The sequence below is a fragment of the Pleurodeles waltl genome, chromosome 9 (assembly GCF_031143425.1).
Source record: "Pleurodeles waltl isolate 20211129_DDA chromosome 9, aPleWal1.hap1.20221129, whole genome shotgun sequence".
Classification (NCBI taxonomy): Eukaryota; Metazoa; Chordata; class Amphibia; order Caudata; family Salamandridae; genus Pleurodeles; species Pleurodeles waltl.
Window position 1 is genome coordinate 1,131,457,159 of NC_090448.1, and position 72,089 is coordinate 1,131,529,247.

Sequence of the window (72,089 nt, forward strand, 5' to 3'; positions counted from 1 at the left end):
TCGGCGAAAGCCTTCAACTGGACATTGGCAGACATTTTTAAATTCATCTATTTAAATGTTCTAGTCCTCATTCAGTCTTTAGCAACCTAACTAACCAAAAGTGCAAAATGTGCAAAACAGCGGCCATATTGTAACGTCACAATGTTCAAAGTGAGTTTATCTATTAAAGTCCAAATACTTAGGTCTAAAACCTACCTACTACATTTTATACATCAACTATGATCCCTTATATAAATCAATTCCTTTGGAGAGTCTTATTTATGCATTTTTAAGCATTTTTTAAGCATTTTTAAAAAAAAATTTAAAAGAGACCTTTTGAACATTATTGAACATCCCATATTGAAATTGTTAACACTGATATAAAAAAAGATATATTATATTTGTTCTTTTCTTTTTCTCTTTCTATTCTTCCTTTCTTTTACAAAACTATACATATTTTCTAACATAACTCTTAAATATAATATATATATAAATAGATTACTCAATCAAATATTTCTCAATCAGATTTTCAAATGCAATCAATATAAATATATAATTATATAAATAGTAAATGATTACCACTTTTATATTAAAAGGGGCTGATAAGAGAAACAATAAAACGGATCAGTTTCAATAAATCAATAAATATAAATATTATCATGATTGATACCGATAAAATGTCTCAGTTTATCACAACAATATATTAGTTTTATGTATAAAATAGAATTTATAAATAATCTGCAGGAAGAATTGTAACCTTATCCAATGTTGATAATATATCAATGATGAAAAATCTAACTGTGAGTAAGGTCCTATAATTCAAACAAATCTCTCTATATATAGGCAAAAGGAAAAGGAAAAAGGGACCAATATATAGAGATGGACATACAATAAAATAGAAATGTTCATATAATAGACCGCATTTCAATCTCCCAAGGTGCTAATAAGAAATAATTTCATTCTAGTGTATAAAATAGTGATAAAGGTGAAAAGGGCATGTAAAAAATATATACATAATCCTAAAAATGTCTGTATCATAGTCCGGTGTCCATAATAATCATCACAAAATCAGAGAAATGTAACCTAATGATAAATGCCCCTGAATGTACCTAAAAATTCCATTGTATAAATGAATAAAGACTGTAAGCATTAGATTAATCACAGATGTACATGGAGTTCTGCATCCAAATTGTGTCCCAACTGGTTTTCAGAACCTAATAATAAAATCATTTTTGATTCAGTTTGTCTTAACAGCGAAGTTCTATTGCCCCCTCGAGGATTGCCAGCAATGGTTTTTATGCCATAGAAGGTCAGAGAACTACAATTGCCTTCATGAACATCCCAAAAGTGTTTGGCTATGGGGTAAGATGGATCACGATTTTTGATGGCTCTGAGATGTTGTAGAAACCTCACTTTGATTTTGTGAATGGTGCTGCCTACATATTTTTTGTGGCAGCCACATTCAATCACATATACGGCGTACTCAGTGTCGCACGTAATGCGATCAGTTATTTTGCAAAATCTTCCCTCAAATGTCATGTATGAGTGTGTATTCTGAGCATATGCACAAGATTTGCAATGCCCACATTTCCAAAAGCCTAAACTTTTCTGAGATAACCATGATCGATTAGCTCTAGGACAGAACAAACTTCTAGTGAGGTGATCACCAAGTGATTGGGTTTTACGATAAGTGATCTGAGGATGTAAACCTATACTCTCTTTGATCGAAGGGTCATGTCTCAGAACATGCCAATTTTTTTGTATAATGTTGTTCAGTTGAGAATGTTGAGAGTTAAATTCAAAAAACAACCTAGGCGGCGATCTACCATCTTGTTGATCAACATTTGTACATCCCGATTTGAAAAGCAATTTTTCTCTAGACATGTTTCATACTCTCAAATATGCATCATGCAAAATCTTCCGGGGATAACCTCTAGCTAAGAATCTTTGTGTCATGGTAACAATTTCATCATTGAAAGATTCATCATTGGACCAGATTCTACGAGCCCATAGAAATTGGCTGTATGGAATGCTGCATTTAAGAGCTTTCGGATGACCGCTGTAAGATGGAATTCCATGCAGTTGGTTTGCGAAATATGGTGGTTTGTAAAGTTTTGTTATGGACTGTTACCAGAACATCTAAAAATTCTATGATATGAGAACTGTATTTCAAATCCAAATGAATGTTGAACTCGTTGTTATTGAGTATGTTGACATATTGTATTAGAGAATGTTCATCACCATCCCAAATGAGAAAGAGATCATCAATATATCTGACTCATAGCACGACTTGTTCCATATATTTACTGTTGGAATCAGACTAAGCTATTTCCTTCTCCCACCAACCCATATAAAGGTTCGCATATGTTGGAGCAAATGAAGCTCCCATTGCTGTGCCCTGTTTCTGCAGATAAAATTGATTCTCAAATAGAAAAACATTGTGGGTATGGCAAAATTCTAACATGGTCAAAAGCATATTGGTGTGTTGGAAGAATTCAATAGTACGAGTGCCCAAAAAATGTCTGCAAGCCTGAATACCATATTCGTGCATGATAGAGGTATAAAGAGCGGTCACATCTATATATGTGTATATACATATATATGTGTATATATATATATGTATATATATATATATGTGTGTATATTATATATATATATATATATATATATATATATATATATATATATATATAGAGAGAGAGAGAGAGGGAGAGAGAGAGAGATACCCTTAAAAAAACAAAGGTTACAAAGAAGTTATGGTTAGGCTCACAATTTAAATGTACAAAACCATAGAAATTCAACTGTTATAGTTAAAGTTATCTCAAGTAACTATAACTTGTGCCCTGCGGTAACTATATCTCAGGCCCTCACCATGCACAGTTTTTTTTAGTGAAAAGCTTTTCTTTAAATATTACATTGATGTATTTTTATTTCTCTCTCTCTCTCTATATATATATATATATATTTATCTATATAGATATATATAGAGATATATTTATATATGAATATACATATGTAAAACATACAACACTACCCATCTTGTGTTACAAAGATGGATTGTTGTGATGTTGTGATACAATAAATAATTTCATTTTTACACTGTCATCTGCAGGGAGCACGTCTTTGTAAACAAGGATTGCCAGTCTTCTATGGAATCTGCATTGGGGATTAAGGTATTTCACACCCAACAACAAATGTTACAGGGACATCCTATTTAGGCTCACATTCTTAAACGTACATAATCTTAGAAATGCACCTGTTATAGTTAGAGGTATTCCAAGTAACTATAACTTGTGCACTAAGGTAACTATAACTTGCACCCTCGCCATGAACTGCTAATTACACCACAAATGACAGCACTCAAGTCATCTTCAATACATCATTGATAATATCTATGTAATATTTGAAGTAAAAGTTTTAATGAAAAACCTGTGCATGGCAGGAGGGTGAGTTATAGTTACCATAGGGCAAGAGCAGTGTGGGATATTTAAATTGTGGGGCACAAAAGGCAAAACAAACATTGTGTAAATATATATATAAAAAAAGGTTTCACTTACCTTTTACTGCTGCAGCACGTCCCCGATGTTCAGCAGCACATCCTCGATGTTGTGTTGCTGTCTACAGACTCCAGTCCGAACGCAAGGTCCGACAGCCAACTCCTTTTTCCTTTCCAGATGCTGCTCTCAAGCTGTTCAGCAGCATGAGTAAAGCATCTGGATTGGCTGGAGTGGGCTCCCTCAGCGCTCCAAAAAACACTGGAGGCCTGTGTCTGCTCTCCAACCAGCTGTCAAGGACAGATGGGTTGAAGTAGTTTGAATTGCGCATGTCGGTTTTGCCGTAGCAAAATAGCTGGCCAAACCAACCTGCACTCTTTAAACTGAAGTGGCCACTCCTCCTTGCTGCCAATCTCCAGCAGTGATGCACTGGCCCTGCCCTCATATTCTGTTCGCTGACAGAGAGTAAAAAATAAAATGGCAATACAATCATTTTATTGCCATTTTATTTTTCACACTTTGCGCACAGTGGTGTGTGGGGGGCAACACTCCTATGGAGGAACCTCCGCTGGGCATGAGTTATAGTTACTAAATATAACTCTTAATATAATAGGTGAATTTCTATGGTTGTTGTAGGAAATTACCATCTTGCCTGGCATGTTACCCCCATATTTCACTGTATATATGTTATTTTAGTTGTATGTGTCACTGGGACCCTGCCAGCCAGGGCCCCAGTGCTCATAAGTGTGCCCTGTATGTGTTACCTGTGTTATGACTAACTGTCTCACTGAGGCTCTGCTATCCAGAACCTCAGTGGTTAGGCTCTCTCATTTCTTTCCAAATTGTCACTAACAGGCTAGTGACCAATTTCATCAATTTACATTGGAATACTGGAACACCCTTATAATTCCCTAGTATATGGTACTGAGGTACCCAGGGTATTGGGGTTCCTGGAGACCCCTATGGGCTGCAGCATTTCTTGTGCCACCCATAGGGAGATCTGACAATTCTTACACAGGCCTGCCAGTGCAGCCTGAGTGAAATAACGTCCACGTTATTTCACAGCCATTTACCACTGCACTTAAGTAACTTATAAGTCACCTATATGTCTAACCCTTACCTAGTAAAGGTTGGGTGCTAAGTTACTTAGTGTGTGGGCACCCTGGCACTAGCCAAGGGGCTCCCACATTGTTCAGGGCAAATTCCCCGGACTTTGTGAGTGCGGGGACACCATTACACGTGTGCACTATACATATGTCACAACATATGTATAGCGTCACAATGGTAACTCCGAACATGGACATGTAACATGTCTAAGATCATGGAATTGTCACCCCAATGCCATTCTGGCATTGGGAAGACAATTCCATGATCCCCCGAGTCTCTAGCTCAGACCCGGGTACTGCCAAACTACCTTTCCCGGGGTTTCACTGCAGCTGCTGCCAACCCCTCAGACAGGTTTCTGCCCTCCTGGGGTCCAGCCAGGCTTGGCCCAGGAAGGCAGAACAAAGGACTTCCTCAGAGAGAGGGTGTTACACCCTCTCTCTTTGGAAAAATGTGTCAGGGCTGGGGAGGAGTAGCCTCCCCCAGCCTCTGGAAATGCTTTGATGGGCACAGATGGTGCCCATCTCTGCATAAACCAGTCTGCACCGGTTCAGGGATCCCTCAGCCCTGCTCTGGCATGAAACTGGGCAAAGGAAAGGGGAGTGACCACTCCCCTGACCTGCACCTCCCCTGGGAGGTGCCCAGAGCTTCTCCAGTGTGCTCCAGACCCCTGCCATTTTGGAAAAAGAGGTGCTGCTGGCACACTGGACTGCTCTGAGTGGCCAGTGCCAGCAGGTGACGTCAAAGACTCCTTCTGATAGGCTCCTTCAGGTGTTGCTAGCCTATCCTCTCTCCTAAGTAGCCAAACCTCCTTTTCTGGCTATTTAGGGTCTCTGCTTTGGGGAATTCCTTAGATAACGAATGCAAGAGCTCACCAGAGTTCCTCTGCATCTCTCTCTTCACCTTCTGCCAAGGAATCGACTGCTGACTGCGCTGGAAGCCTGCAAAACTGCAACAAAGTAGCAAAGACGACTACTGCGACCTTGTAATGCTGATCCTGCCGCCTTCTCAACTGTTTTCCTGGTGGTGCATGCTGTGGGGGTAGTCTGCCTCCTCTCTGCACTAGAAGCTCCGAAGAAATCTCCCATGGGTCGACGGAATCTTCCCCCTGCAACCGCAGGCACCAAAGAACTGCATCACCGGTCCTCTGGGTCTCCTCTCAGCACAACGAGCGAGGTTCCTTGAACTCAGCAACTCTGTCCAAGTGACTCCCACAGTCCAGTGACTCTTCAGTCCAAGTTTGGTGGAGGTAAGTCCTTGCCTCCCCACGCTAGACTGCATTGCTGGGAACCGCGTGTTTTGCAGCTACTCCGGGTCCTGTGCACTCTTCCAGGATTTCCTTTGTGCACAGCCAAGCCTGGGTCCCTGGCACTCTAACCTGCAGTGCACGACCTCCTGAGTTGTCCTCCGGCATCGTGGGACCCTCTTTTGTGACTTCGGGTGAGCTCCGGTTCACTCCACTTCATAGTGCCTGTTCTGGCACTTCTGCGGGTGCTGCCTGCTTCTGAGAGGGCTCCTTGTCTTGCTGGGTGCCCCCTCTGTCTCCTCACGCAATTGGCGACATCCTGGTCCCTCCTGGACCACAGCAGCATCCAAAAAACCTAACCGCAACCCTTGCAGCTAGCAAGGCTTGTTTGCGGTCTTTCTGCACGGAAATACCTCTACACAACTCTTCACGACGTGGGACATCCATCCTTCAAAGGGGAAGTTTCTAGCCCTTGTCGTTCTTGCAGAATCCACAGCTTCTACAATCCAGTGGCAGCTTCTTTGCACCCATAGCTGGCATTTCCTGGGTATCTGCCCACTCCCGACTTGATCGTGACTCTTGGACTTGGTCCCCTTGTTCCACAGGTACTCTCGTCAGGAAATCCATTGTTGTTGCATTGCTGGTGTTGGTCTTCCTTGCAGAATTCCCCTATCACGACTTCTGTGCTCTTTGGGGAACTTTGCACCCACTTTTCAGGGTCTTGGGGTGGGCTATTTTTCTAACCCTCACTGTTTTCTTACAGTCCCAGCGACCCTCTACAAGGTCACATAGGTTTGGGGTCCATTCGTGGTTCGCATTCCACTTCTAGAGTATATGGTTTGTGTTGCCCCTATCCCTATGTGCCCCCATTGCATTCTATTGTGACTATACATTGTTTGCACTGTTTTCTATTGCTATTACTGCATATTTTGGTATTGTGTACATATATCTTGTGTATATTTGCTATCCTCATACTGAGGGTACTCACTGAGATACTTTTGGCATATTGTCATAAAAATAAAGTACCTTTATTTTTAGTATATCTGTGTATTGTGTCTTCTTATGATATTGTGCATATGACACTAGTGGTACTGTAGGAGCTTCACTCGTCTCCTAGTTCAGCCAAAGCTGCTCTGCTAAGCTACCTTTTCTATCAGCCTAAGCTGCTAGGAACCCCTCTACACTAATAAGGGATACCTGGGCCTGGTGCAAGGTGTAAGTATCTCTTGACTTAGAAAAAGAAAGGCAGAGGATGGGGTTAGGACCCCATGGTGGCAGCAGCAGTATTCCAAATAGTCATCCTGCAAAAGAGCATGATTCTAGGAATCTGCACAAGATAGTTCCCCCTTACAAGGAGGGGGATGACATTAACAAATGGTTTGCTGCACTTGAGAGGACCTGTGTTGTACAGGAAGTCCCTCAAAGGCAGTGGGCTGCTATCCTATGGCTATCTTTCAGTGGAAAGGCTAGAGATAGACTCCTTACTGTTAAAGAAAGTGATGCCAATAATTTTACAGTTCTTAAGAATGCACTCCTAGATGGTTATGGCTTAACCACTGAACAGTACAGGATGAAGTTCATAGAAACCAAAAAGGAGTCTTCACAAGACTGGGTAGACTTTGTTGACCATTCAGTGAATGCCTTGGAGGGGTGGTTACATGGCAGTAAAGTTTCTGACTATGAAAGCCTGTATAACTTAATCCTGAAAGAGCATATTCTTAATAATTGTGTGTCTGATTTGTTACACCAGTACCTGGTAGACTCTGATCTGACCTCTCCTCAAGAATTGGGAAAGAAGGCAGAAAAATGGGTCAGAACAAGGGTGAACAGAAAAGTTCATACAGGGGGTGACAAGGATGGCAAGAAGAAGGATGGTAAGTCTTCTGACAAGGGTGGGGACAAATCTAAAAATGAGTCTTCATCAGGCCCACAAAAACACTCTGGTGGGGGTGGTGGGCCCAAATCCTCTTCAAATCAAAACAAAGAAAAGAAACCATGGTGCTATTTATGTAAAATAAAAGGCCATTGGACAACAGATCCCAGTTGTCCAAAGAAAAGCACCAAGCCTCCTACCACTACAACCCCTGCTGCTACACCCAGTGCCCCTAGTAATAGCAGTGGTGGTGGGAGCAAACCTACTAATAGCCAATCCAAGGGAGTAGCTGGGCTCACTTTTGGTAATTTAGTTGGGGTTGGTCTTGCTAGGGAGACCACAGAGGCTGTGTTAGTCTCTGAGGGGGCTATTGATTTAGCCACCTTGGTTGCTTGTCCCCTTAATATGGATAAGTACAAGCAACTTCCCCTAATAAATGGTGTTGAGGTTCAGGCCTACAGGGACACAGGTGCCAGTGTTACAATGGTAATAGAGAAACTGGTCCACCCTGAACAACACCTACTTGGTCACCAGTACCAAGTAACCGATGCTCATAACAACACACTTAGCCACCCATGGCTGTTGTAAATCTCAACTGGGGGGGGGTTACTGGTCCAAAGAAAGTTATGGTTGCCTCAGATTTACCTGTAGACTGTCTACTAGGGAACGATTTAGAGACATCAGCTTGGGCAGAAGTGGAGTTGGAGGCTCATGCAGCAATGCTGGGCATTCCAGGGCATGTTTTTGCTTTAACCAGGGCTCAGGCCAAAAAGCAAAAAGGACAGGGTGACTTGGATCCTGGAAGAATGGACCAAGTGCTCCCTAAAGCTAGGGTTAGTAAAGGTAAAACACTACCTACTATCCCTCCCTCTACAGTGGATTCAACTTCTGAGGAAGAAGAACTTCCACCCTGTGCAGAACCTACACCAGAGGAGCTGGAAGCAGACACTGCTGAGCTTTTGGGTGAAGTGGGGCCTGCCAGGGAGGAGCTGAGTGTGGCACAGCATACCTGTCCCACACTAGAGGGTCTAAGGCAGCAAGCTGTCAAACAAGCAAATGGGGATGTCAGTGACTCTCACAGAGTTTACTGGGAGGACAACCTTTTGTATACTGAAGCAAGGGATCCAAAATCTTTTACAGGGTGGGCTTCCCAAAAGAGGTGGTATCAGACAGGGGAAGCAATTTCATGTCTGCTTACTTAAAGGCCATGTGGAAGGAATGTGGGGTGACATACAAGTTCACCACACCCTATCATCCACAAACAAATGGACTGGTTGAGAGGTTTAATAAAACTCTCAAAGGAATGATAATGGGACTCCCTGACAAACTCCGCAGGAGATGGGATGTCCTGTTACCTTGCCTCCTTTTTGCTTACAGGGAGGTACCCCAAAAAGGAGTGAGCTTCAGCCCCTTTGAACTCCTATTTGGACACCCTGTAAGAGGTCCTCTAACACTTGTGAAGGAGGGTTGGGAACAACCTTTAAAAGCTCCAAAGCAAGACATTGTGGACTATGTACTTGGCCTAGGATCTAGGATGGCTGAGTACATGAAAAAGGCCAGTAAAAACCTTCAGGCCAGCCAAGAGCTCCAAAAGCAATGGCATGACCAGAAGGCTGTTTTGGTTCAGTACCAACCAGGGCAGAAAGTGTGGGTCTTGAAGCCTGTGGCCCCAAGAGCACTCCAAGACAAATGGAGTGGACCCCACATTATTGTTGAGAAAAAGGGTGAAGTCACCTACTTAGTTGACTTAGGCACTGTCAGGAGTCCCCTTAGGGTGCTCCATGTCAATCGCCTGAAACCTTACTATGACAGGGCTGATCTCACCCTGCTCATGGCAACAGATGAAGGACAGGAAGAAGAGAGTGACCCTCTCCCTGATCTTTTCTCTTCCACAGAGCAAGATGCTCTAGTGGAAGGTGTAGTTCTAGCAGATTGTCTTACTGCTGAGCAGAAAGACCACTGCATAAATCTCCTGGGTCAGTTTTCTGAACTCTTTTCTACTGTGCCAGGCACCACTTCTTGGTGTGAGCACACTATAGATACTGGAGACAGCTTGCCTGTCAAAAGTAAGATCTATAGGCAGCCTGACCATGTCAGGGATTGCATAAAACAAGAGGTTCAGAAAATGCTTGAACTGGGAGTGGTTGAGCACTCTGAAAGTCCATGGGCCTCTCCTGTGGTACTTGTACCAAAACCTCATTCTATGGATGGTAAAAGGGAAATGAGATTTTGTGTAGACTATAGAGGTCTCAACCAAGTAACTAAAACTGATGCTCACCCTATACCCAGGGCAGATGAGCTAATAGATACACTGGCATCTGCCAAGTATCTAAGCACCTTTGATTTGACTGCAGGGTATTGGCAGGCCAAGTTATCAGAGGATGCAAAAGCAAAAACTGCATTTTCAACCATTGGAGGGCACTACCAATTCACAGTAATGCCTTTTGGATTGAAAAATGCACCTGCCACTTTTCAAAGGTTGGTGAACACAGTCCTGCAAGGGCTGGAAGCTTTTAGTGCAGCATATCTAGATGATATAGCTGTATTTAGCTCCAGCTGGGATGATCACCTGGTCCACCTATGGAAAGTTTTGGAGGCCCTGCAAAAGGCAGGCCTCACTATCAAGGCTTCAAAGTGCCAGATAGGGCAGGGGAAAGTGGTTTATCTGGGACACCTGGTAGGTGGAGAACAGATTGCACCACTTCAGGGGAAAATCCAAACTATTATAGATTGGTTTCCCCCTACAACTCAGACTCAGGTGAGAGCCTTCTTAGGCCTCACTGGGTACTACAGGAGGTTCATAAAGAACTATGGCTCCATTGAAGCCCCTCTTAATGACCTCACATCTAAGAAAATGCCTAAAAAGGTATTATGGACAGCAAACTGTCAGAAAGCTTTTGAGGAGCTGAAGCAGGCCATGTGCTCTGCACCTGTCCTGAAAAGCCCCTGTTACTCCAAAAAATTCATTGTCCAAACTGATGCATCTGAATTAGGGGTAGGGGCAGTCTTATCACAACTTAATTCTGAGGGCCAGGATCAACCTGTTGCTTTTATCAGCAGGAGGTTGACCCCTAGAGAAAAGCGTTGGTCTGCCATAGAGAGGGAGGCCTTTGCTGTGGTCTGGGCACTGAAGAAGTTGAGGCCATACCTGTTTGGCACTCACTTCATTGTTCAGACAGACCACAAACCTCTACTTTGGCTAAAACAAATGAAAGGTGAAAACCCTAAATTGTTGAGGTGGAACAGTGGAACATAGACCTGGGAGTACCAACTCCAATGCAGATGGACTCTCTAGATATTTCCACTTCAACAATGAAGACTCATCAGGTCATGGCTAGTCTTATTGTCCTTCGTTTGGGGGGGGGGGGGGGGGGTTGTGTAGGAAAGTACCATCTTGCCTGGCATGTTACCCCCATATTTCACTGTATATATGTTGTTTTAGTTGTATGTGTCACTGGGACCCTGCCAGCCAGGGCCCCAGTGCTCATAAGTGTGCCCTGTATGTGTTACCTGTGTTATGACTAACTGTCTCACTGAGGCTCTGCTATCCAGAAACTCAGTGGTTAGGCTCTCTCATTTCTTTCCAAATTGTCACTAACAGGCTAGTGACCAATTTCACCAATTTACATTGGAATACTGGAACACCCTTATAATTCCCTAGTATATGGTACTGAGGTACCCAGGGTATTGGGGTTCCTGGAGACCCCTATGGGCTGCAGCATTTCTTGTGCCACCCATAGGGAGATCTGACAATTCTTACACAGGCCTGCCAGTGCAGCCTGAGTGAAATAACGTCCATGTTATTTCACAGCCATTTACCACTGCACTTAAGTAACTTATAAGTCACCTATATGTCTAACCCTTACCTAGTAAAGGTTGGGTGCTAAGTTACTTAGCGTGTGGGCACCCTGGCACTAGCCAAGGTGCTCCCACATTGTTCAGGGCAAATTCCCCGGACTTTGTGAGTGCGGGGACACCATTACACGCGTGCACTATACATATGTCACAACATATGTATAGTGTCACAATGGTAACTCCGAATATGGCCATGTAACATGTCTAAGATCATGGAATTGTCACCCCAATGCCATTCTGGCATTGGGGAGACAATTCCATGATCCCCCGAGTCTCTAGCTCAGACCCGGGTACTGCCAAACTACCTTTCCCGGGGTTTCACTGCAGCTGCTGCTGCTGCCAACCCCTCAGACAGGTTTCTGCCCTCCTGGGGTCCAGCCAGGCTTGGCCCAGGAAGGCAGAACAAAGGACTTCCTCAGAGAGTGGGTGTTACACCCTCTCCCTTTGGAAAAAGGTGTCAGGGCTGGGGAGGAGTAGCCTCCCCCAGCCTCTGGAAATGCTTTGATGGGCACAGATGGTGCCCATCTCTGCATAAACCAGTCTGCACCGGTTCAGGGATCCCTCAGCCCTGCTCTGGCACGAAACTGGACAAAGGAAAGGGGAGTGACCACTCCCCTGACCTGCACCTCCCCTGGGAGGTGCCCAGAGCTCCTCCAGTGTGCTCCAGACCCCTGCCATCTTGGAAACAGAGGTGCTGCTGGCACACTGGACTGCTCTGAGTGGCCAGTGCCAGCAGGTGACGTCAGAGACTCCTTCTGATAGGCTCCTTCAGGTGTTGCTAGCCTATCCTCTCTCCTAAGTAGCCAAACCTCCTTTTCTGGCTATTTAGGGTCTCTGCTTTGGGGAATTCCTTAGATAACGAATGCAAGAGCTCATCAGAGTTCCTCTGCATCTCTCACTTCACCTTCTGCCAAGGAATCGACTGCTGACCGCGCTGGAAGCCTGCAAAACTGCAACAAAGTAGCAAAGACGACTACTGCGACCTTGTAACGCTGATCCTGCCGCCTTCTCGACTGTTTTCCTGGTGGTGCATGCTGTGGGGGTAGTCTGCCTCCTCTCTGCACTAGAAGCTCTGAAGAAATCTCCTGTAGGTCGACGGAATCTTCCCCCTGCAACCGCAGGCACCAAAGAACTGCATCACCGGTCCTCTGGGTCTCCTCTCAGCACGACGAGCGAGGTCCCTTGAATTCAGCAACTCTGTCCAAGTGACTCCCACAGTCCAGTGACTCTTCAGTCCAAGTTTGGTGGAGGTAAGTCCTTGCCTCCCCACGCTAGACTGCATTGCTGGGAACCGCGTGTTTTGCAGGTACTATGGCTCCTGCGCACTCTTCCAGGATTTCCTTTGTGCACAACGAAGCCTGGGTCCCCGGCACTCTAACCTGCAGTGCATGACCTCCTGAGTTGTCCTCCGGCGTCGTGGGACCCTCTTTTGTGACTTCGGGTGAGCTCCGGTTTACTCCACTTTGTAGTGCCTGTTCTGGCACTTCTTCGGGTGCTGCCTGCTTCTGAGAGGGCTCTTTTTCTTGCTGGGTGCCCCCTCTGTCTCCTCACGCAATTGGCGACATCCTGGTCCCTCCTGGGCCACAGCAGCATCCAAAAACCCTAACCACGACCCTTGCAGCTAGCAAGGCTTGTTTGCAGTCTTTCTGCACGGAAAGACCTCTGCACGACTCTTCACGGCGTGGGACATCTATCCTCCAAAGGGGAACTTTCTAGCCCTTGTCGTTCTTGCAGAATCCTCAGCTTCTACCATCTGGTGGCAGCTTCTTTGCACCCACAGCTGGCATTTCCTTGGCATCTGCCCACTCCCGACTTGATCGTGACTCTTGGACTTGGTCCCCTTGTTCCACAGGTACTCTCGTCAGGAAATCCATCATTGTTGCATTGCTGGTGTTGGTCTTCCTTGCAGAATTCCCCTATCACGACTTCTGTTCTCTTTGGGGAACTTAGGTGCACTTTGCACCCACTTTTCAGGGTCTTGGGATGGGCTATTTTTCTAACCCTCACTGTTTTCTTACAGTCCCAGCGACCCTCTACAAGGTAACATAGGTTTGGGGTCCATTCGTGGTTCGCATTCCACTTCTAGAGTATATGGTTTGTGTTGCCCCTATCCCTATGTGCCCCCATTGCATTCTATTGTGACTATACATTTTTTGCACTGTTTTCTATTGCTATTACTGCATATTTTAGTATTGTATACATATATATTGTGTATATTTGCTATCCTCATACTGAGGGTACTCATTGAGATACTTTTGGCATATTGTCATAAAAATAAAGTACCTTTATTTTTAGTATATCTGTGTGTTGTGTTTTCTTATGATATTGTGCATATGACACTAGTGGTACTGTAGGAGCTTCACTCGTCTCCTAGTTCAGCCTAAGCTGCTCTGCTAAGCTACCTTTTCTATCAGCCTAAGCTGCTAGACACCCCTCTACACTAATAAGGGATACCTGGGCCTGGTGCAAGGTGTAAGTACCTCTTGGTACCCACTACAAGCCAGTCCAGCCTCCTACAGTTGTGTACATTTCAAACGTGAGCCTAAGTTTTTTAAGTGACTTTCATTTTTTATTTAATTCTATTTCCTAACTATAACATCCCTGTAACCTTTGTTTTTTCATTATATATATATATATATATATATATATATATATATATATATATATATATATATATATATATATATATATATATCAACTATATAATATATACAACAAAGCAGTTCAAACGTGGCACACTTCAATTGCAGGAGCTGTCGATGGAGATAGACCCTTCTCCAGTAATATTACTCTGCACTCCCGGGATCCAATTATATCCAAATTAACTTATATATAAATAGGTGAGAAGACTTTCTATAGTGACATCTATATACATACATACACTTATAAAGGTAACATTGAGGTGATTTTCCACTTTAAAAAATGTACTTACCTGCACAGTAATGCATAAAAAGTAATAATCTTAAAACATACTTTCACTGTAAGGTCTCTCAATGTAACGTCTGCGATGTGAATAATGCCAATGTATTGTCGACGAATCAGTGATAACACACCCAGAGGAACCCTGTAGCTAATATATGCAATTTGATTCCTTGAGTACTAGCAGATGTGTGGAGGGGCACGGGGTTGAGTGCATCAGAGTCATACATGACAACCCTGTTTTCAGTAAGACTAAAATGGAAATACACATGCCAAAGGCTGTAGTGTGTGAAAAGTGTCTAATTTCCATTTTGCTTGTGGCGTAATTGTGCAAAGTCTTGGCAAAATTACATGAAATCACACATAAAATGCAAATAAGTATTTGCACCACACATTTGTAATGCAAAACTCAAGGATGATTTTTGTGCTAAAAAAATGTTGTGGGGAAACAAGATTAGAAAAAGACAGGATCCCTTTTAGCAAAGTAAACCGCAGCTTTTTACTGTCACAGCAGGGAGAGTAGCTATCTACATACAGTAAAAAGCTGGTCTCAATTTGCTGCTTCACAACCTGCCCCTTATATAGCAAGTACAAGCAATAGAAAAAGGTTAATCATTAAGTTTAGCAATTACAAACTTGTTGCAAACTCACATTAGCAATTACAAACTTGTTGCAAACTCACATTACCAGTGTCCCTTAACCTTTAACCTATTTCTTACACATTCTTTATTGCAGTTCTAACAATGCTTAACAAGCTAGCCATTCACTACTCTTGAATGCATGTGTGTTTGTTTGTGTGTTTTATCACTCTGCTCGCATACCCTAGGCTAATTCAATCTCCTGCTCCCATTCTTCAATCATGCTTTTAATTTACTGAGGCAACATCATATCTGCCTGTGTACTTAAAACTACAAATTCCTTTAGGCTTATAAACTTGGTTTTCCTTTAACTATGACCTTGCAGGTCATGCATTCCATTTTAAAGTCAACTCATTTCACCCTCTCTGGCATTAACACAAAGTTTAGGCCTACACTGCTCTTTCACCACACATGATTGTATATCATTTTCTTCTGATGTAGCTTAATTTGCTCATATTCCAGAAAGTGCAACAGTGTTTTGTTGTTCCAGTACATTTGTGATACCTTTTTACAACAAATGGTGCATTTTTTGTAAACTTTTACCTTGGATAGCATGTAGTTATGCAAAATTACATAATTGTGGAAACTGCATGTGACAAGCAAAACACAAAATTCCTAAAATTATGTGAATTATACTGGTGTACTTTAAATTTCACCCAGGTCTACTACAGGCACACACATATGCTCTCTCACTCATGCACAGTTATGTATTATTATTTATTTTCACAGTTATCTATAGCAGGAATGTGGCAAGAGGGCACTAGAGAACTCCACAAATAAGCAAAAAGACAAAGGACCTGATTTTGAGTTTGGTGGATGGGGTTACTACATCACAAACGTGACGGATATCCCATCTGCTGTATTACGATCTATTATATCCTATGGAAATCATATTACGGCAGACTGGATATCCATCATGTTTGTGACGGAATAACCCATCCGCCAAACTCTAAATCTGGCCCTAAGTAACGAATGCAGATAAACAAAAACAGTTAAATTATTGTGTAAAAGAGGTTTATAACCCATTTTCAGTTTCAATGTGCTTTTGTGAAGAAGAGTATTTTAAGCTTTTTTTAAAAAAATGTAATGCTTCATACACACACATACATAAACACACAGACACATATATCTTCCCCCAAATACAAGTGAACACACGCTAAGGGCACAGTCTCCATTGCAGAAGGGTAGTTTATTGCCAAATCTCACGACGTGTTTCAACTGACAAGCAGTTTTGATCATGTGAGAAGCCAAACCAATCCAACGCACATAAATAACACAAATGTCAATGACATCAAAAAAGGACATGGCATTGCTGCACTCCTCTGATAGCAAAGAGCACAGTGGCCATATTAAACTATCCCGTCACTCCTATTTAGACCTGCGTCCACTACTATAAGTAAATATTATGCAAGGTCCCCTATCCCAGTTGATAATGCAAATTTAAAAAAATGTATTGGCTCTGTAACACAGTAAAAATTTACAGTTACACATAACTAATCAACAAAACAGCAATAGTATAACAACATAGAACAAACTGCTCACCACACAAAATAATAAGCCAAAAAGTAAATCGGAGGATAAGGTGATAATACATCCGCTTCTACATGAAGCTTGATCCAAAAAAATATATACCAACCAAAGAGAACAGAAAATAGGGTGAATAACTTAACAAATGCCCACTCTGTCAAGTCACCCACACATCCTCATCAACTTAATCTTACACCAATCACGCCCCTCTGGGCTATCTATGGGGGCATTCTACACTCACAATCCTGCCCCATTGGGCTCTCAACGTGGAAGTGGCATCCAGTCATACCCACCGCCAAAGTCTCTAATAAGGTAAACATTAGAAAATGATGTCCATAAATAAAAGAAAATAATGAAAAGTGCTCAAAATCTTATCTGTGCAGGTGCATCCCCCAACCCATAAAGATGTAGAAAGGGTAGGGGAACCAGTTCCGGTATCACTAATCACATCCAGTACCCCTTCCTTTACTCCTAAAAACACAAATAAAATGTAAGTTACACTTGTATATTTAAAAACAGTATATGGGCAGCCCTATATATATATATATATATATATATATATATATATATATATATATATATATATATAACATGAATTAATAGGCATAGGAAAATATGAATTTTCTTTCCTCTTGCTTGCTAGTTGCTACATAGGTAATTATATTTATTTATGTGAATTTCACTTGATCAATAAGCTTAAGCACAATTTCTCCCAAAATAATTTCAGCATCAATTTACAATGCATCTATATTTATCATTTTCTCTACTTAAAAAAAGCCAAAGTAACAAAACATTTGGATAGTTAGCAGTGAATATCTGGGTCCACAGAAGATTGCAAGAATTGCAACAGATATTCCTTTTAGCTAAGTGTTTATTGCACCTAAAGCTTGACCCAAATAACTACTACAAAAATATCAACCTACAAAGTATTGACGTTATAATATATATACTATTTAAACTACAATTAAAATACTGAGTACAAAGACATATAGAAATGTAAATTTTGAATCAATTATTGACTACAAATTTATAGCAAACAAAAACATTATGTATACTAAAACACAAAATAAATTACTATGGGCCTCATTACAAGTTTGGCGGTCTCACGACCTCCATGTTGGCAGTTATACTGCCAACAGGCTGGTGGAGAAGACTGCCAAATTCTGACTTTAGCAGTATTTCCTACAGAATACAGTCAAAGCACTGCTGGCACCGCCACTGTGGTCAGACCACCATGGATGAGGAAGGCTTGGGAGGGGGGCTTTGGGATTTGGCTTGGGGTGGTTTAGGTTTAGGCTTGGGGAGGGATGGGTCTTCTTGGGAGAGATCGACTTCTTGGCAGGGGAGGGGCATGGGAACTTGCAGGGGGGTAGGAGAGTCCTTGGATGTGAAAGGGACGGACTCTTTGAGTGAAAAGTACGTTTAAGAGTTTCACAGGGGGGAGAGGAGTAGGGAAAGGGCAAACTCAGAAAGGAAAGATTTTTTACACTCACACGGACTGTCATAGCAAAAGGGTTTGGGTGCTTAGGGAGAGGAAGTGGTTGTATCAGGTGTAGGTGTGGATATCTTGGGTGCGTGTTTGTGGGAGGTTTGCATGTGGGTGGTGAGTGTCTGTTGGGTGGGTGAGCGAGGGTGTTAAAGTGTGTTTAGGCTGAGGGGGGTGGAGGTGCTGGGAGATGCAATGGTGGGTGAGTGACTATCTTTTGGGGTGGTGACTGCAGGTATGGTGGATGTGGTGCATGTTGGCGTGTCTGTGGTTGTGGTGTCTGAGGGTTTGGTGAATGGTGTGGATGTCTGAGGGTCTGCTGTGTTGCTGTCACTGGGTAGGACAGGTGTAGTAGCCGGATCTGTGAATGTTGGCTTGGTGTCTGCAGGTGTGTTAGGTGTGCTGTCTGTGATAGTGGTGTCAGGTGTGCTGCCAGGGTTTGTAGGGGTGTCAGGGCAGGCTGTGACTGTTGCTTTGTGTGCACCTGAATATTGCTTATGTGTATGCCGGTGGTGTGTCCTGTGGTGCTTATATTTGTCTGAGCTACACTTGGATGTTGAGGTGGATGCATGCCTGTCTGTGTGTGTGCTTTGGCTGGGATGGGGAAGAAGAGTTTGGAATTGAGAAGAGGAAGGTGGAGGGGTGATGGTAGACAAAGCGTGACTGGGTGCCGTCAGTGTGGAGGCCAGAGCCTGAAAAGATCTCTGTATGCCAGCCAGTGCACCCGAATGCCCTCCAGGAATGCATTACTCTGTTGGATTTGAGTTGCCAGTCCCTGGATGGCATATAGATGGTTGACTGACCTAGAGAGATGAACCTCAGGAGGTCAATAGCCTCCTCACTGAGGGCAGCAGGGCTAACAGGGGCTGAGGCAGAGGTGCCTGCAGCAAAGGAGATGCCCACTCTCGGGAGAAATTGCAGGGCCAACTGGGTGTGGAGCTACAAGGAGGGTGGTGGTAGAAAGGGGGGTGGTGGACAGAGATAGTGCAAGGGTGGTCCCAGATGGGTCCACCACATCAGGGAGTGCCATTGGAGGAGGATTCCGAAGATGATGAGGTAGATCCTGTCTCCACTGTGGCACTCCCCTCGCCTTCCGGGCCCTATCTAGCCGGCGGACTTCGCCATTGGCCTAAGTCAGCCAAAGGCAGCAATGTGTTCCAATGACAATGTCCACCACGATTGTGACCGCCTACCGCCATGACGACATCTGTTGGCGGACTTAGGTAATTTCTGATGTCCAGTACAGTAGGTCAGGCAGCTGCCATATTAAGGCTCTGACTAAGAATCGTATTTATGATATTGTGTAAACTGCTGGCTTTATGCAAACATGTAGCAATGTGAATGTAATATGCAGAGGATGTGAAAATGGTGTATCCTGAGTTATATACATGAACAGTATTGTCAGCAGAGTAATGACAATCTGAACATAGTATAAGTGTACCAAATATGTTTCACATGTTAAGTAAGTTGATGTCACCTTTACTGTCAGTGACATGTTTCTCTATTGAAAGAACAAGGGGATCTGATTATAGTAATTAGGCAAATGTTCCCTAGGTATGTGCTGAGTACAGCTTTTTGTCACATGACATAATGCAGCTTTATGTGTGACGTTTGAGTGATCATATTTATGATGTATAGATTGAGTCATACACATACATCCTGGTGTTGTCCCACATAGTTACCCTGGAATGAGAAGAGCAAGACAGCCTCCAATGTACCATCCAATAGCAGACATGCACACCGTGGAGGAGCGACAGGTCATACAAATATACCACCTGGATAGGCAGACAGTCATGGATCTCTGCATCAGTTGGAACTAGATCTGATGCCTGCCATTTGCAGTCCCAATAGCATACCTCCCATTGTCCTAGTCATGTCAGTGCTACACTTCCTGCCTACTGGGTCCTTTCAGTGGCCCTACTTGCAGGAATGTTTCAGCCCATGTTCATGTTTTATGCTTTGGGTCACATTACGCATCTGGTTGGAGCCATATATGGCATCCACGTAGCCTTGGCTCCCCCAAGTGCCAATGAACAGGTATATAGGAACAGGAAAAACTTCTACTCCATCAACATCCAAGTGGTCTGTTTGGCTGACCTCTACATTTCACAAGTTTGTGCAAAGTATCATGGGTCAGTCCATGATTTCTTCATCATGTGGAACAGCAATATCCCACTGCTAATGACATGACTATGCACAGAGAGGGCCTGGCTGGTCGGTAAGTCATATATGTCAGGTATGTCTGTACCTTTTATCTGCTACCATATATGTGCTACCATATATGTGGATGTCCAAGATTAATGTTTGGATTGTTGTTCTACACCTTACAGGGGACTCTGGCTACCCAAACTGTCTGTCTATGGTTGTTGACACCAGTGGGGTACCCAACCACGCCAGGGGAAGTCTGCTTCAATGAGGTTTATGGAAGGACAAGGCATGTCGTGGAGGGGGCTTTTGGGCTCCTGAAGGCATGATTTTGCAGCACTGATAAATCTGGAAGAGCCCTCTTCTACTCACCCAACAAGATTTGTCCAATTATTGTAGTTTGCCACATGCTCTACAACCTTGCCTTGAGACGTCAGATACATTCAAACCAGATGATTCCCTTTCATGATGCTTTTCTGTGGCACCATCAAACACTCAGACTTCTCTTGCACCATGGGATGCTGGCTTCTTGGGAGTGCAAACTACTTTTCCCAGATGAGCCCAGCAAAAGAAATCATGAAAAGACAAAGGTAGCAGGTCCAAACAAAAGTGCATCAATAGATTTTATTTTTGCAAAATCATTCCTGATTTAGACTAGGGGCCTCATTACAAGTCTGGCGGTCTGAATCCTGGACCACCAGACCCATGGAGAGGAGACTGCTGCAGAGCTAGCAGTCTCCCCCTGGCTTGATTACTTGGCCTGGGTGGTGCTCACGGAGTTCCACTCCATGGAATTCCTTGGAATTCCATTGATTTGAAACTCTGTGGAATTCTGGGGAGGCAGAGTTCTGTGAGTGGCGGAGTGCCACTGCCTCCTGCCCTTCAGTGCCCTAGTGGCACCCTGTCCTGAATGCACCCAATCTCAGAAGCGTTAAGTAGGGTTGGGCCTTGTTAGAAATGCGTCTCTGGTTGGCAGTCAGTTTGCACTCTGTCCAAGCAGGGACCCACACTCTAGTCAGGGTAAGGGAGATACACACCTAGGATAACCACTGCTCACCCCCTTGGTAGCTTGGCACAAGCAGTCAGGCTTATCTCAAGGCAATGTGGAAAGTATTTGTACCAACACACACAATAATACAGTGAAAACACCAAAAAATGGCCACCACACCAGTTTATAAAAATAGCCAATATTTATCTAAATCAAACAAGATCAATACGACAAATACCCAACAGACACAAGTAAGGTTATGAATTTTCAAAGATTAAACTCACATATACTGCTCAAAAGTACAAATAATGCAATTTGATGTTATCATGGCGTCCTGACGGAGTCGTTCCCAACAATGCAACGCCAATGGTGCTGGTCACGGAGTCATATGGATCCCCAGGTATAGTGCCTTGTGAAAAGTGAGGAAACAAGCTGGTGCACAGATTCGGGGAGCAAGACATCGTTGGATCTGAGGCAGCATTGGTTCTAATGCTATGGAGGAGAGCTGCGGAGGCATCAGTGAGAGGTGTTGGATCCTTGCTGTGGAGCAGTGAACTTGAGGCGGTGTCAGTGCGAGTTGTCAGTCCATTACACTTTCAGCAGGGTCAAGATGCTGTGGGGCAACCTCACAGGGTTGCGATCACCCCACATGGCTGCAAGGGCTGCAGTGGGGTTGGGTGGCACCTATGTCGGTGCTACGACACTCCAATCTCACAAGATCACAGGACATCAGCGGCTGCTGCAACGTTGGGCCTGCGATGTTGGTGTGGCCGTCACACCACAGCAAAGACCATGGCTTTGGGTGCAGGCGGCAGTGCGGGTTCCGGCAGCGACAACTGTACAATGTCGTCCAAAGTCGTCCGAGAATGGTGCATTCGCTTTTTCACCAGCTTTCACTTCCAGGGGCCCAGGAACTGGAATATGTACAACCTGGCAAATTAGAGTCCACAGCAGGTGAGCTCAGGGGCTGGTAAGTGAAGTCTTTGCTGTCCCTGAGACTTCTTAACAAGAGGCAAGCTCAGTCCAAGCCCTTGGAGAATCTTCTTAAGCAGGAAACACAACAAAGTCCAGTCTTTGCCCTCTCTAATTCAGAAGCAGTAACTTCAGGCCAACCCAGCAAAGCACACATATAAAAGGGGCAGAATTCCTCCTTTAGCTCTTCTCCTTGGCAGAGGTTCCTCTTGATCCAGAAGTGTTCTACAAGTCTGGGGTTTTGGGTTCACTACTTATACCCTTGTTTTTGCCTTTGAAGTTGGCAAACTTCAAAGGAAAGTTTCTGTTGTTCACGAGATGCTGCCTTGCCCAGGACTGGCTCCAGACTCAGAGCAGGGGGCTGGAGACTGCACTGTGTGAGGGAAGACACAGTCCATTCAGGTGTAAGTGTCAGCTCCTCCCTCCACCAGATGGCCCATCAGGATAAACATCCAAGCTCCCTTTGTTTCCACTGCCTAGTGGAGATTCAAAAACAACCCAACTGTCATTCTGACCCAGACAGGGAATACACAAGCAGGCAGGGTCACAGAATGGTTTAAGCAAGAAAATGCCCACTTTCTAAAAGTGCCATTTTCAAACTGACAATTTAAAAAACAACTTTACAAAAAATGTACTTTTGAATTGTGAGTTCAGAAACCCCAAACTACATATCTCTATCCCAATGGAAAACTGCACCTAAAAGTTATTTAAAGGCAGCCCCCATGTTAACCTATGACAGAGACAGACCTTGCAACAGTGAATACCGAATTTGGCTGTATTTCACTGTTAGGGCAAGTAAAAACACACCAGTACATATCCTACCTTTAACATACACCGCACCCTGCCCATGGGGCTAACTAGGTGGTAAGCGGGTACACTTGCCAGGTCGAATTGGCAGTTTAAAACTACAAACACAGACACTGCAGTGCGCTGGGCAAGCAGTGGGCGTGTAAGTGGACTTTGATGATAGTCATCTGAAAAAGATAACACTGTGTTTCACCTTTCTAGGTCAAAACAAAAAAGTCTGAAATAGGCCCCAGCAAGATTTAGTGACCTGAGGCGCTGTAATGGTAGTGTCCTTTTAGATGTTCTTACGGGTGAAAATGAAAATAACATACGTTTCTGAATTCCTTCGATTCTTACGAATGCCTAATTAATGGGTGCCCTTTTTGTGGAAAGTAGAAAAATACAGGCAACCAGCTGCCTCATTAATCTCTGTGGTATTTCAATTAAAATTGCGATGTCATTTTTGAAACTCTCCACTCTGATAGTACCTTGTTCATGAAGGTATTAGCAACCGAATGATAAGGAAAATGGTCGAGATTGCGTGAAGTGTAGCAGTGATGATGAATTTGTCACTGTTTGCACTGTTTTGGTCAATTCTGCAGTGACAGTTGCACCAATGAATCATGCATGAATGTTATTCGCACAGATAGATCAATTGAAAAGTTTTGCACCTGCTTGTAACTGCCAATGTTGCCTGGCAGCAGAAATGCCAGACACCATTTCAAAATTATTAAACATTGTTGCAATTTATGTGACCGTGCCATAGAACATGAGTGATTAATGAGGTATGGCAATGAATATGAAGGAGCAAAATAAAATAAATAGTAGCAGAAAACAAAATAAATTAAAAAATGCACTTAAAAAATTGATGTGACAGAAAGAGAGAGAAAATATTAAACAAAAAGAAAGACTGAAATACAAATGTGCAGTCCAGACTACTTGTCCTTACCTGTGTGCCAATTTAAATGTAAGGGCGAATTGCCGGAGATAGAGTATTATCTACCAAGAACTCCCATGATGCCTCATTATTGACCTTCTTCATATAATAATTCGAAGGTTTTATCACAGCATCGTGAGAGAGATACATGTACAGCGTGAAGGATGATCCCCAGAGCAAACCCATGCCAAGGAACTTCAGAAAAAAATATTTGGCAGCGCCTGCTGGAACATAGACTGAAAATACACTGGAAAGGAGCATTTTCCTGATATTACACTCTATCACCCTGCTAGAAAAAATGCAAATTCTCAAACGGACTATGCAAAGTTTCTGAAAACAAGGCGAATTGGAATTGCACATTATCCTTCACACACAGCAGTGAATAATCTTCAACAGATGGGGGTAGTTTCATTGCCATTACCATTTGGAAAAAGACAGCGCCAGGCTGCCAGAAGTGAGGCACGTCACAGTTTTAATGATGTGGTTTAAAGCTCAATATTTCCATAGTTTTCTGCAGCGGTGAACCAGATACAACAGCTAATAGACGAAATCTGTAACCGTTAGAGGGTGCCAGCCTGTGAGGAAACTGCTGCAAATGGCGCACGTCACAGCGCGGGCACATCAGTCACGGGGAGAGCGTGGGAATCACGTGACTCTGCATGTGCAGATGTGGTCAATGAAGTATAAACACAGTCGTATATTTTTACTTATTATATTTGGGGGCATATTTATGAGCCCCTAACGCCACTGGAGAGTTACTTTACGTGACGCTCCAGTGGCGTTAACCTCTGCTCCATATTTACAAGGAGGTTTAATGCCACTTTTTGTGGCGTTACACCTCCTTGTAAATATGGGGCCCTCCGATGCAGTTATCTGTGTCAGAGGAGCATGCAATGGGTGTTGCTGTGGGCCTGCCACAGCAACACGCATTGTATTTTGACGCTGCCTCAGATTTACAAGATTTCGTAAACCTGAGGCAGCGCCAAAATCTAACACCACCCCTAGGTGCATCATGCATAGAGAAGAGCAAAATGCCAGAAATTATTGTTTGTGTGGGGGAAGGTGTCCCTTCCCACGCATAAACAATCATTTAAAAATTACGCTTTGGCAATTCTGTGTGTGCTGCATACTGGAGCACACACAGAAGTACCAAAGCCCCATTAGTGATTGTTTAGGTGCGGGAAGGGACACCATCCCGCATATAAACAATCACACCCCTGAATGCAGACATCCTTGCACAATGGTACGAGGATACCTGCGTTGGCAGCTAAATTTAGCGCCAGCGCAGCGGACTACAAAGTGGTGCGCCGTATTCACTTAAATACAGCGCATCCCTGCATTGTGAAAATTATGGCAATTTTGGTGCAGTGTCGTGCTCCTTCTTTTTCCCATAAATATGGACCTTAATGTAGTGCAGAAAGAACTAGCTTCAAGAGGAAGGTGGATTACAAAGAACATTTAGACTGCAGCAGGAACATTTCAAATTTTGGGACCTCCTGAATCACAGGGTTTTCACTCTTGCAAAGCCTGCAGTATGCAAAGCGGCAGGCTTTGCAAAGGTTAAGCAGTGATTTAAATGGTCAAAAAAGAAGTGGAGGATCGCACAAAATTGAGTCAGGGTGGTATATTGGATTAGTGCTGATTGATACTTGCCTGTATGATGGTGCCCTTTGTGCTGAACAATATTACTTTTGCACAGTGCTTAATTTATAAAAAAAAATAAGTGCAAGGGTTCTCCCCTGGAGGCCACTTCATCTTGCACACCACGTTGGCCCCTGCCCTGCTGCCAGTGGTAATAGTAACACAACTGCTAACTGTTAGAAATGGGGTCTTTGGTTGGCAGTCAGGTTACCCCCTGTCCAAGCAAGGACCCTCACTCTAGTCATGGTAAGTCACACACAATCCAAATTATCCTGTGCCCACCCTCTGGTAGCTTGGCACTGAGCAGTCAGGCTTAACTTAGAAGGCAATGTGTAAAGTATTTGTGCAATGAATCATACAATAACATTATATAGCCCCACAAAAATACACCACACAGTGTGTAGAAAAATATGTAATATTTATCTGCATAAATGCAGATCAAAACGATTAAAATTAAATAAGTATATGTTGAAATATCACTGAAAAGTGATATAAAGTGTCTTAAGTCTATTTAAAAGCAAACAAAGTCTCTTTCAAGCACAAAGTACCTGGTTCGCGTGAAAAATCTCCACAAAGAACCACAGAGGAGGAGATGCGTGGAAACAAAGGGGTGCGCGTCGATTTCTCTGGCCGCACACGGCGATGCATCATTTACTTTTCACGCAGGGTCAGCTGTGCATCGATTTCCATCACCCGGTCGTGGATCCTCTTCGGGTTGCGGGGTTTTCAGACTGCCCGGGGACGGTGTGTGGATTTCCTGCGCTGGCAGGACGGGGTCACAGAAGCTGCGTCGATCTGGTGGGCGTTGCGTGGAATTTTCTACTGCATGGCAGGCGCTGCATCGATTCCTCTCTGGAGGTCAGGCTGCTTCGTTCCGGGTCATCTGTGCATCGATCCAGTGGGCCGTGCGTCGAATTTCCGGTCGCTATGCTGGCGCTGCGTCGATCTTCTCACTGCAAAGCCGGGCTGCGTCGTTCTGGTTCGGCGTGCTGTGAAATTTTCATCGCAGTGCAGGCTGTGCGTCGTTTCTGGCAGGCTGTGTGCCGCACAAGGAGTCCTTCTTGAAGAGATGAAGTCTTTTTGGTCCTGAGACTTCAGGGAACATGAGACAAGCTCTATCGAAGCCCTTGGAGATCACTTCTTCACCTCAGCCAGAGAGCAGCAAGGCAGCAGTCCTTCGCAGAAAGCAGTCAGGTGAGCCCTTTGGGTAGCCAGGCAGTTCTTCTTGGCAGAATGCAGGTTCTAGTTACAAGTTTCTTCTCCAGGAAGTGTCTGAGTTGGTAGGGGCAGCGGCCCTGTTTATATACCCAAATGTGCCTTTGAAGTGGGGGAGACTTCAAAGAGTATCTTAGAAGTGCACCATGTCCCCTTTCAGTTCAATCCTGCCTGCCGGGGTCCCAGTAGGGAGCAATTTGTGAGAGAGCGGGCCCTCCACCCTCCCAGCCAAGGAAAGTCCCATTAAAAATGCAGATGTATGCAAGTGAGGCTGATTATCCTGTGTTTGGGGTGTGTCTGAATGAATGCCCAAAGAGCTGTCAACTAAACCCAGCCAGACCTGGATTGTAAGGCACAGAAAGAGTTAAGTGCAGAGAAATGCTCACTTTCTAAAAGTGGCATTTCTAAAATAGTAATATTAAATCGAACTTCACCAGTCAGCAGGATTTTATATCACTATTCTGGCCATACTAAATAAGACCTTCCTACTCCTTTCAGATCAGCAGCTACCACTCAAACAATGTATGAGGGCAGCCCCAATGTTAGCCTATGAAGGGAGCAGGCCTCACACCAGTGTAAAAACGAATTTAGGAGTTTTACACTATCAGGACATGTAAACTACATAAATAAACATCCTGCCTTTTGCCTACACAGCACCCTGCCCTATGGATTACCTAGGTCATACCCAAGGGGTGTCTTATATGTAGAAAAAAGGGTGTTTTAGGCTTGGAAAGTTTTTTTAAATGACACGTCCAATTGGCAGTGAAACTGCACACACAGGCCTTGCAATGGCAGGCCTGAGACAAGGTTAAGGGGCTACTTAAGTGGGTGGCACAATCAGTGCTGCAGGCCCCCAAATAGCGTTTAATCTACAGGCCCTGGGCACATGTATTGCACTTTACTAGGGGCTTATAAGTATTTAAATAGTCAAATTGAATATGATGCAATGTTACCATGTTTAAAGGGAGAGAGCATATGCACTTTAGCACTGGTTAGCAGTGGTAATGTGTGCAGAGTCTTAAAACCAGTAAAAACAGTTTCAAAAAGTGGAGGGAGGAAGGCAAAAAGTTAGGGATGACCACCCTAAGGCTGTCAGGTCTAACATGTGTCCCCTCCAGCTGAAAGTGGAGAGAGCTACCCAACCTCCTGGGAGCTCTCCTCGCTAAGGCAGAAGTGTCTGGAGAGACCATCAGCGTTGGCGTGGTCAATCCATGGGCGATGCTCCACCGTAAAGTTTATCCCCTGTACGGAAATGGACCACCTTAAGAGTTTAGGATTCTCACCCCTCATCTGCATGAGCCATCTGAGGGGCCTGTGGTCTGTCTTAACCCGGAAGTGAGTCCCAAACAGGTATGGTCTCAGCTTCTTCAGTGCCCAGACAACAGCAAATGCTTCTCTCTCAATAGCACTCCACCGCTGTTCCTGTGGTAATAGTCTTCTGCTAATAAACACTACTGGTTGGTCTGAGCCCTCCTCATTTAGCTGCACTAGAACAGCCCCCATGCCATGCTCTGAAGCGTATGTCTGCACAATAAATTCTTGGGAGTAGTCAGGGGCCTTGAGCACGGGGGCCGTGCACTTGGCTTCCTTCAGAGAATCAAAGGCTTTCTGATAGGCCTCTGTCCAATTCACCAACCTAGGTTGATTTTTGGAGGCAAGTTCTGTCAAGGGTGACACAATGGTACCATAGCCCTTGACAAACCTACGGCAGTATTCAGTGAGGCCCAAAAAGGCTCTCACTTTAGTCTTTGGCCTGGAGTGGCTGTACCTTGCCACCACCTACTAGGTGTCCCAAGTACACCACAGAACCCTGCCCAATCTGGCACTTACTAGCCTTGATGGTCAGGCCTGCCTGTTGCAGAGCCTGAAGCACCTCCTTGAGGTGGAGAAGGTGTTCCTCCCAGCTGGAACTATAGACAGCTATGTCATCCAGGTAGGCTCCGCAGTAGGCATCCTTGCCAGCTAGGACTCCGTCAACCAACCGTTGGAAGGTAGCGGGGCATTTTTCAACCCAAATAGCATCACCCGGAACTGGTAATGGCCACCAGGTGTGGAAAATGCAGATCTCTCTTTATCCCCCTCAGTCAGGGTGATCTGCCAGTACCCTCATGTAAGATCAAACGTACTCAGGAACTTGGCACCCTTAGCCTGTCAACGAGCTCATCAGCCCGAGGATGAGGTGAGCGTCAGTCCGTGTAACTGAGTTGAGATCCCGGTAGTCCACACAGAACTGGAATTCTGGCTTTGCACAGGGGCAGCAGCCCTAGGAACCAGCACCACAGGGCTGGCCCAGGGACTACTGGATTTCTATATAACCCATAAGGTGTCACAGTGTCCTTTCCTCGGGATCTGCATGCTGCTGAACAAAAGGCCCACCTCCCGGCGTTATCAACTCAGGAAGCTATTATAGCACAGAGTTATGATGAAGCCAGGCGGGGGGAATGGAATTAGGGTAGGGAACTGCAGGGAGAGAGATCTGAAACGAAAAGGTAGAATAAATATGCATATACTCATTCATAGCAGTATAACTCATCAATAGACTCTTGACTAAAGGCGTCTCCGTGATATCAGATTGAGACCCCTTTTGAAATGAGGGCAAGCCCATTCTTTGAATCATGGAACAAGAACAAACTACAACCTCAGAACCAAGAGATGGCAAGAGCTTTAGACTATGGTCATACTCTGACTATCATTCCTGTAACCACTATGCATTCATAACATAAACATTTTGATCACAGCCTAGAAATTCTCAACGACTTAAAAAAGCGTTTCCAAACAAAAACAATGAAAACTATAATTTGCTTATCTCAAATAAAATGCTTTCACATTTGCAACTATATGCCTGAAGGTTTTACTCATTGAACTTGAAGCGCTTTATTCGTTGGGCAGAAGCACCTTGCTTATTGTTCATGAAGCGCTTTGATTATTATACATGAAGTGCTTTGTTCCTTATGCCAGAAAGCGCTTTTACTTGTCTTGTCTGAAGCGCTACGCGCGTTATGCTAAGGGGCACTTTACTCATGCAGCCTGAATCCCTTTGGTTGATGTGCCAAGGGCGTTTTACTCATGTGGACTGAAGCGCTTTGATTGATGTGCCAAGGGCGCTTTACTCATGTGGACTGGAGCGCTTTGATAGCCGTGCCAAGGACGCTTTACTCATGTGAACTGAAGCGCTTCGATTGCCGTGCCAAGGGCGCTTTACTCATGTGGACTGAAGTGCTTTGATTGCCGTGCCGAGGGCGCTTTGCTTATGTGGACTGAAGCACTTTGATTGCCGTGTCAAGGGTGCTTTATTCATGTGGACAGAAGCGCTTTGATTGCCGTGCCAAGGGCGCTTTACTTATGTGGACTGAAGCGCTTTGATTGCCGCGCCAAGGCTGCTTTACTCTGAGAACTGAAAACGCTTTGCTTGTTGTGCAAAGGGGTGCTTTACCTTTTGGAAGTAACAACTCCCTTCAAGATTTGGCTCATCAAGACCTTACCGCTACGAGTACGACCTACTGGTATCTGAATTCACCATGGAAACAAGGATACTCTGATTTGCCGTCAATCTGCCATGCAGGAAATCTGCTCTTCTTCAGAGGAACCCCCACAAGGTCTGACTGCATCGAAGTCTTCAAAATAGTGAGCAACGTGCTTGGGTGTGGCTAGGCTTTATAGACCTGCCACACCCCAAGATGGCTGCTGCCTCTAAAAACATGGGAATTGTAGTCCCTACATAGAATAGCACTGATAAGTGCATCTTGTCCACCAATGTCCTGACCCTGCAGCTACATGAGCGCAGCGGAGTTTCGGGTGGAACCTGGACCGCGTACAGCCTTCTTCCTGACATAAGGTCCACATCTTGGAGACCTCCTCCTTGATGCTGGCCTTCACTTTATCCGACAACCTTTGGTTCTTCACAGGAGGACTCTCCTGTGTCAATGTCATGGACACATAGGGGGTTATTCTAACTTTGGAGGAGTGTTAATCCGTCCCAAAAGTGACGGTAAAGTGACGGATATACCACCAGCCGTATTACGAGTTCCATAGGATATAATGGACTCGTAATACGGCTGGTGGTAAATCCGTCACTTTTCCGTCACTTTTGGGACGGATTAACACCTCCTCCAAAGTTAGAATAACCCCCATAGATGGGTAAGTCCAGGAGTGAGGGAAAACAGGGAAGAGAACTGCTCTAACAACTCATAGCAGTCTTCTCTCTGGTCTAGAGTCAGGGAGAGTGACACCCTCCACTGACCCATCACCTTCTTTGGCAGAGAGGAGGTTGGGGAGAGGTTCACTCTCCTCTTCGATGCCCTCATCTGTGACCAGGAGCATACTGACCTCAGACCTCTCAAAGTGAGGTTTGAGTCTGTTGTGGTGTGGTAGCTGACTACATCCTGGGGAGATGTCTTGGGAGCTTTCTCCCAGTCCTCCTTAATTATGCTTAACGGTCCCCTGACAGGGTAACCATAGAGAAGTTCAAAGGGGCTGAACCCTCCCTACAAGCAAACGGCAGGCATGGCAGGAGGACATCCCACTTACGCATCATGGCTTCAGTTAGGCCATTGATCATGCCTTTAAGTGTTTTGTTGAATCTCTCAACAAACCCATTGGATTGAGGATGATAAGGGGTGGTAAACCGGTAGGTCACCCCACACTCATCCCACATGAACTTCATGTATGCAGACATGTATTTTTTGCCCCTGTCAGACACAACTTCCTTAGGGAATCCCACATGGGTAAATATTCCCAGCAGGGCTCTTGCCACCACCGGTGCCGTCACTGTTTTCAGAGGGATTGACTCTGTATTGCGGGTGGCATGGTCCACCAAAACCAGGATAAACCTGTTGCCCAAGGCAGATTTGGGGTCCACGGGACCAACAATGTCGATCCCCACCCTTTCAAAGGGGGTGCCAACAACCGGGAGTGGGATCAGGGGAGCTTTAAGCTTTTTCCCTGTCTTCCCACTACCCTGGAAGGTGGGGCAAGCTCTGCAGAAATTATCTGAGGTTACCCTCATTCTTGGCCAATGGAAGTGGGTGACAAGCCTGTTAAAGGTCTTTTCTTGGCTCTGATGTCCTGCCAGGGGAATGCTGTGAGCCAGACCCAGTAGGAAGGCCCGATAACACTGGGGGACCACCAGCACACGTGCTGCCCCAGGACCTGGAACCTTAGGCATTCATTCCCCCAGTAAATATGGTGAATGCCAGAGGCGTCACCTGCCGCTTGGCTGTGGCCTGTTGCCTCAGACCCTCAAGGGTGGGGCATTCCTTCTGCACCTTGTAGAATTCTGCCCTGGTTGGCCCACCCTCTACTTGCCAGCCAGCAAGTTCGGGTAGGTTGTCCAGGTCAGTTATGTCCTCCCCAGTTGGTTCAAGGGCCTCCTCCTCCTCAGGGGCCAGTCCACCACTGTGGGAACATCTGAGGCGGTTTTCCCATGCCTCATGCCCTTCCTCTTTGCAGCTGTCTGGGCCATTGTTCCAGGCTCCAGATGCCCTTGACCCCCTTTCCGGGCAGCCATGGACCTTGTGGTCATGCAGACCCACTCAGGCAAACCTAGGTGGGATCTGAGCTCTACCTCCTTCCAGGCAGTATGCTCAAGATCATTGACTAACGGACAATCTACAGGCATGGCAGGACTCACAGCTACTTTCAGAGTACCAGAGACCCCCTCCCACTCAAAGGGAACCAGAGCCACCGGTAGGTGACTCTCACGATTGTCAGCGACTATGACCTGGTGGAATGTATTAGGGACTATCTGCTGTGTTGACACCAGCTGACTCTTGACAGTAGTTATACTGGCTCCTGTGTCACGCAGAGCCTCCACCCTCTGCCCATCAATGGTGACCCACTAACTATACTTAGAAGTATTTTCTGGCATGTGGGTTTTAGGCACCATCTCTCTTTCTCCCAGGGACACTAGGGAAACCTCTGTCTGCCCCACAAAGCTAACTGGGACTGTCCCCCGAGCAATACACTAGCCAACTAGTCTGTCCAGTGGTGGACTGTGCTCTCTTGGAACACTGGGAGTCGCCCTTAGAGTGTCTATGCTGGTAGCACTCTAAGCATTTGAGGATGAACTTCACCAACATTTTATCAAAGTACCCTGGCATCTTCCCAAATCTAGAAGAGGAATAGTTACCAACCCCCTTTGGGAATTGTTTTGGGGGCCTTTTGAGAGCTCCTTCTCTTAAATGTATCTACCCCCTCCTTCTTCTGTGGGAACCCTGACCACCTTTGTGAGTGTCACCCCTAGATTCCTTCTTGGACACTCCAGTGCTAATCCAGAGGTCCGCCTCCTCAGCAAGCTTCCTAGGATCAGTCAGCTTACTATCTACCAAGTGTTGGCGCAACTCTGTAAAAGAAATACTGAGCATATGCTCTCTCAGAATCAAGTCATGTAACCCTTTGTAATCATCTACTTGCTGCCCCGCACCCATCCATCCAGTGCCTTATTGGAGAAATCATAACAATCTACCCAAGTTTGTGTTGAAAGTTTGGTGGTGCTATCCCTGAACATCTCACAGTATTTTTTCAGGAATCAGCCCAAACTTGGCCAGTAAAGCGGCTTTCATGTGTGAGTAGTCATTTCTATTCTGTGGAGCTAGTGTAAAAAGTGTGTCCCTCCCCACTGCTGGTACATAAAACCACAAGGTCTCCCCTAGTGCTCCACAGAGGTCCCATGGGCCCTTAGTGCAACTTCATTGGCAGCCCGCCACTTGTCAATGTCATCTCCCACCCCAAAACTTGGCACCACATTCTTGGGTATACAAACCTTTTTCTCCCCAACTGGTTCTGCATGCATGCTGCCACCATAACTGCTGGACTCAGACTGTCTCGCCTTGATCGCCAGCTCCTTGTGACTCAGTTCATGAGCCAACAACAGTTTTTTTTTCAGCCAAGGTTCTCTCAGCTGCAGCTTCAGCTCTCTCAGCTTAAATCTGTTTGGCTGCTCTTTCAGCTTCAATTTGCTTGGCTTCTCTCTCTGCACTCCTTTCCTCCTGTTGAGCCTCAATTTTTAGCCTTGACATATACAATTGAAACTCTCTCTCCTCTCTCCTTTCCTCTGTGGTCAGGCCTTGATCAGAGACACTGCTCCCTGATTTGGCAGAGGGCACAATTGCAGTGGTAACATCATCCACTGATGGCAAAAAAGCCTCTGAGTGGCCCTCCTCTGGACCCTCCTCCTCAGCATCCTCCTCTGAATGGGCTTCTGCCCTGGCCCTCAGTGCCATTTGAAATTCCTCCTTTCTGGAGGTTACCTTTGGTGGGTACTCCCATATCCCTGCAAAACCTTTTCAACTGTTTGACAGTATATGTCTCCAAATGGGCCAGGTCAAAATCTGCTGCTTGAGACCCAGCCTGAGACATGTTGAGTGAGGATTTTAGTTAAAAATTGTCAGGAAAAAATCGAAATTGCAAAATCAAGTTGACCTTCAACTGTGGGTAGGTAGTGAAATACTTAGCTACTGTATGTCACTGCACAAGCACAAGTCCTAACCTCACCACTGATCACCAATGTTAGAAATGGGGTCTTTGGTCGGCAGTCGGGTTACCCCCGTCCAAGCAAGGATCCTCACTCTAGTCAGGGTAAGTTACACACAATCCAAATTATCCTGTGCCCACCCTCTGGTAGCTTGGCACTGAGCAGTCAGGCTAAACTTAGAAGGCAATGTGTAAAGTATTTGTGCAATAAATCATACAATAACCCCACATAGCCCCACGCAAATACACCACACAGTGTGCAGAAAAATATATAATATTATCTGGATAAATGCAGGTCAAAATAATTAAAATGCAATAAGTACATGTTGAGATATCACTGAAAAGTGATATAAAGTGTATTAAGTCTTTTTAAAAGAAAACAAAGTCTCTTTCAAGCACAAAGTACCTGGTTTGCGTGAAAAATCTCTGCAAAGAACAGCAGAGGAGGAGATGCGTGGAATCCAAGGGGTGTGCGTCGATTTCTCGGGCTGCACATGCCGATTCGTCGTTTACTTTTCACAGAGGGACGGCTGTGCGCCAATTTCCAGCTCTCAATCGTGGATCCTCTTTGGGTTGTGGGATTTTGAGATGCCCTGGGGATGGTGCGTGGATTTCCTGCGCTGGCAGGACAAAGTCACAGGAGCTGCGTCGATCCAGTGGGTGTTGCATCAAATTTTCTACTGCACAGCAGGTGCTGCATCATTTCCTCTCTGGGAGTCGTTCCGGGTCAACTGTGCGTCGATCCAGTGAGGGTGCGTCGAATTTCCGGTCCCTAAGCTGACGCTGCGTCAATCTTCTCGTTGCGAAGTCGGGCTGCATCGTTCCAGTTTGGCGTGCAGTGACATTTTCACTGTGGTGCAGGCTGTGTGTCTTTTCAGGAAGACAGTCCGTCAAATTTCTCCACACAAGGAGCCCTTCTTGAAGAGATGAAGTCTTTTTGGTCCTGACACTTCAGGGAGCAGGAGGCAAGCTCTATCTTCACCTCAGCCAGAGAGCAACAAGGCAGCAGGGCAACAGCAAGGCAGCCCTCCTTCACAGAAAGCAGTCATGTGAATCCTTTGGGCAGCCAGCCATTTCTCCTTGGCAGGATGCAGGTTCTGGTTACAAGTTACTTCTCCAGGAAGTGTCTGAGTTGGTAGGGGCAGAGGCCCTGTTTATATACTCAAATGTGCCTTTGAAGTGGGGGAGACTTCAAAGAGTGGCTTAGAAGTGCACCAGCCCCCCTTTCAGTTCAATCCTGTTTACCAGGGTCCCAGAAGGGGGTGTGGCAGTCTTCTGTGAGAGAGCAGGCCCTCCACCCTCCCAGCCCAGGTGACCTATTCAAAATGCAGATGTATGCAAGTGAGGCTGAGTATCCTGTGTTTGGGGTGTGTCTGAGTGAATGCACAAGGAGCTGTCAAATAAACGCAGCCAGATGTGAATTGTAAGGCACAGAAAGATTTAAGTGCAGATAAATGCTCACTTTCTAAAGGTGGCATTTCTAAAATAGTAATATTAAATCCAGCTTCACCAGTCAGCTGGATTTTATATCACCATTCTGGCCATACTAAATATGACCTTACTACTCCTTTCAGATCAGCAGCTACCACTCAAACAATGTATGAGAGCAGCCCCAATGTTAGCCTATGAAGGGAGCAGGCATCACAGCAATGTAAGAACAAATTTAGGGGTTTTACACTACTATGACATGTAAACTACACAGGTTCATGTCCTGCCTTTTGCCTACACAGCAACCTGCCCTATGGGTTACTTATGGCATACCTTAGAGGTCTCTTATATGTAGAAAAAGGGGAGTTTTAGGCTTGGCAAGTACTTTTAAATGCTATGTCGAATTGGCAGTGAAACTACACACACAGGCACTTGCAATGGCAGGCCTGAGACAAGGTTAAGGGGCTACTTAAGTGGGTGGCACAATCAGTGCTGCGGGCCCACTAGTAGCATTTAATCTACAGGCCCTAGGCACATATATTGCATTTTACTAGGGACTTATAAGTAAATGAAATAGTCAAATTGGGTATGATCCGTTGTTACCATGTTTAAAGGGAGAGAGCATATGCACTTTAACACTGGTTAGCAGTGATAAAGTGTGCAGAGTCTTAAAACCAGCAAAAACAGTATCTAAAAAGTGGAGGGAGGAAGGCAAAAAGTTAGCGGTGAACACCCTAAGGCTGTCAGGTCTAACACTAACCATCACATTCCTACAAGTGAGATAATTCAGGTTATTGAAAGGCCCCAAAGCTATAAGAATGACTTGAGAGGCAGGTAATAGTCATTTTAATGTATGTTAAATTAATAATAATAAACTGTTGTTGTGGTCATCTGTAAATTAGCCAAACAGTGCCACCTTGAGGCAGACTATCACAAGCACCGGTGTTGGCAAATAAGTGCAGGTGCCGAGCACCAGAAACCAATGGCTCAAATTAAGTACTGCTCCCACACTGCACAATCTTGGTCTCTGCTCTGAAAATAGAAGTGGGCAGAGCACATTGACACAAGTACTTCTAATGATATTTACGAGAAAGAAACACATGTATTCCTATAAGGTACACCACTTCTACTGAGAATTTACAATCTGATTCTGTACACTATTTAAGTATTTTCTTTCATAGGGAACCCCTAACAGCTAATATTTGTGGGCCTTTCCTCTCCAAGGGCAGTCTATGGACATCGAATATTAGCATTCATCATGTACTTCCATCAGTGAATACTACAGATGCATAGTTTGATAACATGGTATTCTTGCAAAAGAGTTGTATTTATTTTCAGCATTCAACACGTTTTGATGATTCGAAAGACAAATTAATTGGCTTTTCCAATGATTTTTATGAGCCTCTAGAATTCTAGTGGTAATTGAGAAAGAATGACTAGTCACTGTGTTTATATTCTGTAACTTTGTGGCAGATTTAAGAAAAGTGGTGCTGCATCAAATGCAGCACCACTTTTCTTGAGCTCCTTAGCGCCCTCATAATGCCAGCATGTGTGTACCGTATTGAAGATACTGCGCACCATGGCGGTAGTTAGGGAACTAGCATCAACATTTTTGATGCTAGTTTGGTGCTTTGCAGGATTAGCGTACAAAATGTTGACGCCAATCCTGAAAAACACATTGAGGCCAATTATAAATAATAGTGTGCCTCCTTTTAAGGCTTGCTTTGTCCAGGTGTTAAAAATGCCACAACAAATGTTGCAAAGAAATCTCTTAGATTTCTTTGTGCCATTTTTTCTCCCCTTGCTAATGGGGGTACGCCACCTTGCATACATTAAGGCTGGCACAGGCATAATTTGGCGCAAGGGGTTACAAAGTGGCGCAGTGCATTCATTGTGCCACTTTGGAAATCTGGTGCAGCGATTTTGGCCTAATTGAGCCATATTAGTGTAAAAAAAATGATGCTAATGTAGCCCAAGTGGGCACTAGGCCCCCTTAAATCTAAGTCTTTACAGTTTAGTGAAGCCTCGTTACAAAGTTTAAACCAAGTCAGTCTTCACTGTATGTCAACAAATTTCAGGACTCCAATGGCAGTTTGTCAAACATAGTAAAACACAACACAATGTATCAATGCCCAGATAAAACATTGAAAAATTAAATACTTTGTCATCACAAGCGAGACAGGATGTATGTGATTCAGCTGCTGCTGTGATTTTTTTTTGGTTGCATTGTGGATTAGCCCTGTTGGACTCTTAATACTTCACCTGCCACAGTGTCAAACGTTAGCAACAAAATAGTTTCTAACTCAAACAGATCAAAAGTTATTAAAACACTGCAGTGTGTGTTGCAAAGAGGAAGGGCCATTGCAAGGTTAACTAGTCACTTTTAAATGTGCCGAGTATGTATATAGGAGTTCAACTGATAGTGAAAACTTTTCAGGGAAGTGTTTATATGTGTAAAAAAGGTCAACACAATGAAGTAATACTATCACAAAATGTGCTGTATTATGCAACATAATTTGCCACTGGAAACGCACCGACAGAGGCTCAGACAGCCACCACATACGTTATTCAAGACTATTTTTTACGTATTATCTGGCATGTCCTCCTAAGGTCTGCCTGTCCCACCTCAGCTTGGGTTTTCAACAGGCTCTTCACAATGTGACTGGCCCTGCTCTGTCAATCACAGTGTGACGCAGGACCTCCAGCCGGGCGGAACTGACGCAATCTCAGCACAGAGCTGCAGTGATCTCAAAGTGGTGGGAGCCTCATGAGCAGCACAACCCGTGGTTTCAGCTGATGTTGCTAAACATCTATGAGTCTCTCTAGAGAAGTATAGGTGCTCTAGAGAAAAAACGAATAAGTGCTGATCCTCAGTGGTGTTAAGTACTCGCCCATTTAAGAAGTGGCTGAGAGCGAAATTGCAAGGTATTAAAATGACATTCCGATTCGTAAATGCCATCATAACTCTATCTCCTATGAACTATAAGCAGACGGGGCTACAGAGAACCGGTTTGCCATAAAATGTATCAACGCCCTGTGACCTCTGATACATTTGCTTAGATTGGAAAACGTTACCGCCTGCCCTTGACAGTCAGTAACCATGTGCCGAGCGTCAGGAAGACAGCCATCTGCAGCGGGGAGCAGGCAGTGGTAAACGGACTGCTGCCGGCCCACAATTGTCCTTTAAAAAAGTGACAACGTTTTGGCATTGCAGTGTCTCTGTAAAGGACAGGGGTTGCAACATTTGCATCTTGCTAAAGCAGGTGACGCAATGAAGGTCTCTTGTTCCTTGCAGGCCTCCTTCTCTGCATCCGCATCTGTTTGCAAGAATTCAGAGAATTTCGTTGAATTATTGCAGTCAGCATCTATAAAGGTTTGTAGCTTCCATTGGTGGATCGGGTACAGTGGCACCAAGGCCCCGAGTTCTAAGGGGTCAGCTGAACCCTGAACATTGTTGTATTTAATAATTCAAATAGCAGCCGGGGGGGGCTTTTGGTTCCTGGTCCTAGGCCCCATGACACACTGGCTACACTATTGCGGCCTAACTCTGTGCCTGATTGGTACACCTGTAGTAGGTAAAGTATTGACCGGGTCACAATGTGTATATTTGGACCAAAGAGGTGAGCAATGTTGAAGAGGACTGGGCTTTGGGTGAACATAACTTTGGCATTCCCTATGAAAGCAAACTGGTCTCGTATACACTCTTCCAAAGTCCATTCCTTTGTGTTGATGTCTATTGTCACCTACCGAAATCACCTGTAGAATAGCTCTGGTTAGCATGCTTGAGCAATATTTGCTATTTTTAAGTTAATGCTCTAACTTGATTAATGACTACTTTATGGATTAAATGTTTTTAGTATGCACATAAGTCCATAAACGCATTGCAGAGAAAACAGATCTTGCTTTATTTACTGTGAAAAGTGTGCATTCGCTGTACCAAGTTCAGACATGCCAACCTACAAGGTGCCACCGTGTGTCACACGACTTTGGCTCCTTTCACACGGTCTCCCGATGAGGAGTCAAAATCACACGGTGTCAGACAATAGGAGCTGGAATCACTGAAAAGTGTGAATTTCCAGCTCGTTTTGGGCAGCTGCAAGCAGCCGATGTGCATTAAAAGGTCTGAAAACACACCAGGACATCGGCTGCAACCTCTGTAACCTTGTGTTTTTTGATTTATGGGGGGGGACGGGGGGGGACATCGATGGAGGCAAGGTACGGGGGCAGATGTGCCTCAAAAGGTAGCTCCCAACAAAAAGCCCCACGTCTAGAAAGCAACCCCCTCTTTCACCCAATATTTTTTGTGTTTAAGTTGGCAGGTCTGCAAGTTTTTTCTGATTTTGGTTGTGAAGAGGTAACATTAATTTGCTAGAAGCTTCAGCAGGGAGGTCAAAGGGCAAAAACATGGGTTCTGAGCTTCATTTTAGCTTCCTGAGCTAGTAAAGGTTACAGGTCTGGCACCGCCAGAGTCCCTCCAAAACCAACTGTAATTGGCTTTGGGTGGGGATTTCACGTTCCCTACACATTAAAACCTTCACAATAATGCCTCTTTCAAAAGCATTTTAGAAATAATTTTAGCTCTTACTATCCATGGGCCGGATTCACAAAGGGACTTGCGACTCGTAAAGTTATGAATGTGGAGTCTTCGCACTCTGAGCGGAGTCTCCGCACTGAGCTCTGCGTTGCGGAGAAAATCCCCTCGAGTGCGGGGATTCCGCCACGAGAATGGAGAATCTACACCCTTAACTTATGACTCATAGGTCCCTTTGTGAAATCATGTTTCTTCTCTCGTAATCATCACTGGCACAAGCACTGGACTTTCTAATGTGGTCCAATGAAAGTATTCTGCATGGCGTGTAGCTTTCATCCTTCAAGAACATGTTTACATTTTAAAGAAAAATGCAATTGATCATAAAACATTATCTATATCAGCAACACAGTAACATTCATTTATTTATCTTGGGAATACTGATATTGTTGATCTATAGTTTGTATATATCAAGTTACTTCTTAGGTTCTGTTGTACCAGGAGGTATAGCAATTTAGGCAACAGTGGAACCGCCAATGTTTTCATTTGTCTCTTTCTAATGTGGTACATCACACATACTCTTGGCTACTTGCAGCTACCCTCCCCACTGTTCACAGGTAAGATGATAGCCTTCTGCTTTTTCCGATATCATGCAACAATAATTTTAATTTTCATCATGATGAAACGAGAACTTTTTGGATAAAGAAAATGTCCTTTTAGCATGTTCAGGTTGACTCAGAGGGTATTCGTTCTGGTCCATGTGCGTAGAAACATTCCCATAGATTCTCAAACATCACGTTATTGAAGTCAGTGCTCATAAAGCGTAGGTAGAAATATAAAAAAATTAGCTGGGACCACAATTTCATCCAGTGTACACTAGATTTTGTTTATAATCTAGGGAATGCCAGCAATGTTCTTCTTTTATGAAACCCACTCAATCCCAGGGGAACTGCAGATATGTTAAACACAATATTTAGACTTGTTTTGATTAAGTGTTTCTACTTGAGGTCGAGGTGTCAATCATTTTTACCTTATATTTCACTGCATTCAATGACATCTTCCTAGTGGTCAATGATTCAAACACCCCTCTTTCTTTTTTATTGTTGTGATGCATTGTTCCAAAAGGCTCTTGAGTTTTGTTCTTGCCAGTATTCTTGTACATCATACATAAATATGTTTTTACTTTTTCCATACATAAATATGTTTTTACGTTTTTCAAGCAATGCAACTATTGCAACTACTGAGGCACATAGAAAATGTGACTTGGTACATGATCCATAATTTGGACAAATTAGGACGCTAGTTTTCTTTCACAGTACAACAGTGATATAGAAGAGAGGCAAATCCATTTGGCAAAACTATTAAAATGCAGAAGTATGTTGATGATTCCCCACTTTAAAACTGCTGTAATTTGCAAGTCCATTAATCAAAACTGTAGGAAATTGATTATTATTTGGTGTGTACAAGTCTCCACCTCAAAGGACAACACCACTACCTGCTAGATGCCACAAAATTAAATAAAATAAACCTGTGCCAAATTCATTGTAACTGGACACAAAGCAGTCAGGCTTAAAAAAGGCAATGAGTAAAGTAATTAAGCGGAACGTACCCAGTAGAAAAATATATTTTCACAAACAATTTTAAAATACAAAGAAACATTTTATAAGTAAAATATGACCAAAACAACAAATATCAAATAAGGGGAACAGGAGATATGAGTTTTTAAAGACTTGAGTGAAAATAATGGCAAAAAAGCACAAAACACCAATGAAAGAGGAAGGCTGGGACCTAGGCACGATTTGAGGTCAACTACAATGGAGCACTGGCTAGTTAGAACAAGTGGACTGGTTCCTGTGAAAGTCTGGAAGTCAGAAAAAGTTTGTAAGTCCGAATGGAGTATGTGACTGTCACATTTTGAGAAGAAAAAACCTTATTAATTGGGCTGACACTGATATTGTGGCTGCCACCATATAATTGAAGGCCGGCCACGTAAAACAGGTTAATCCCACTGAATTTATGGAGCTTTTTGGTTAAAAGCAATTCTAAGTCCCAGCTCAGAATGGGATTCTTTCCATTTTTTTAGAGCTCTTCGGAGCCTTGACCTGGGCAAAGGTGAAAGTCAATCTGACACTGTCGAACTGCCAGACAAATACTTTTTCTTGCAGATCCCCCTGAAGCTCTGAGTTCTGGAGGACATGATTTTCAAAGAATCCAAACTTTCTTATGGTGCCCAAACAACTACCAGAGTATACTTATAAGCCCCCAGGATGTTAGGGGATCTCAGGGGAATACACTTAGAGACTCTCAGGGTGTCTGGCAGAGGCCCACTGCAAAGTCCACTCTAGGTGCAGTTGCTACTGGTCAGCTGGGTACTTCCATGAAAAAGCCTCTTGCAATGTATGTGTTTCTCTAACAACACAGGTGGTCAGTCACCTGACCCTGGGAGACAACTCCTTTGGCCTGGGTGCAAGAAGGAGCATGTCCAGTCATTCAGGACTCCCCTTAGGTCACAAACAGCAGGTACACTCCTTCTGATCTTCCAAAGTTCTATAAAGTGCTTTGATGAAAGCTGTGTGAGGGTCATCTTTTGTAGGGATCACCAGCCTCTGAGCAAGGGAGGTTTGGTTGCTGGGCAATTTCTAACTAATGGGAGCTCCTGGGGCAACTCTACCCACCTTATCGGAAGTTCCTTTTTGCCTTTCTGCAAATTATCCCACAATGGCCCTCACTCTAAAAATCCAAGGTGGAGCAACCTTTTTCCCCTTATACCAAACCTGTGTACCCAGCTAGAGGTGTGGCCAGGGTAATGAGCAGTCCCTTCATCTGTGGTTGCTCAAACCTTGTTGGAGGTATAGCTTTCCTCCCACTGGGTTTAGTGCCAGCCTGACTAGGGGACACAAGCTGATGCCTTTCCAGGTATCACCTATCATTTACTTGTGGCAGGGAGGGTCCTCTGAAATAAATTAGGTTCACAGGCCCTCCCCAACCGGTCTTTCTGCTAGGGGAAGAAAACACCTCCATACTCCCAGGCCATTGTCACTGCTCTGGGAGCTGTTTTCACACCTTGTTCACACCTAATTTTGGCCAAAGATAGGCTAGGCAGTTGCTGCAGAGCTAATGCATATTATCTTCCAGCAGTGTCAGACAGGGCGCTGTTCTCACACCTTGTTCATCCCTAATTGTGGCCAAAGATAGGCTAGGCAGTTGCTGCAGAGCTAATGCAAATTATCTTCCAGCAGCATCAGACAGGGCATAGGTACATTTCTTAAAGATACATTTCTGTTATATTTAATAGAAATTTGAGTTTACCATTAGATCGGATTCTATTAAACATACAGATACATTGTTGAATGACATCTGTAGCTGGTACATGTCCAAAGTTTTAGATTAAAGTGTATAATCCATACTTTGACTTTTCCTGTGTGCCAGTGACCTGACCAGTGACAATGTCTTTTGGGTATAGTCTCTGGAGAACGTTCAATTTCTAATATCACACGTTTCAGTTTTGAATTTATTTCACCCTTGCTTGTGGGCAGCAACATTCACATGGGGTGGCATATCTAATATTTAAAATCAGGTTTTCATACTTGTCAAAGGGATCATTTTACAACAATAAGCAGTATTATAATCATGATGGTCAGACACTTAGTAGTCATTTTTACAGATTGGTGGTCATGAATGAGCAATGCCAGAAACCCACCACACACCACCGCACCCAACAGCTACCACGCCGCTGCTGGGGCAAGGTCACCGAGGACCAACTGACTACCGCCCTCGCCCTGAGACCACCTACCGACCCCACCGACCCATACACTGCCGCGACCAACCTCACACAGTGGATCAACGACTGCGCCAACACCCTCGCCCCTCAAGACCTTTACAACCAACCACACCAACAAGAAAGCCGCCTGGTTCACTGAGGACCTCCGGATCTCCAAGCACACCTGTCGGAAGCTGGAGAAGAAATGGCTCCACGACCGAACACCAGACAACCACACAGCCCTCAACAGCGCCACCCGCAGACATCACCAACTCATCAGGACCGCCAAGAAAACCGCCTTCAAGGACCGCCTAGACAACAACGCACACAACACCAAAGAGCTCTTCTGCATCGTGAAAGAACTCTCCAACCCCAGCTCCATCACCAACGACATCCCGCCATCTCAAGACCTGTGCGACTCCCTGGCCACCTTCTTCCACCGCAAGATCACCAACATCCACAACAGCTTCAACCCCGACCCCCCGCACCCACCCCCGAGTCCACCACCCCTGCGACTACCACTTGCACCAGTCGCCTGACCGCCTGGTCCAGCGTCAGCAACGAAGACACCATCAAAACCATGAACTCCATCCACTCCGGATCCCCATCGGACCCTTGCCCTCACCATGTCTTCAACAAAGCCAGCGCAGCCATCGCGCCCCACCTCCGGAAAACAATCAACTGTTCCTTCGAGACAGCAATCTTCCCAGAAAGCTGGAAGCACGCCGAGTTCAACGCCCTTCTGAAGAAGCCCAAGGCGGACCCCAAGGACCTCAAGAACTTCCGTCCCATCTCCCTGGTCCCTTTCCCGGCAAAAGTGATCGAGAAGATTGTCAACAAACAGCTGACCCGCTACCTCGAAGTCAACAACATCCTGGACCCGTCCCAATCTGGTTTTCGCAGTAACCACAGCACCGAGACCACCCTCATCGCCGCCACTGACGACATCCGGACCCTGATGAACAAAGGAGAAACAGCCGCCCTCATCCTCCTGGACCTATCAGCAGCCTTTGACACGGTCTGCCACCGCACCCTATCAGCACGCCTCCATGACGCCGGTATCCAAGAGAAGGCCCTGGCCTGGACCACATCCTTCCTCTCCGGCAGAACCCAGAGCGTCCGCCTCCCACCCTTCCACTCCAAAACCACTGAGATCATCTGCGGCGTCCGACAGGGATCCTCCCTCAGCCCGACACTGTTCAATATCTACATGGCCCCCCTCGCCCACGTCGCAAGACAGCACAACCTCAACATCATCTCCTATGCCGACGACACCCAGCTAATCATATCCCTCATCGAAGATCCCCACACAGACAAAGGTAACCTCCACCGAGGAATGAAGGCCGTAGCCGACTGGATGAAGGACAGCAGACTGAAGCTGAACTCAGACAAGACGGAGGTCCTCATTCTCGGACCCACACCATCAGCCTGGGGCGACTCTTGGTGGCCCACGTCACTAGGCACAGCCCCGGAACCCACGGACTACGCCCGCAACCTGGGGGTCATCCTCGACTCCACTCTCTCCATGACCAGGCAAGTCAACGCCGTCTCCGCGTCCTGCTTCAATACCCTCCGTATGCTCCGCAGGATCTTCAAATGATTCCCCTCGACACGAGAAAAACCGTTACCCAGGCCCTCATCACCAACAGACTCGACTACGGAAACGCCCTCCACTCAGGAACTACAAACAAGCTGCTGAGACGACTCCAACGCATCCACAACGCCTCGGCCCGACTCATCCTCGATGTCCCCCCCCGCAGCCACATCACACTCCACCTGAGAGGCCTGCACTGGCTCCCCATCAACAAAAGGATCACCTTCCAGCTCCTGATCCACGCACACAAAGCACTGCACAATACCGGACCCACCTACCTCAACAACCGACTCAGATTCCACACCCCCACCCGAAGCCTCCGCTCAGCCAACCTCGCCCTCGCCACAGTCCCCCGCATCTGAAAAACCACCGCCGGTGGCAGATCCTTCTTCTACCTCGCCGCCAAAACCTGGAACACTCTCCCCACCATCCTACGACAGACCCAGGACCTGCTGGCCTTCAGAAGACTCCTCAAGACCTGGCTCTTCGACCAGTAGCACCCCCCTCTCTCCAGCGCCTTGAGACCCTTGCGGGTATGTAGCGCGCTTTACAAATGCAGTGAATGCAGTGATGCAGATATTTTACTGTGATACAAAGGTTGCTTGTGAAAGGTTTGTAGTATCTATTGAAGAATTACTCACATTTCAGGTGCCACAATGGGGAAGCAATAAATGATGGAACTACATCCACTTTTTGTGGGCTTTCAATAGTGCTGAGCACAATTCTGGTAGATGTTGCATCCATGCCACTATTTCAGTATGCCTGGCATTGGTGCATGAAACCAGAAGTACCATGAGGGCTAGCATGAAGATTTTACCCTTGGATTGATGCATAAGGATCTCAAGATCATGAGTACCACAGAGACCATATGTTCTCATACTTGCAGTCACTTTGCTAGATTACGATCAGTCATTGTCTTTAAATCACTGAGATTGACTTACTGTAACAAACGCATGGTTGGTTGTTACCCCTCTGCCACTCGTGGATAAACATTAAAGATGATTTAATATGTCTGTGTTTATCTTGTACATTTCCATGGGGTAATATTGTCACTGATGGCTTTAATTTTTAGATCATCTGCACTGGATACCTGTAACCAATGCATGACTGTGGGTTGCGCTGGCCACTTCTGAATTGTCTTCAAAAAGCTTTAGTATACCTGTGCATGCCAAATCTTTATCTCTCCCTCAATCTTAGGAGGACTCTTTAGATCTTTTACTTTGGATTTTGGTAAAGAGTGCATAACTGTGGATTGCTTCACTGTCGCTCCTGAGTATTCTTTAAAAAGCTATACTATGTGTTTTTCCTGTAGATTACTATGATTGCCTGTAATCCAGTGTGCAGGTCGGGCTTGCTCAACAGTTGCCTTTGTTATCAAATATAAAGCATTGACAGTACCTGCCTGCAACCAGTTTATGAATGCTCACTCACCTGTCTCTCCTTATTGCACCCTACAGAGCATCCCACTCAGACTGCCGGCATCCAGTACATGCCTGTACATCATGCACTTTCCACTTATTAGGTGACATCCTAGATTTGCCTTGGCTGACATCATCCAATGCATGTGACACGCTTCTCCTCTATCACTTCTAGATGAACTCTACAAAAACCATTTCAACCTTGTATAGCAATTAATGGTCTCAATCCCTGACTCTTCTTCCCTCTACCACATATTTAGATGCAGTAACTTAAGTGAAGATAGGCCCACCTCTCTGGTTAATCCTGCACCCCAGCACAGTGCTTCCCACGGATGTCGCAGTGCCATTTCCAACTCTTCTGACCCTCCACTTACTCCACAGTGTTGTGTTTTTGCCCCCTGATAATGCAGCTCAATGTCTCAGATATCCATGCAATTACATCAATTGAATATATAATGGCCATGGTGTAAGGTTGCATTTAGCATTTCTATCCTATCACTCCAAGATGTTTTTGCATCTATGGAGTTAAAATAGTAAAGCTATACCTCTCTTTGTGTACATACCCACTGATATTCCAGTCCCTTCTCATTACATGACCTTTGATTGACCTTATGAATTAGTAAAGGCACAATGTATGGGATTAGCGATGGCTATCGGTCAGCGGCGGCTTCTCCTCTAAGGTGGAGGAGCGTCGCCCCACTGCTTTGTGCAATGGAAGAAAAGGGAAAAATACAATTACAATAGTGCAGCATTATTATCATTTTATTTTTCCTTGGGAGCTAGGTTAGGGTGGGTCGGGTTGGGCTGGGCTGAAGGATTAGTGATGAGTGAACAATAAGTGCACATGACTATTTGGCCGGCCGTGTTTGGCCAACCAAACAGTCATGCACACTTAGCATTTCTCCACCTGGCTGTGTTGCACAGCCGGGAGGAGAAAGTGCACAGGGTCCCACTCCCTGCCTGAGCACCGAACCAGGCCACTCAGACCAACCACGATGCTGCGGTCATGCTGGTGACAGCAACGTCATGATTGGAGGGGAGTCTGGGAACCTGTGTGCTTCCGGGAGTCAGAGAAGAGAAGAGTACGAAGGAGAGACCGGACCGTCTCGCCAACGTAAAAGGCAAGTGTTTTTTTTAAATGTAATATTTTTTGTTATGACCCCGGCCCTGCCACCCCTGTTGAGAAGTAGCTGCCACTATAGCTGCCACTACTAATGGTATGGAATTATCAGTATACTGAATAATTGGATTAGTAGTTTTTAATTGTGGTAACATCATGTGATACCGCCAGAGCCTTGCTTTACAATCATAAATAGGTCATTAAGAGCTGGTCCACCGTTTATCAGCCATGTGTTCATGGCAATCATTCTTGATAATTATCCACTTATTGTCAATATGATTTAAGATTGTGAGCATTTTCTCTGCTTCTGGAAATTCACTGGCTCTTCTGGATACAGCCAGTCTCTGTCAGTGCTCCAAAGAGATGGAAATCTTAAAGGTGTAAATTTAAAGGTGCAACAACAGAACATACGGGTGATTTTTATAGATGGGTCCATCGTTCCGGGGTCTAGCAGGTAGTTAAAACATGTGCACCCTAATATAATGACATTTTCTGACTTCAATAAGGTTTTCCACACTCAAATAGGTTGTAGGAAGGCTAAGTTTAGTGTGGTTTATAGTCCAAGCCTGGTTTTTCTCCTGACCACATTTATCCATCCATTAAAGCATCATTATGAATGATGAAATTTGCAGAATGGTGATGTTTTTGCAAACGTGCCTCAAAGATGGCGAAGTGGGTGATACAATGCTAATTGGAGATTGGTGATTAGGGTTTGGAAGACAGAGGAGAACAGAAGAAAAGACTAAGGGGCAGATGTATCATAGGGTTGCACCCATTCTGTGTCTATGGGAAATGGGTTCGTACATGTGGCCCGAAAAGTGTTTGAGTACGGTGAGATAAGTGTAAGACATAAGAACAAGTAGGTATGCCTGTATTTGCATGCATTAGCATATTAAGTCGTGATCTATTGGCATACAGAGTGCTGTTCAAAATGTATTTACCTTAGTGTCATTCTTGCAGGTGTGCATGGAGCAGTGAAAGGAAAATGACACAGTACATCAAATGTTTTCTAACATTTTCTAATCAAAATGCATGTATTTTCCAGTGTATCTTCAGGGTGATTGGAAAAAAAATATTTTAATAGGGACAAAACCCACCGCATTTTACTTGTGTGATGGAAGTTTAGAACTATTATTTTTATGATTAAAATATGCCCTACTTTCAGCTTAAATGACCTCATTTGTAACCTTAAGCTGACGACATATTGTTGATCTCCATTCAGTTTCAAAGTATTGTTGTCATACAATGCCTGTTATCTTCCATCTAAAAATTATGCTTATTTAGATTGCAGCAAAAATTATAAGTATGTGTGGAAGCTCACCTTCTGCACACATCAGTATTTGCATACATCATAACTAGGTGGAACTTGCAGAGTTTGACTCTGTGGAATTCTGCAGAATTACAAAAATATATCGCACTACCCATGCTGTGATTTAGCACCAGGAGCTCATTCCATGCTGAAAAATCAGCATCAAATGCACCATGCTGCAAACCAGAGAATTCAACTTCTCAAGTTGATTTTGCTGCTGCTCAAGTAGATCTTCACCTTGAGCCGCAGCTTTCTGACTGCGAACGGTCACGATCCACCTTGACTGCCTGCATCAAAGAAATCTTGCTCTCATAGCGACCACAAATCACGCTAGGGGACGCCAAATCTCGTTCACACTCACCAACTTACCAGTTGTGAGCCACACATAAGGAAAATCTCCGCCACACATCGGTTGGTGGAATTTTGCTAGAACTACATGTTACAAGCATAACGCAGAGTGGCCCAGACTCCACCAACTCCGCCGGCAGAGTTGACTAAATTGCCCACCCCAAATCATAATGTTAGCAGTAAATTTTATAGTATTTTATCATTTTTTTTAGATTTCTTAGTGCCACTACTACATCTGCCTATTTTAGTTTTGGGGGGTTTTGTGTACCTGCAGGGAAAGGATCGAATTATGAGGCAGAGGAACTATCACACTACCACCAACTTCCAATAGCAATAGAAAGCATGTTTGCCACATCTTCTTTGTCTTATACACTGATGAATGAAAGGATTGCTTTAAAAGCTACAAATAGAGTCAGTATTACTCAACTAACTCGTTTATTCCCAGGCCCCTGCTCTAAAGTACAATCTATGAATTTCCTTGACATGCCAAAGTAGTGAAAAGATGTATATGATGGAATTAACTAATCCCATGCAGGTGTAACATATTAGGTATTTTCATATAGCATTGGTTTGCTTCACCTACAGCAGATTTACATTAGAGAGGCAAAGTGTATATGTTTCTACTTATGCGGTATTTCTATATCTCAAACCTAGCTAAAAGGTAGCAAAGAACTCCACATAGACAAAAGCAAGTTTAAAGTCTGCTAGCAATAAGAGAGGACACTGAGTTGTGGATGGTTAATGCAGTGTGATGTGATGTTTCTTAAAATGGTGAGTCTTCAACTCTTTCCTAAATAGTAGCAGTATTGGGGCAGACCTTTGCAGTGATACCAGGATCTTTCAGACCAAACCTGAAATGGCACCAGGATGCTTCATCCTGTGATTTACAGTCTTTCCCTACCTTTGTTTTCCTTACTCCTTTTCCCTCCTTTATGACCTTTGTCTCATGCTCGCATTTGCCTTCACCATTGGACTCCCCCCATCTCTCCTACCCACATTTGTGCCCTCTTTCATTGCTCCTCTAGCTCCTCTGATGCACAGGTCTTGATTTTAAGGTCAGATGTCCCTGGGTCTTCAACCCGATTGATGATGTCTAAACACAAGACAGTGCATTGGAAAAACAAATTGCACCAGGTGTCATCATCTGTCTGTGTTTGCTTGAGGACTTTTGAGATAAAGGAAAATTGAGAAATTCATCTTGTAAGTCTCAGATGACTTTCTATACTGACTCCCCTGTTCTTTCATGTTGTTAAAGATTAAATTACAGTGGGATCTCCCCTGTTTGCCATGTTGTTAAGCAATGACTTCCATTTGGTCCTCCTCAGGTCTGTCTTGGCACTGGGCATCTCTGTGTCTGCAATGATCCTCAATGAGACTCTAACAATGGTGCAGGAACTGCAATGTGGTCAATGCCTACTGACAACATCTGTCATCTAACCTTTGCACAGAGGTGTCAGTAGCTTGCATTACCTGATTAATACTGCTAAGCACACTAATGAAGATCAAAAATGCATAAATCCCTAATCATTGTATTGTAACTATGTCATGTTGCAACTATACTCCTGAAACTCCTTTCCGCTATACCAGACTGACATGTGCCTAGCGTCTGTGCTGTCACTGCACACTTAGATTGATATTACAAGGTTTGACATTCATGTTGTTGGTGTTCCTAACTTAACTGCATGACTGTCTGATAAATTATATATGCTTTACTCGTCATCAGGAAGGTTGCAGTGTACAAGTCTTCTCCTATCTATTTCTCCACTCACAGAAGTGGAGAAGTAGATACGAGAAGTGTAGAGTAAGTGCCACCACTTACAGCCTAAGCACTTATATATCCACCCACAGCATTTTCCGTCTTTCCATCTTTCCATCATTACCTTCTAGGCCCTTCTCATGTACTCAGACATCACACATCAAACATAATCAAGACAATATGCACCACAGTCCACTTCCTTCAAATAAACATATTCAAAGGATACAGAATCGCGCACATCCTTATCCTCTCCCAAAAATAACTCTCACAGCAGAAAACACAGTCATCACTCTGCAACTGACAGCACTCCGCCAAAGGAATGCTTCTCCATTGCACTCCATGCCCACACCCCCAGCAAGCAAACCAAGCTCCTGTAAAGATAGGCTGAAACTCAGACACACAACCGGTCACATGAGACTACTTGCAACAGAAATTGGTATCAAACTGAATTACCTCTGCATCACCAGTGCTGCATTTACCCTGCAGCATCACCTGTGCCCCGCTCCCCCTAGTACTTCACTTCCCTAACCCACATTTACACCAGTAGTTCTCACCACACATCTTCATATGTATAATTTGCACGCTGACATCCACAAGTACGTATTAAAACAGTCTCAATGTGTGAGTGTCAGTGGCGGCTCCTCCATTTGGGCGGAGGATCGTCGTCCCTCGGCGAGCAGCAGCAGCTGCAAAACCTTTTCAAGAAAATGACAATAAACTATGTTTATTATCGTTTTCTTTAAAAGGGGTGGGACCACGGGGGTGACGTGCACTGAGGGGGGTGCTGAGCACTCCCCATTTACAGCGCATGTGTGTTTAGTCAGCTGCCTTGAGCCGGCCAAACACACATGCACTGTAGGCTCTCACCAGCCCAGCAACACAGTTGTGCCAGAGGCAGAGGAGCATCGAGGTACAGAGAAGCGGCGGTGGAGGTAAGTGATTATTTTTTAAATTACATTTAATGTTTATTCCCTCCCGCCTCCCCCTCCCACACTGCCCGCCCCTTCCGCGGCCCCTCGAGCTGCTACTGGTGAGTGCACACAAGCACCATAAAAATAGAAACACAAAATAAGTAATACAACTACTCTCACACCATAGACATTAATTAACAAGACACAGGCTACCTTGACATATTGTTCTTTTAAGATGTTAGAACAGAAGAACATCTATTTCATTAAGCATTAACAACTTTCCGACGCTGAGTTATTAGTGGAAAACATTGACTTTGCCCACATTACATCTTTGCTAGACACTCTTTTCATAACAAATGAGTCTGGTAAGGAAGAGTAACATTGCGGTTTTAAATAATGCCAGTAAATAGACATAAGGATCTGCCTCTGCAGTGAAAAGATTTAAACACACTACCACTTAAAGAACAAGGAGCAAGAACAAAGCATGCATTAGGATGCATCCTGACATGAAATCCAAGAACAAAATCTATGAAGAAAAACATTCTCTGTTTTCACAGATAGGATCAGCTACAGATGACAGATCTTGGCTAATATTTCCTGAAATAGGTTGAGCCATAAACAAAGGGTAATCAAGAGAGGGGATATTTTATTTAGGTGGGCGAAAGGCTTAGTCTCTATCCTCGGAAGATATACTTAATTTAGAGAAAGGAGATTAATAATTCTATGTTTTCTGCAGCGGCCACCATACTAGGAACACTTGTCCCCCAATGGGTGATGTACACCTGAGAAGCCTGACTGTAAGTGCTCACACACACTGTTTGAGTCATAATCTGTGACAAAAAATCAATGAGGGCACAATGACCAGCCCCTAGCTCTTTCAATTTGAGAAGTACCTTCTGATATCACCCCTCCTCTCAGTCCCCTTCCACTATTGTTTTCCTTCCTACACTGCTGTCATCTGTGGTCAGAATCCAAGAAGGACGGGATATCAGAGACATCTGTTGGCTCAGATTCTCTGGCTCTAGGCTCCACTGAAACGAATTCTAGATCTGAGGGGAAACTGGAATCCGCTCTTTGAGATTCTCTGTGGCTCAATGTGACAGTAGATGGTGCAGAACAAGCTTTAAGTGCACACAACCCCTAGGTACTATTTTAAATGCAAGTCTCTCAAGCAGTCTTTTGCAATTGCCCTAGACAGTGCTGAAAAGCAAGATATTCTTTGCTTGAAGTAAAACTTGACCATGTCCATGCCAAAATAACACCCTAATGAATTGGAGATGTTTGAAGGCACAAGCAAGGAATTTGTTCATTCAGAAGAAATGCATGGATGGTAGTGTTTGTTAGGCCCCTCTGATTCATTCACACTGCTTGGAAAATTAAGAAGCAGAGTTCCCAATAAAGGAGCAATTGCCTTTGTAAGCACTCTTAGGTTTAAAGTTAGACCAAAAGGGAGAGTGCTGATCCAGAGCTTTGAAGTGGAGGAACCTTTGTGAATCAAGAAAAATTTCAGTGTGAATGCAGACGTCCAGCAGGTCTAGTGAAGCTATGAAATGTGCAAGAGATATGAGAGGCTGACTTGACTGAAGGTTAACCATTTTGGAGATACCTTTAAATCTCCTGAGGACATTTGTATGAGTAATAGCATAGAGTAAAAGCCCTGTCATTCCTCTGACTTTGGTGCATGTACTATCTCAGCTTATGATTTTAATTTTATGACAAAGTGGAGAAGGGCTTGACAAATTGTTGGCAGCTTGGCACAGACAGTGGCACATCCTGGAACTCAATAAATGACCTGGGCATCTTAAACTGAAGATTGTCAGACTTTCAGGAAGCTCTTCAGGTGGCCTACAACAGGCAGAGCCAGCATAATCAGGTTTTAGGAGGGGGGAGGATGGGTGGCAATAGCTTCTCAGAGGAGGCCCTCCAGTTATGTTTCCTTTCACAAAAGACCTGATTGGTCCCTCTACATGATGAAACCAAATAAAAAGCTCTTTCAAACACTAGTCACTCTGTCCAAAAGCATCTCAATCAGGAACCATCAACTTGTGATGTTTGGCTGATTTTAACCCAGATCTTACACCTAGGAACTGAAAGGCTTGTGTCCCATATGAGGGGGTGCATCAGCAAACGCATCGGCATGTGGTCCACCTTCCCTGCCCTCATACAGAGATGGCAGCAGACATCAAAAGTGGAGCTTGAGGTAGAGGCTACTGCACATCTCATAATTAACTGAGGTATCAGAATATGCTGTTTCATCATTGATTAAATAGGAAGCTAGTCTCCACCCTGATTCTACTCTTCCACTAGAAAGTCTCTTAAAAAGAGACTGCACTACATAGTCTGTATAGGTGTTTGCTTGAATAGTAAAATTGGAGGCAGAATAAATTTGGTTTATCCCCACTTCTATTTTTCTGTCAACTGAATCAGATGGGAAGGCATTTTCAAAGATCATAATCCCCTATAAGGAAAGGATTGCCTTGAGAGAGTCCACTTTCATGAAAAAAGGAAGAACTTCAGTAAACTGAGAGAGTACATAGCATTCATGAAAGAATTTGGACAATGCAGGCTTCTCAAATTCTTACGATCCCCTCAAAATAACTAGATAACTATCCCTGTGATGTAGCAAACTCTCAGATTCCCTATTCCAATAAAAACCTTCCTCTTCTTCTACTGGGACTTAGGTGGTCATTATGAACATGGCAGTAAACACTGCCCTGCCGGCGGTGGTAGTAACTACTGCCAACAGGCTGTCGGTCTGGACTGCCAAATAATGAAGCAAATGAAAAACAAGTAGCAGTCCATCCACACACCGCCATCTTTATGGTCCAGACGCGGACGGAGGAGGCTGCCCACAGGCCGGTGGAAAGGTCCTACCCGCCCACCAAATAATAAAACACAAGACCGCCATTAGTTCCGGGGCAGGAACCACCGCCAGGCAAAGCATGGTGGAAACAAAAAATGTAAAAGGACACACTCACCGGAGGCACACACAACACGCCGATGCAGACATGGAGAGAGAGTTGGAAATAATGCCAGTGTTGCTCCTTGCCATATACCTCCATCACAGTGACCGCCAACAAAGACGATGACGGTAAGTACCGCAGCATGGGAAGAAAGGGCACAGTTACCCATGCACCCCACCCACACTGCAACGTACCCATAACCCTTCCCACATCCCAAGCCAAACATACCATAACAAAATGTACTTACCAGACACAAGCCAACAAAGACCTGCACCAAAGTATGTTGTGTAGCCATTTTAGCCATAGCTCCATGCACGTTATTTTAACACACTAGGCCAAGCCGCTGAGCACCTTAACCTAGATTTATTTTATTCAGCTTCATTTTATTATGGTTACAATAGCCACTTTTACGGTCTTGTTTTATTTTCTGTTTATCTAACTGTTTTTACCTAGGCCAGCACTCTGTTCTCAAACAAGACATTCTTGATCACTCTGTGCTTCTTCCAAGGCTACAGCACAGTACATTGCCGGTGAACGTGGTAGAAGTTTAGTCTCCAACGTTCGTAGAAAACACACATCTTTACATAGGGACATTTTCCCAGAACATCATCTGTGTTGTTATAAAAACACTTCCTTGTCCCTTACATGTTAGAGGGAGATTCAAACCAGAGAACCATGACTGTACGTTGATTGCTGAATGCTTCGCTACAGATGCTAAATGCAGACCGCAGGCCTTTCCTCAGGTATTGGGGATGATGTCTTCCCAGGGGTACCTGAAGGGCAGAATAAGAGCTTAACATGCTGTGCCCTATCATAGCTTAGGTAGGAGTTGGTCTATTTTCAATAGTGACAATATGATAGCGTTATTCTTATGCTTCACTCTTCTCGTCACAATTTTAATACTGTCATGTTGTGTCGTCCTAGTTATTGCAGCTCACTCTTTGCTATCTAAGATGCAGTTTTTTTATTAAACTCATTATTAAAACATATACTGCCTCTGTTTGTCATTTATATATGAGACTAAGAACTGAGAGAAACGGATGAGACCTGAGTGACCACAGCTTCCCTGAGAAACCAAGTATGTCATGCCCTCGGCTGCCCAGTCATCCCTATCCTTGGGTAGGAATGAGGCACTGCTAGATAGCCGGAGCAAAACCTGGATTGGAGCGACAGGCATCACCCGCAGTGGATTAGACTTAGTCTCACACACCGCATGCGATTCTGGCGCTCAAAATCCAGTAGTCTCATTAAAATAATGAGAGCGTATGCGACATGGCGCCACCAACGTTTGGTCAGGCTCTAATTTTCAAGTCCTCCAGAGTATCTCTGTCTCATTATATACAATGATGCCTCAATACTGTATACAGAGACGTCCGTGGTACTGAGGATTTCCACCCCAGCTACGTAGGCTATCCTATCTGAGGCTGGAGGTTTGTCAAGCTTGAACTTCAAAAGGAAAACCCTATTTGGTGTGCCTTCTCTGAACATTTCTTTGATCTAGTATGGCGAATCCACTGCAGCTAGTAATAGCAGTCAATATGAGACAACCTCTGACTGCACATTTGTTAGCAAACCTCCTAACAGCCCGGGGGGGTCCAGTCACATTTGTGGTGGACGCCCATCCAGCTTATACAACAGAACTCTTCTATTCTTGGGTCACATTTCCAGCAGTTGATGGGCACACAAATACATTTGATTATTATACACATGCAAACACACCTGGCAATACAGGGCATATGCATATTTAGAGATACCATTAACTTATCAAGAATATAATAATTGGCTTGATGGCGCCCTACCCCACACAATATTACCAGTAAGGTTAGGTCCTCTAAGTAGCAATGGTCCTACCTGGCCTTTATTGGCCACCTATACACCACATCCTGCAGTAGTGAATTTAGCAGTAGCTGAGGTCCGACGCTTATACACTGAATTAACAGCGATATATAGAAGATTGGTACAGTTTGTGATGCAAACATTAAATAAAAACCCAGCATGCTGCTCCAGCCCAACCACATGCAGTAACATCAGGTATAAACCCTGCTACTGTACATTCGATCATGGGTAAAGTACCCACCAAACGAGAAGAAACTCCATTTTGATTAGCACAAAAAATATATACGCTGGAAGCAGTATTTCCCCATACGGAACCTCAGGATAAACGTAGAATTCTAATGATGTGCTTGCCATTTGGGGTGGTCCCTACAGTAGATAACTATAATACTTGGGGCATGGTTTTTGCCCCCAGTCTATACAACCGTGCACGGTACACTGACACTTGCCAATTTGCCAGAAGTGTTGAAACAAATTCAAGATGAATACGGGGCTGCCCCGGCTCTGGACTTGAGGATGCAATTAATGGGAAATTTTGTCACAGTATCCTCAATCATTCTAAGTAATCTTAAAGGGGAAGCGGTCGCACTGGCAGTGTGCATGTGGCTCCGTGACGTTCCTCAACAGGGTCAGGAAAGCGAGCTGCCTAAAGTTATCACAGAGACCTATTCTAGCATTGGTCGAGATAGCTTAGGGGCCAGACCAACTAAACCACAATTACAGGGCAAATCTAATAAAGATTTTTCCAAGCAAGCTCCTGAGGGTAATAAGAAACGCTGGGATAAAAAACAGCTAACTCCTAAAAAAGAGAGGGGAGAATCTCCACATATTGAGACCCCACAGAATAGATATGATCTCAGAAATAGAGATAATATATAAACGCTTGATAGATATCAATATACTGATACACGCCAATCTCGTTCCTTTCAGGACTCATCGGAAAAACGAAATGAGAGAAGTGGGCGGTCAGAGCGAAGAACAGAGTATGTAAAACCGAGACAGGAATTACAACGCTCATCGGAGGTTTCTGTTAAAAAGGAAGAGAAACCTGCCCAGCAAAAACCCCAATTCAAAAAGAAAAAGGTATCAACAGTCGCAGTCCGACATACCACACAGGAAGAGGGTCCTCTTGAAGAACAAGAAGTGGGCACTATCACTTCTAGACAGCGCAGCAGAGGTCACAATAGTTTGCCGGAGTCTTCTAGAGCATCTGGAGGTGAAAGCAACTGATGACTTTATACAAGTAGAAACTGTGGACATGCGTGTTTCCACACCTGATGGGGTGTATAAAGTAACGCTGCAGTTAGAAGGAGACATTGAGCGCATAATAGATGCAATCTTTTGGGATCGCGTAGTAAATATATATGAAGTTTTGTTGGCCGAACAAGATTGGCCACCTGAATTTGTCCGTACCAGCCCATATGGGGAAGACGTTATTAAACCTTCCTTCTCACCCCTTGTTCTAGAGGAACTCGCTGAATCCTATGCCATTGATTGGGCTTTGGCACAGGCACCTGCATTATACCGCAATCACGTAAGATGGGATATCATGTAATTCCTATTAAAAATCAACCCCAACCACAATCTCAGTATCCAATAAAACATGATGCAAAGGCACCCGTGAGGGAAACACTCACGCAATTAGAGTACCAGGGCGTAATTGAACCCTGTGTCTCCCCAATGAATAATCCGTTATTCCCGGTAGCAAAACCAGACCATTCATACAGAATAGTCTTAGACAACAGACTCTTAAACAGTCATGCACGCACATATGCTATACAAAACTCACATAGCGCAGCACTGATGAACAATATAGTGTGTAAAAAATATAAAACAACACTGGACATTTCCAATGGTTTCTTCTGCCAGAATATAGCGCCTGAGAGAAGAGATTTAACAGGTTTCAGTGCACTAGGCTCCCAGTAAAAAGTTCTGTTGTTTACCCCAGGGGTATAAGAACAGCCCACGACTGTTCGCAGCTCGTGTTACTGCAATCCTACACAAGATTGACCCTGAAGCATTGTCCTATGTAGATGATATTTATCTTACGGATGATGAATTGCTACAACATTTAAGATGGGTTGCCCGCATTGTTGTTGGATTTGGTGAATTTGGTTACAAATTCAACTTAAAAAAAACAAAAATTGCCTTCCTCAGTGTCCTATTTTTGGGATATGAGCTGTCAAGTGAAGGAAAGAGCCTAGCGCCACAATTCTTAGAAAAATGCGCACAACTGCAACCTCCAAATACAATTAAAAAAAACTCCAATCTCTATTGGGCTTCTTAAATTTTGGCAGAATTTACATTCCAGATTATGCCACACGCATAAAACCTTTATATGATTTAATACGTCCTGATTTCTCAAGTAAATTTTGGACAGTTGAACATACACAAATTCTTAGAGAACTGCAGACAGACATGCCTGCAGCACAACATTTACACACGAGGGACAATAAAACACATTTGGTCATCAGAGTAATTGCTGGTGCCATCGGTTTCACATATGTGACATTTATTGAAGGTGAGACAGTCCTGTTTGCATACAAATCACACTTATTCTCAGCGGCAGAACAACGCTTTGCTCCCACTGAGAAAATCCTCACTGCTGTACAAATGGCTGTCATTAAAGAATGACCTCTAGCCCAAGGAAAACGCATTGTTGGCACTTTTCCAGTCCCAGCCCTGGAGGCTGTTACAAAAGTCAGTGTTCCAAACGCAAAAGCATTACATCCACATTGGATACAATGGGCCACGTCTTTGACAGCCACTGATATAGACTACATTTTTAACTAAAAATAACAAACTCAAGAATTTTTGCAGTATGAACTAGAATACCCAGTTCCAGCAAATTCACTGCCTATCGAACAATATCATAGAGTCATGTACACCGATGGCTCTGCACAACCTGAAATTGGCACAAAACACCAATATTCTGCTGCTTGCGCTGTCGTAAGCAGCTATATGGAGGACAATAAATTCTGTCCCCTACATACATTTATGCAAACCCTAGCGGATTGCACTGCACAATTGGCAGAGGTAAAAGCGTTGCTGATGGCACTGGAACACACGGATCCTGCACAGCCAAAGCTGATTGTTTGTGATTCATATTATGGTGTCCAGTCCTTTAATGAATACCTGCATTACAGGCTCCAGAATGGGTTCAGAGATTCTAAAGGCAACACCATTAAACACAGACTTCTGTGGGGGAAAGTAGCAGATCTAAAAGAGACGCTACCAAATGTCCATGTTGTACACACACTTGGACACCAGCGCGTTGGAATACACGTTGCTGGGAATACATTGGCTGAGGATGCCGCAAAGTCAGCAGTGGCTGTGGCTGCTGTTGCTGCAGTAACTCGCTTGAGTTCAAAACCGGACGCAGACATATGGGCTGCCGTGACAGCTACGGCGGATGGTATGCCCTATCCAAGAGGATTTCCTGACAAATATTCCTACCACATGGGAGGTATGCTGAATGCTGAGGTTAAGATACCAGGCGTAGGAATACAAGATATTCCCATCAGAGATATAAGATCACAATTAATTATAGCAGCACATGAAGGGGTGGCATCTGCCCATGCTGGTGTGGCGGCTACAATTTCAAACTTATAAGCCTGCTACTGGTGACCAGGCCTCTACAAAGAGACCAAGCAGTATGTCCTTTGCTGCGACATCTGCCAACAAATCAAAGTTTCCACTGCCAAACTCACACCGCAGACACCCCTCTTGATTTCAAATAAACCACTACAGTGTGTGTACTTGGACCATTGCAGTCCCCAACACCGGATAGTGCATACAAGTATATATTAGTCGCTGTTGATTCTTGCTCCAGATTTTTATGGGTGTGGCCACAATTCTCAGCTGACACTCAGATTGTTATTAAAGATTTGCGAGTCTTTATCGGTACATATGCGGTTGCGGTTTCCCACTCTGACCAGGGCCCTGCTTTCGCCTCTAGGGCATTCAGAGGCGCCATGGCTTTGTTGGGGGTCCAACTCCAGTACTCGTCTCCATTTCATCCCGAGGGAAATAGTGTCATGGAGTGAATAAACCGTGATTTAAAGCAATCCTTAACAGCCAGAGTCTTAGGTACAGGTAGTAGTTGTCTTAATCAGCTGTATGGAGTTTAGAGAGCACTTAACAATCTGCCTAGAAGGTCCCGGGGGGGGGTCGTACTTCATATGAGTGCCTGTTCGGAACTCAAATGTATGTTCCTGATCTTGATGGTCCTGGCGTGGAGACGGCAGAAACACCTTTTGACATAAATGAACGTGTCACTGTCTTACAGGACTTGCAACAGTTCCGTGATGACAATTCTTCTATCAGTGCTGCCTCCACAGGAATCAAGGATTACCTGTAACACCTACTGGCTGGATTCCCAGGGTTGGCGATCTAGTACATGAAAAGGTTGCTGTGAAAAAGGAACTTGACCCTTCCTATCGAGCACCAGTCCCAGTCTTAGGGATACACGGTAACAGAACTGTAATTCTACCGCCGTTGGCAGGTGCCAAATAAAAACGTTTTGTCTCCATCGACAATGTCAAACTACAACATGTGGTCGATCCTGCACAGCAGACCAAGAGGAACATCCAGTAGTTCCCGAATCCCTCTCACTACTGGTCAAGCCATTCCTTTACAAGTTATAAACAGCAACAACGACACCTCTCCGACTTGGGGAGGGTGGAAAATGATCTTGCATTGGTTCCACTAACATCAAATATCACAGAACTAGTTGATCGCTTCACTACAGCTTCAACACAAACGGATGGTCCGATATATTCTATACCACCGCGAGAAACACCAACTCCACCAATTAACACAACTCCAGCATTTGCACGAACTGCTTCTGGATATTTGGCCGACATCAATGACAACGTCTCTGACTCATTCCCCTGATCAACACCTGAACTGTCAAACACATGTAAGCTAATGAGCGGGCTTAAAATAACATCTTTTGTTTTTCCATGGACCTATCTATGGGTTTCCTTCACAGTACTAGCTTTCCTACTTTGGATTGGATTTGTTATCACTTTCTTTTTATTAATACATGGTAATTTTCTTCCTGAGAAATCAACAGTTGAACTGGTGGATGAGGTCCTAAAACCACATTTTTCATCACATGAGGTCCGGAGAGACTTATCTTTTGTGAACATTTCCGCAATAACAATTCCTGATGGGATTGTTTGGGATAAAGTAATATTTGATATGTACGGTCACAGGAAGTTATTCAAATACCAAATGTGTTCAAACTGTTAATGAATGATATCATAATACCAGGCATTGTTTCTGATGATTGGGATGTGAAAACAGTTGATTCTATGATGACTGAATTGCAGTATTATACTGTATTTGAAAACAAAGATGTTTACCAATCTAAAGAAAATTATGGTGACATGTTTTTTTTTTGTCCTCATAATAGTGAAAAGAAAAATCCCACCTCGCTACGTGAGGGTCATCAACCTGCGTCTCGTGAGCTGATCCAAAATAAACAGATCCCACCTGAGCAAACGCAGCTATTCACCTCTACCAAACGGAACCAAAACTCATGTCCTGCAAGGCCCCAACCAGCAGCCAGCCCAGATAAGGGGGAGGAGTGAGAAAAAGGACAGAAGGAGGTGGTAATAATCATTGGACTATAAATCTGGAATAACAGTTTGCAAAAAGTTCTCCCAAAAGGCCCAACATTCATCTCTGTTACCCAATGGGCTCATATGTTCCAAATCACAAAAGTAATTAACAGATGCAAACCAATCACGTATGTACGGAGGTGTGGATTTAACCCATTTTAAACATATTTGTCTTCTGGCCAGCAGCATCAGTAGGAACATCAGACCCTTATATGACCTGGGCAACTTGGAATCCCATGAGGTACCCGAAGAAACCCCGAAAAACACTGATAAAGGGGTCACTTCCACATCAGTGCAAATAACCTGTTTAAGAAAACCATTAATCGAGGTCCAAAAAGAGAAGAGGTTAGGGCAACTCCAAAACATATGTATGTTGTCTGCATTAGGCTCCGCACAACGTGGACACTTCTTTTCTACCTTCCCCAAAGCAGTTAACCTCTGGGGTGACCAGTAAACCCTGTGTATTGTAAACAAATGATTCTTCTGCAGAGCAACTGATCTAGTTACCGACCAAAGCAAGGTAAATGAAGGCTCCCAAATATGTGCTATATCTGGGGCTGGCAAGACACTTCCCCATTTCTTCTCTGGGAGTGAGGCCTCTGAATCCGAGGCTTCAACAAACGCCCAATACCAAACCGAAATTTCTTTATGAACCAAACCCATTAATAGCCTCTCCTCCCAGTAGTTCTTAATACCCCCCTCCTCTTGAAGGGAAGCCACCCAACTCAGTAACTGCAGGTATTTGAACTTGGAAAGCCTGTAATCTGTAGCTCCCTGAGCTTAAACCAGGATAGCACCCTAGACTCCTCCATAATTTGTCCCCATCCCGTTATACCCTTCAATGGAAGAGCCAATTTATTCGGGAGTGCCAGGAGATTCCCAAATCGGGGACCAAAAACTGTAATAATGAATACCTAGTACTTGCCAGCCACCAGACTCTAGCAGCATCCTTAAGAAGCTTCAAAGTATTTTAAAAAAAAAAAATTGGGATGACCAAACTTATACAAGAAAAAACTACCAGCTGTTGGAAACTCTTGAGTCATACTCAAAGAAGTATATTCAGAACTGTCACAAAGTAAAATCCGAACATTCTTCAAATAAAAATCCAGATAATATTTATAAATATCTGGAGCCGCAATCCCCCCTTTACCCTTAGGCCTACACAACTTTTGCCAAGCAATCCTGACCCCTCTGGAGGACCATACGAAAGAGGTTAGGTCTGCTTGTATCTTTTTAAACCAGCTTTTCTTAAATTCCAGAGGGATAGCATTGAACAAAAAGGTAAATTTGGGAAGAATAATCATTTTAAGGACATTAACTCTCCCTATAAAAGATAGAGGAAGCCCAGCCCAGGTCTTGAGCAAAGCACGAGTCTCCTTACATAGCTTCTCAAAATTAAAGCTTGCTAAATCATTCAAGGTGGGAATGACTTGAACCCCCAAATATCTAATCTGCTGTTTAACTAAGGGGCTATTATAGATGGTGATATGTTTAGCTATAATTCTTGTGGGCACCATCTCATACAGAGTGAGCAGCCCCAAAACTGTTTTTAATTATACAAAATGGGAACATTGTCCGACTCCACCACAAAAGAGTTCCAAAACATATTATGAAAAGTTTACATATTTTTCTGGGCATAATGTAAAAAATGTTGAATCATATTATTTTAAATTGCCACCTATATATACATATACTATTGACGAATACAAAATGTATATATTCGGAATCCTTTGTTTCCTGGTTGTCTATAGAAGGCTATGAATATTGGCTGAAGTCGATTGACTTGAAAAGTGTATGGGGAACTAGACTTTGGCAAATAAGGGGGAAGGAAGTTTTATTCAGAGCATGCCTGATACCTGTACAAATGACATTCTTAAATGAAACAGTACAACAAACAAGTTGTTTAGGCTTAGCAAAGATTAAACACGTCCAGTATGCCTGCCCCTCCATAGTTTTATAAATGGCAAAAATATATAAATGCAACTGAAGATCAGCTCGACGAATGGGTCCAGAATGGTACATTTAATGTTTCACTGACACGTCCTGACGCAGGTGGTTATTTTGGCCAGTAGATACCAATGGGGGTCACCAACGTTTTATTAACTCCTTGGAGAGTTTTAGAACTAATAGGCTGGACCCTCGCAATATATAGGGTGTCATTCCGACCCCGGCGGGCGGCGGGCGCTGCCCGCCGGGCGGAGACCGCCAGAAGACCGCTCCATGGTCAAATGACTGTGGTGGTCATTCTGATTTTCCCGCTGGGCCGGCGGGCGACCGTCAAAAGGCCGCCCGCCGGCCCAGCGGGAAAGACCCAGCAACGATGAAGCCGGCTCCGAACGAAAATCATTATGGGGCCCTGTTAGGGGGCCCCTGCACTGCCCATGCCACTGGCATGGGCAGTGCAGAGGCCCCCAGGGGCCCCACGACACCCGTTCCTGGCGGTAACAACCGCCAGGAACAGGGTGGCGGGAAGGGGGTCGGAATCCCCATGGCGGCGCTGCAAGCAGCACCGCCACGGAGGATTCCCTGGGCCAGGGGAAAACCGGCGGGAAACCGCTGGTTCCCCTTTTCTGACCGTGGCTTTACCGCCGCGGTCAGAATGGCCCAGGAAGCACCGCCAGCCTGTTGGTGGTGCTTCCGCGGACGTTGGCTGTCAGAATGACACCCATAATCCGAACATGCGGGTATAGATACAACATATAGGGGGTGATTCTAACCCTGGCGGTCAGTGATAAAGCGGCGGCCAACCCGCCAACAGGCCGGCGGTCAAAAAAAGGCAATTCTGACCCTGGCGGGAACCGCCAACACAGCCCACTGCATTAACACTCCGACCGCCACGGCGGAACAAACAAACAGCGCGGTGGTCACCGCCAACAGCCAGGCGGCAGACAATGTACCGCCCACCCTATCACGACCCACCAATCCGCCACCTTTTCCGGGGCGGGAGCACCGCCGATAAAAACACGGCGGAAACAGACATTTCCAATGGAAAACGCTCACCTCGAGACACTCCACGCGGAATCCGGACAGCATGGAACCCGAATTGAACATCATACCTGCTCTCGTCTACCTGCTCATCTACCACGAGTACGAACTCCGGCGCAGACGTCAACGGTGAGTACTGCACCTACGACACACGGGAGGGGGGAGGAAGAAAGGTTACGGGCATATACATATGCAACCCCCCCACCCCCCCAATATGTACACACCAATGCAGAGCAGGAAGTCACAGTGACACCACACAAACACCCTTAAAAAATACAATGACACAACCAAATTTTGAATAAATTTTCATGTTCAAAAAAAGCACCTGGAAATAATTGAGCAACCGTGAAAAATATTTACAAAAACCAAAAATATATACACATCAGTGTATCACTGAAGTAATAAGTCCTGCACATCCTACGAATCTAACATGTCCGTGGGCCAAGGTTCTGCGAAACAAGGGCAAAGCCCACACACGAGACCTGAGTCCTTTGGAGAGAACACTGCAGGGGCATCCGATGTCAAAACTACAGGCACCTCAGGGGGAAGGGAAGGGGTGGCCACCACAGCCACATGAGTCCACGACGCCAGATCCACGAGGAGCCACCATGCCCACTGTACCATCCTGGGGAGTGCAAAGCCACAGTCTCTCAAGTCTCTGCAGTGGGTGGGTTGCCCACTGTACCATCCTGGGGAGTGCAAAGCCACAGTCTCTCAAGTCTCTGCAGTGGGTGGGTTGCCCACTGGACCATCCTGGGGAGTGCAAAGCCACAGTCTCTCAAGTCTCTGCAGTGGGTGGGTTGCCCACTGGACCATCCTGGGGAGTGCAAAGCCACAGTCTCTCAATGTCTCTACAGTGGGTGGGTTGCCCACTGTACCATCCTGGGGAGTGCAAAGCCACAGTCTCTCAGGTGGATTACAGAGTCCACTGGTCAAGGAGGAGGCATGGTGGGCACAGTGAACCATAAACAGTGCCTGAGACGGCGGGACCCAGCGCAGCGGTGCATGACATGGCGATGTCCAGCGGAGCGGTGCTTGAGACGGCGGGGCCCAGCGGAGCGCTGCTTGACAGGAAGGGCCCAGCGGAGCGGTGCTTGAGACGGCGGGGCCCAGCGGAGCGGTGCTTGACAGGAAGGGCCCAGCGGAGCGGTGCTTGAGACGGCGGGGCCCAGCGGAGCGGTGCTTGAGACGGCGGGGCCCAGCGGAGCGGTGCTTGACAGGAAGGGCCCAGCGGAGCGGTGCTTGAGACGGCGGGGCCCAGCGGAGCGGTGCTTGACAGGAAGGGCCCAGCGGAGCGGTGCTTGAGACGGCGGGGCCCTCTTCAGCGGTACCTGTCTTCACGGCGGGGCCCTCTTCAGCGGTGCTCTTCTGCACGGTGGGGCCCTCTTCAGCGATACCTGTCTTCACGGCGGGGCCCTCTTCAGCGGTACCTGTCTTCACGGCGGGGGCCCTCTTCAGCGGTGGCCCTCTTCAGCGGTACCTGTCTTCACGGCGGGGCCCTCTTCAGCGGTACCTGTCTTCACGGCGGGGCCCTCTTCAGCGGTACCTGTCTTCACGGCGGGGCCCTCTTCAGCGGTGCTCTTCTGCATGGCGGGGCCCTCTTCAGCGGTGCTCTTCTGCACGGCGGGGCCCTCTTCAGCGGTACCTGTCTTCACGGCGGGGCCCTCTTCAGCGGTGCTCTTCTGCACGGCGGGGCCCTCTTCAGCGGTGCTCTTCTGCACGGCGGGGCCCTCTTCAGCGGTACCTGTCTTCACGGCGGGGCCCTCTTCAGCGGTACCTGTCTTCACGGCGGGGCCCTCTTCAGCGGTACCTGTCTTCACGGCGGGGCCCTCTTCAGCGGTACCTGTCTTCACGGCGGGGCCCTCTTCAGCGGTACCTGTCTTCACGGCGGGGCCCTCTTCAGCGGTGCTCTTCTGCACGGCGGGGCCCTCTTCAGCGGTGCTCTTCTGCACGGCGGGGCCCTCTTCAGCGGTACCTGTCTTCACGGCGGGGCCCTCTTCAGCGGTGCTCTTCTGCACGGCGGGGCCCTCTTCAGCGGTACCGGTCTTCACGGCGGGGCCCTCTTCAGCGGTACCTGTCTTCACGGCGGGGCCCTCTTCAGCGGTGCTCTTCTGCACGGCGGGGCCCTCTTCAGCGGTACCGGTCTTCACGGCGGGGCCCTCTTCAGCGGTACCTGTCTTCACGGCGGGGCCCTCTTCAGCGGTGCTCTTGCAGTATGTCAAGGGAGTCATACCTGGCCTGGACACCCTGCTCAGTCGCCCTCCGACCGTGCTGTGTCAGGCCCCTTCGGGGAGTGAGTCCTGGGCCCTTTGGTGTTGTCCATTGCAGCCGGGATGGGGCTTGTGGGGCCCTCCTGCTCCGCGCACCTGGTGGTTGTCCTCTCCGCCCTGCTGTCCTTCCGCTCCTTAGATGGGGCTCTCGGGCCTTTGCCTCCCCTGGCTGCTGTGGCCGGTGAAGTGGCCGGAGTCACCTCCTTGGGGGCAGCCGTCTCTGTCCGCTCACGGCGGCCCTTCAATTTCCGGGTCCTCTTGCCTGGGGGGGGGGGCTGGCTGTCCCCTTGCTGCTCACCGAAGTGTTACTGGCGCCAAAGGGTGGACTCCACATGCCATGCACCACTTGCACTGTAGTAGTTGGGCTGGTGGTGGCTGAGGTGCCCTTGGGACTTTTCCCAGTTGGAGGGTGTGGGTCGGGGGAGGGAAAGAGGTCAAAACTGGAGAGGTAATTTTTCTTGGGACCAAGGTAAGGGGTAGGAGTAGTGGTGAGAGAAGTGGAGGAAGAGGATGTGGTTGTATGAGAGCCAGGTGTGCTGTCCTTGGGTGCAGGTGACTGGGACGTAGGCTGTGGTGAGGTGGTTGGCTGTTGTTTGGGTGTCTGCCTGCGTTTATGTGTCTTGGAAGAGGGGGTGACAGACACAGTGGGAGAGGACACAGGGGACGTGTAAATGCCAGTGGGGGTGGTGACTGCAGGTGTGCGGACTGTAGTGGAGGGTTTGCTGGTGGTGGAAGAACTGGCTGATGTTGGTGTGCATGCAGGTGTGAGTGTAGATGTCACAGGGAGGGAGGAGGGAGACGAGGAGGACGGGGACACAGAGGTGGTAGTGACTGTTGATATGTCTGCATCTGTGTGTTGCTTGGGTGAATGCTTGTGTTTTCTGTGGTGCTTATGTTTGGATGAGCTGGCCTTGGGTGTTGAGGTGTGTGCAGGCTGGTCTGATGGTATGGATGGGATAGGTTGAGGTACAGGAGACAGAGAAAGGGTGGAGGCAGATAGAAAAGGGAGACTGGAGACAGGGACAATGGCTGCCGTCAGTGCTGAGGCCAGAGCAGTGAACGCTCGTTGATGGGCAGCCTGACCCGAATGAATGCCCTCCAGGTAGGCATTGCTCTGATGCACCTCCCTTTCCACCCCCTGGATGGCATTCAGAAGGGTAGTCTGCCCAACAATGAGCGTCCTCACCAGGTCAATGAGCTCCGCACTGAGGGCAGCAGGGGTAACAGAGGCAGGGGCTGAGGTGCCTGGGGCGAAGGAGACGCGCGCCTTCCTGGCCGAGCGGCCACGGAGCGAAGACTGAGGGGCTGCTGGGAGGGCGGTGCTGGTGCGCTGGGTGGCGGCTGTACCTGTTGTTGCGGGGGGCACAGATGGTGCCGCCCCCGCCAGGGAGCTCCCAAACGAGGACGTGTCCGTGTCGCTGGTGTCTCCACCGGCCCCCGTTGTGGTGCTCCCCTCGCCCTCCGGATCACTGGTGCCCTCGGTGTCTGTGTCAGTGCCCACCGGGGCCTGGTGACCTGCAGCTCCCTCCTACTCCGACGCCAAATCTCCTCCGCCGGATGATGCTAAAACACAAGAAGACAAAGATTTAGGGTGGGGGGAGAAATTAAACAAAGTTGAGTGCATGCCTTAGCAATACCCTTTGCGGAGAGGACAGACACAGGTGCCTCGTGCACTAAGTCGTGAACTTGGGGTACACTACTCAGTACCTCTGACTAGGCAAACAGGTATAGGGACAACACACGCGCACATGGGTGATGCTGGAGCATGGGTAGCTGCACTTGGCACCCTACAGAGGTGGGGGGCGGGGGCACAGGGCCATGCCTAAGGGAGCGGACTACACTACAGAGAGCGCCCGGGCCTAATGTCACCCACAGCCCTCCTCCCCCCCCCAGACGCCTCCAATGCGCATACAGATGGGAGAATGTGCGGATACTCACCCCCTTGTGTCTGCTGTGCTGTCCTCAAGCGCCCATCCAAATTAGGGTAGGCCACCGCCAGGATCCGGGACATCAGGGGGGTCATGGTGCGACTGGCACCCCTCCTAGGTCGGGAGGCCATCCCCAGCAGTGTTTCTGCGGTCTTCCTCGTTCCGCGGCGGATGTCCTCCCACCTCTTGCGGCTGTGGGTGCCCCGTCTGTTGTGGACCCCCAAGTTCCGGACTTCCTCAGCGATGGCACGCCAAATATCGATCTTCTGGTGGGCGCTCACCTGTTTGACATGTACAGGGTGGGAAAGAGAAACCGTCACATATCTGCATGTTTGGAGTACATGCCCCCCCCCTCCCCAACCTTGTCATGGTTCCCATTCTCTCATCTGTCGTGCCTTGCACTCCCCATTCCCTCCACACCCCACCAACTTACTTCCCCCCCCTCCACACAGTTGCGCATACTGGGGGAGGACCCCGTCCACGAGCTTCTCCAACTCTTCTGAACTGAAGGCGGGGGCCCTTTCCCCAGTCGCAGCAGCCATTGTCACTTCCAGACCGAGTTCACAGCAGCACTTGCAGTATAGGTCCTCTCCTGTGGATGATCAGGTCTCGAATGATTGAGCTGATAGAAAATGGCGGTCACACCCGCGGCGGTGCGTACCGCGGCGGTGCGTTCCGCGACCGCCGGCGCACATCGTCATTGGCTCCTGAAACCCATAGGCTTCAATGGTAACCAATGCGTCTTCGCACAGCGGTCTTCGACCGCCTACCGCCACGGTGCGCCCCTCCAGTGCAGTGACCTCACATCCCATTGTCCCACTTCACAGGTCAGGCATCGGCCATTTCAAGGGCCCACATGGCTTAATTTCTAATGCGTCACACAGGCCTAGGCCTTGCAATGGCACACATACAAACATATCAAACCATACATTTACCTGTACTGTGCAAGCTGTGTTGTACGTACCTGTGAGTGGATTGACTCTGTACTCCATATTCTCCTTCCTAGGCACCGTCCGCTGGGACTAGCGATGAGAAGGAGGAATCCTCGCGTGTACCGGCCGCTGGTGGACCTGTCGACAATGGAAGAACGCCATATAATACTACGATACCGACTTGACCGTGCCTCCATCCATGAACTGTGTGCCCAGCTGGAGCCAGCCCTGATGTCCCCCATCCGCCAACCCACAGGAATTCCCCCTCTGGTGCAGGTTCTGTCAGTCCTCCATTTCTTTGCAACTGGCTCATTCCAGACAACAGTGGCCATGTCATCTGGGATGTCTCAGCCTATGTTTTCCAAGATCTTATCCAGAGTGTTGTCTGCCCTGATGAAACTCATGCGGAGCTACATCATTTTCCCAGAGGAGGGTGATTTGCCTACAGTGAAAGCTGATTTCTATGCCCTTGGACACATCCCCAACATCATTGGTGCAATTGATGGAACCCATGTGGCTTTAGTCCCCCCAAATGACGATGAACAGGTGTACAGGAACAGGAAGAATTACCATTCAATGAATATCCAGGTGGTCTGTTTGGCTGCCCAGTACATCTCCCATGTGAATGCCAAGTTCCCTGGGTCAGTGCATGACGCGTATGTGATGCGAAATAGCAGCATTCCCTATGTGATGGAACAGCTACAGAGACAGCGTGTGTGGCTAATAGGTGACTCTGGTTACCCCAACCTGCCGTGGCTATTGACCCCAGTGAGGAATCCCAGGACCAGGGCAGAGGAACGGTACAATGAGGCCCATGGGCGTACTAGGAGGGTGATTGAGCGAACCTTTGGGCTCCTGAAGGCCAGATTTAGGTGCCTGCATATGACAGGTGGATCCCTAATGTACTCACCAAAGAAGGTGTGCCATATCATCGTGGCGTGCTGTATGCTCCACAACCTGGCTTTGCGACGCCAGGTGCCTTTCCTGCAGGAGGATGGTCCAGATGGTGGTGTTGTAGAAGCCGTGGAGCCTGTGGAGAGTGAAGAGGAGGAAGACTCTGAGGACGACACAGACAATAGGGACAGAGTGATACAACAGTATTTC